The sequence below is a fragment of the Alosa sapidissima genome, chromosome 19, assembly GCF_018492685.1.
Source record: "Alosa sapidissima isolate fAloSap1 chromosome 19, fAloSap1.pri, whole genome shotgun sequence".
In the NCBI taxonomy this organism is placed as follows: Eukaryota; Metazoa; Chordata; class Actinopteri; order Clupeiformes; family Clupeidae; genus Alosa; species Alosa sapidissima.
Genome location: NC_055975.1, coordinates 2,632,537 through 2,686,237, shown reverse-complemented (window position 1 = coordinate 2,686,237; position 53,701 = coordinate 2,632,537). Strand labels below are relative to the sequence as shown.

Below are 53,701 nucleotides of genomic sequence, written 5' to 3'. Positions count from 1 at the left end.
CTCTCTCTCTCTCTCTCTCTCTCTCTCTCTCTCTCACACACACACACACACACACACACACACACACACACACACACACATTCAGAGGTGTGGTTTCCATTAACATAGTGAGTCTTCACTTCACAGAATATCTGTACACATGAGGCAGTGATCTGCATGTTTGCGCTACATAGAGATGTGTTGATTATGGGATCATTAACAATTAAGGAGTTGGATGAACAATTAAGAAGTTGAATGTTCCGTAAAAATGTGCAGTGAATTAGTGCATATATATATTTACATCTATAATTAACATTTACACAATGGACACTTTAGAGGACACTTCCAAGCCATTGTTCCAGACAGTGATGAATGAGTGATGGGTCAGGCTGATGACTTTGAGGTGATCTATGCCTCAGGAATGATGCAGCAGCGGCTGCAGATTGTGTGGTTTACCCGTTGCCACTGCGTGACAGCCTGGCCACATATTTCACTGGTCCCCTGGCAGCCTGGTTTTCTTGCCCACATCCGAATGACATTCATGAATGAGACAAATGAGATGCATTAAGGGTGGGTAGCGTTTCACAAAGCACCCCCACCCCCCCACCCACCCCGAAAAAAAAAAATACCCTCAACGCCCGTTCCTTCTCAGAAGTCTCTGGTGGTCTTAAATTGTAAGTGATTCAAAATGCAAACACACACACTACACACATACTGACACACATATGTGACACACACACATGGGAAATCATGGACACTGACACACAGGCAAACAAATACCATGCCTCTGCAAGTTAGCTAACCCCACATTCTCCCTCCTTCTTTCTCACACACACACTCTCTCACTCTCTCTATTACACACACACACACACACACACACACACACACACACACACACACACACACACACACACACACACACACACAGCCTTAAAATGTCTAAGACGGAGTAAAGTGACAAAGTCATTATTGGATAATTAGACATGCGCCAAAATGATTGTGGCAAACCAGAAGACATAGTTCCAAGCTGTTCTTTTCATTGTCTGAGATGTGTTTGGATGTGTGAGGAATCCTCTTCTCATAAGATCCATGCTGTCACTGTCCCCTTGTCTTCTTGTTTTTACAGATGTGCTTAATCCTCAATGGATGGCAAATGACATGAGAACTTCATGCTGTGTGAAAATGTTTATAAGGTGGATGAAAGAACAAGATAACATGATGCCTGAAAAATGATGACTGAAAAATGTCTGCTTGACACATACCAGGACTGTGCAAAGCACAGCATATATTTAGGCACCTTTTAAACAATATTTACAAATTTTACTTTTGAACTAAAAACATACAAACCAAAAATGTACCTAACTAATTTCAAAAAGATTGTTCGAAAATCAAATTATATTTCTTTTTGACACAGCAATGCAGAGGTAGAAATAACTGTTAAGGCAAATAAAAGGTCTAAAATGTTTACACAGTACTGCATTTACCAATAGTTAAATAATACTTAAAGTACTTGAGTCAAGCGGGTGATATAGGAAAACACAATTATACAGCATAAGTTTACAATAAGTTTATTTAGAGCATTTAACATAACAGACAAAACAATTTCAAAACCCTGAATATGTCAGTAGATTCAGTGGTGTAGGCGAATGTATGAATGTATGGACCCAGCAAAACCAAGCATTCAGGTCTGCTGCTGCCACCAACAACCCTACGCTCATCTACCCACAATGCATCAGAGTGTCTTTTTAAAGACCCTGGACACCAGCTAATCAATGAAACAATCAGCAGGCCAAGCTGACGAGTACGCCACAGGCTGATGAGGACACCATGTACTCATCACAACATGCCCTACAAAAGGGCAGTATTAATGGGTAACTCTGGCAAAAATTGACCCCAGGGTCAACCCAGTATCGAAAGGATTGGTTGTACTGTCACGTTTGGTTAATTTATTATTCGTGTAGGGGTTGGAGGAGCTGGTAGGGGGACAGTTGGTAAGTGTTCTTAACAGTCTTCAGCAATAAACTCCGGGTTCGCTAACTACGTTTTTGGTGCTTTGTTTTATGTGTAGGGACCCTGAGCAAGCTACTGACGAGGTTTGGTGCTGTTTTGAACAACATTACTGGTTAAAAAAATGTAGTGTATACCGGGGAAAACTCTGTAGTGATTGATCAACGAAAAATACTGTCTCCACGGCTTATTTGGTGTGTTTTAATGCAGAAAAAGACCCTGGGGTCAATATTTGCCGGAGTTACACTTTAATAGAAAGCAGGTGAACAGGGAAAAAACAGCAGCATTCTCATGTGAATGTGCAATGAAAGCCGTTTATTGATAAACCTTGTTTACAAGGGACTTGCCTGTACATGGGATTCTTCATATGCACTGTGCATTCCTACAAAAGAAAAAAAAAACTTTTAACACTGAGGGCCAGATACGTACATTTGCGAACATAGCGTTATCAGCGCCATGGCCAACCCTCAGAAACCGCACGCTATGACACTTATGTTAACATCGTATTTAAGCTGCAGTTCATCGGGTAAAGCGGCTTTCTCCACCCCCTACCGCAATTTACGAATGTTAACAACTGAACGACATACTTCAATCACAAGCGCAGTTGAATGAAGTTAACTGATATCAACATTAAAAGGAATCAAACGTTTAGTGATAATGAAATAATACAATGCATGATGTCAACAAGCAGGAAGATAATGAAGAGCAGTAGTTCTACTCAAACTACTTGTGTACGTAGGCTATGGAAGATTGGTCAAAACTAGCAAGTAGGAAAGTTTGAATGGATGTAAGTGAAAGTAAGACATTAGAAAGGCCAACAAAAGTGATGGTTGCTTTTGAAATAGTACAAAGACGCAAAACTGGTGCTGTAAATAGCGATTCTGCTGTCTTTGAAAGGTTTTCTTATTGACGCATTTAACCGCAAACTGCATTTAACACCTGCTTTTACAAGCCGTAAATATTTAGCTGCAAAATAGACGTGTGCTTTTATGGGCAGTTTTCGTACATACAGGGGAATACCTAATTAGGTGCATTTTACGCTTCTCCTCCCAACTTTTAACACAAAACCCCCACTTTCCCCTGACCCTCATATGAATGCATATGCATGAGATGGGACAGCATTGTCACATTCTCAAAGCATTTGATATTCTCAGCTCCCGCAACAGGCAGTCTGCGGTTTTACCTCAGTGCAGCCTGTTTGTACAAACCTCGCCATTATTTTACGCGCACGTTGTGAAACAAAAATGACTGAAGTGGGTGCAAAAGCGTACATCTGGCCCTGAGTTTGTTGTAAAGAATACTTTGTTTGTGGCAAAGAGTACTGCATTCTGACATGTAAAATATTTATTTCTTATTCCGCCTTAAATGGATTAAACAAAATGGCACTTATGTTTACATAACATCAGGAATGCTGTTTTCCTGTGAAAATAGGTCAACAAGCTGCTTTCTCGCATGTACTGTACTTAAACACTAAACTAAGCTGCCTTCTCATGCATGTAAACACAGTGATTGACATTCCTGGTCATATCGCCTTTTTCAGAATGGCCAAAGGTTATAACACATCACTACTCTGAAAACCAACTATGCAATAAACAGTATATAAAGGATATGAATCACCAAATGACAAAGATGTTTGCAGTTGAGGAATCACTTTCTCAGTTTCATAGACACTCGTAAACACCATGACATAACTATATGTGGATTTCAAGAGAAATGTCTCACCCAGGGCTACAAATGAAGTCCAGGAGGGAATGTCTGAGGAAGTTCATCTTAACTCTCATCCTAAGCTAACTCATCATCCCTTCCAACTGAGCCATTATGAGGTTTATGAAATCCCCCATCCATCAACTAAATAGATGAGCTGTGGCAAAGAGGATGCAGGATCAGAAGAAAAAGAGACACAGCTTGTTTATTAAAAAGACAATTGTGGGGGGGCGCTGTGGCGCAACAGGCTACAACGCCCATACCATGAACGGGTCCAAGTGCCCACGGGTACCCAGGTTCGAATCCGACCTGCGGTCATTTCCCAACCCCACCCTATCCCTCTCTTGTATTGTGACTGGGGACTGGATTCACTCTTCTGTGACATAATCCAATAAACATGCCTCAAATAAATACATTCTAAATTAAATCGATTATTGAAGGATACAAAACAGAGAGACTTGCGGGTTTTGACTGTCTCTTTGTGCTTGATGCTTGATGTATGAAGTAGTAATAATAAGAATAGCAAACAACAACAATAACAAACTTAACTTGAATTTTAATGGATGAGCTGTCCAGAAGTCTCTGTGGGTGGACTATCTAAGTGAAGTGTTACCAGTAATGTTTTTGGTTTAACTGTAGTTCAATACAGCAATATAGACATGATACAATATGTTGGATTATTATTTGTTATTTGTGAAGATTTGTGAACAATTGTGAACAATAATGTGAAGATTTGTGAATGAACATGAACTTTTTTTAATTTAATGTTCTTGTGTAATGCACCAAGTGATTCAAATTCGTCTGTTTTTGCTGCCCTGCCATTGCTAATATTATTCTGGTCCCAAAGCACCTGGAATATACAAGGGTTTTCTGACAGGTTCCCTGTGATGGATATTTCCTGTTTCATTTGTGGGTCAAATCTGTGCAGAACAATGGGCATGCATGGGCATGCAAATTGGTTGCATGAAGAATGGACCTACAGTATGTCTCTGTGTGTGTGTGTGTGTGTGTGTGTGTGTGGTTTCATAGCGGTGAGGGGCGGGGGCAGAGGCTCTTGAGTGAAAATGTGTGAATGAACAACCTCTCCTGGCCTGTCCTCCTTTGTCTGGTCATGTCTGGTGTGCTGGCTGCGTGTGTGTTTGTTGTTGATAGTGTGTGTGTGTGTGTGTGTGTGTGTGTGTGTGAAGGGGGTCAGGTAGAGGGCGCTGGGGGGGTGGGTTTCGTGACACGGAGTGAGAGAGGGGGACCCCCACTGCTCCCCCTGACGTGAGAAGAGCAGAGGGGTTCTGTGCTGAAGGAAAGGAGAGGCAAGAGAGCAGAGGTCAGCGCGCCAGCTGAACGCTTTTACAGGTTTACACCCCCCCCCCCCCCCACACACACACACACACACACTTACTCACTTACTCAATCATTCAATCACACATGCACAACCACACACACAGACTGACATAAAAACCCACAACAATTACAAACACAATACAAACACACACACGCACACACACACATATATACACACACATACACACACACACACACACGCACACACACACACAGAGATACACACGCACAGACACACGCATACACACAATTGTATAGGAGCACACACACTCCCATCTCCTTCTTCTGTTGTGCCTCTGATGACAGTGCTTGATGAATGACAGAGGTACAGTACGTGGTGAGTTGGGGCCGTCTCTCTAGAGGGATGCCTGTGACATGTCCGTGACATGACGAATCTTCCCTGCTTTGTTCTCTCATCACCAAACAACAGCATTTGGGATAACAGCTACTGCTGCATTTAACAGCAGAGATGGTCATTATCAAGGAATACCGATATTTGGATAGCCCATTAGCTCTGAAAGTGTTGTGAATCAGAATCCGTTCTGTAAATGTATAGTGTGTTCTTGGGCCTGCTGTGATTTTGTGCCCATATGTACCCTGCGTGTGTCTTTGGTCTGTATGCAGTGTATCTTTTGTTTATCCTTGAATGATTAGAATTCAGTAGGGACCTTTTGACTTATACTCAGGTGTGAGACTCTATTGTATACACTTGCAAGGATGGGGGAGCAGACCTCCTATTGTCACCATTTGGCCATGATCAAGTTGGGGTGCTAAAACAATATGTGGCCAGGCCTTTGAAGCTTAATTAAAGAATAATAAAGCTGACGACACAACAACAAGAGACCACATCCCCACACACCACACCTTTATATTGATTATTCATACTAGAGGTCACTACTTCTCTTTGTTTGTAACTTACTTAAGGTTAAGATTTGCTTTGTATAGTTAGAGAATACTGGTGAAACCCATGATGGGGTGACAGAAGCATGTACCTCTCCCTTGAGGGGCACTGGCCCCTCATTGAAAAGAATAAAAGCCTGTTCCTGATTTTCCATTGTCCTGACTGAGTATCCAGAGAAATATGGTAGTAAAAAATGCTATCAGCTCCAATGGAAGTTTCTTCAGCATTCTGAGGAGCCATCTAACAAAATCCTAATTTTGTTACATGGCTCCTCAGAATGCTGAAGAAACTGCAGTAATTGCGGTAACATGAATTAATTTAAGGGTATCAAAGTTCATGTTCAAGCTGGATTCTGTAAAGCGCTGAGACGTATGCTTGGCAGCACTATATTAATGGACTGAACTGTACAATGGGCCATTTGAAATGACTGAACCCAGTAAAAGAATGTTCAGGGTGCATATCCTCAGAGCTGTCTGGCTGAACAGGCTCATCTGGAGTGATCATCTGACTCTGAACCAGGCGCGGGTCGGATCTGGGCCAGCAGCGGCTGTGTTCCAGGGCATATGGGGTCTCCTCCCATCCTGACTCCTTTATTGGCTCCAGGCTGTTAAGAGCTCATGTCGCGCCAACTGATGTTTCTCCTCAGTGACCTTTGACCTATAGGCACCTATCCTCTTTCCTCTAACTTGACCCCCAGGGCCCTTCCTGTGGGCTGAGGGGGGCAGTAGTGCTGGTGGCGGCGTCAGCAGTGGTAGGGATGGCTAGTGCCCTTGGAGCTTCTCACCTCTCGTGCCACGGTGAACGCTTGCTCAGACGGGGCTCACACGCTATATGCTGGGGTGATTTACTGCCGTGAACTCACCACTCCACCTCTCACATCTCAACCAATCCTCATCCCTCCAACCGCCCCTATACTAAACCTCAGCACCCCACACGTTTTAATTTACCTGACCCTTACGTGCTGTCTGGGTCACTGTGGTGACATGCAAGGGGGGTAGGAGTACCCCTTGACGGAAACATACGGCACCCCCCTTCTGCCCCCCACCCCCCCCCCCCCCCACATACACACACACACACACACACACACACAGGCACATGCACACGCACACACACCTCAGCCCCCACTTCCCTCAGAAAGCTGCAGTCACGCAAGGCCTGCCCTGCGCCAGGACCTTGGCTGAATTTTTACTGCGTTCGTCGGGGAAACCAGACACTACAAAGGCCCCAGATCCACATCAATTTCACAAGGAGACTTACTGGGAAATAAATCACTCCAAGGATGTATGGGGTAAGAGTTGGGAGGTTGGTGTGTGTGTGTGTGTGTGTGTGTGTGTGTTGGTGGTGGTGGTGGTGGTGGTGGGGGGGGGGGGGGTGGGTAGAAGGAATGGAAATGAGGGTGCATAGTGTGCTCCCAGGAACTGAAAAAAAGCTGAATGCTGAATGTAAAATACAATCTATGGCCTGCCTCCGGCCATCAATCTGTATTTCTGTCATCGAGGAACAGTCACATCCAAGTTCACTTTGCTGTTGACAAAGTTTCTTTTGTTGACCCCTTGATCCTCTTTTTTCATATTCCAAAGCAATATAGCATATGCAAAATAAATCAAACACGTCTATTTAGCTCCTCTGCCAGTGATTTACGCAATCAAGACACTTTTTGCAAGACCTCTTTGATTCAGATGAATGTCAAATTAGTTTGAGGACTAAAAGATAATTGAATGTTTATGGACATTGTTTTGAGCTGCTCGCACGCACGCATGCACGCACACACGCACGCACGCACGCACACACACATGCATGTTTTTACAATAAGCATGAATCTAATAAGAGAACAGAACAATTTGTGCAAGTGAAAAATAAACAGAATAGAACCCTCAAATAAACTTGTTTTTGTCATTGTCTCATAAAACAATGCTTTTATAAACATGTATTTTGAGTGTATTTTATTTACTGGTGACTAGATTACATAGCCACATTTTTACAATCTTTCTTGACATAAAGACATGAAGAACAGAATGTCAGAATATGACAAACACACACACACACACACACACACACACACACACACACACACACACGCACACACACGCCTCTCTTTAATTTCAGGCAGATACAGTATGGGGATGTGGAAAGGTCTTCTCTGCTAATGATCAACAGTTAGCATGCTGTAGATGGAGGCCACAGCTGCATGGTCAGCTTGTGCTCACTCTGAGGCACCACAGTACATTTGAGGTCACAGGACATAATGGACTGAAGGCAATTAAAAGTGTTTCTTTGACTTTATTTCGCTGAGAGGTTTCCATATATATTAGTTTTATTGTGGTGGCTGTTGTTTCACAAGCCTGCAAGGGAAATGAGAGAGTCAATCATGTAGAATTACAGCTAATGTTTTTATTGAATTCCTTTTATGTGTTTTTTTTTCTCTCTTTTCCTTTCCATGGTTGCATTGGTCTGGCTTAAAAACTGAAACATTTGGGCATACATTAATTGCAGTCTTTTTTTTTAAACGTCAACCACTTGATGTGAAGTTATTATGAGTCAATTTTATAATTTGTTTTCTGGTGTGGTAGGCTATTCTCTGAGGTCATTTAGCCAGTTTTATGACGAAAGTCACAGCGTCATACTGCACTTTGTCGTCACTTTGTTTCTCTGATTTGTGACCTGAGGATGTCCATCGTGAAGATCATTCATCATCACACTTCCTCCACAGGACGATAGGTCATTTCTCTGGGCTGTGGTTCCGCTCACTCATGCAGCTTGTGGTGATTCTCCCCAGCTTGCTGCTGTTGCTGCCACCACACTAAGCTCACGCTGTGTATGCTAAAACCGTAAAAGAGTCTCGTCGCAGGTCTTCTGTTGGAACTGGCCTTTAAAAGACTCTGTAAGGGGTTCCACCAGGTTTCTGAAATGCAAGCTGAAAGGTCTTTTGCCGTGAGTTTGCCTTTTTTTAGTAGTAGTTAGTTTTTTTATACTGGGAAGTTATTACGTTCCCCATTGACAAAAATGTAACAAATAAATACTTGGGTCACATGTGTCACTCTGAACCAATCAAATCAGCTCTCCAACGACATAGCCTTACGTTAAACAATGCCCATTTACTTGCATGGTGAAGAACTGTCATTTGTCTCACAATCATTTTTTTTTTCATTTTAGACCTAAGTAAGTGCTGTTATAATTTGGGAGAGATGTTACAGATCATGACAGTTTTTGTATAATTTAAAGGGACCCGAGTTGTTTCAGATACAGTAATAGGGGTTTTGGGCTATGTAAGCCACTTTCTCCATGGGATTCCATTAAAAAACTCTTCTGATTCTGAAGTCCCAGACCCAACTGCAATTACACTTTTTCAGCAGAAGATTGGAATCTCCCTTTTCAGATGGTCTTCACAGAGATCAAAATATGATTGGATACAAACTATTGTTTTCCCCTCCCTGCTTCTCATGCTGTCAATCAAACCGCAGAAACAGAAGCAGACACAATAACAAATGGAAATCATTATTAAAGAATCCATGATTTTTGACCAATTTGAAGATAGACCTGCTGCGAATTGCCCTGGGTGTGCTCACATGTATTTATTTTACCACATTTTGTATTCCATGTTTTTAGATTTTCTATGTTTTAATATGTTTCTTTGTTTTTATAAGGGTATTAAAATTGATCCATTGTTTAAAGTCTTCATCACACCAATGAGATGACACCCTGCACAGCCTCCATTCTGGGCTGGGCAGCATCCTGCAGGCTGGGATGCCACCCACCAACAACGCTTGCCACAGATATTCCCTACCCTGATTCCACTTCTACCACATCAAAATACCAATATGATTCACATAAACAATATCTAGTGGCCAACTCCTCTGTCTGTTCTTACTTTTCACGCAAGTTAAATCAAAGCAAAAAATTGCCCACACTCTATAGCATTGTGTCTTAAGCACACAGTAGACTGCAGTTAAGTGTACTGTGGTCACTCAAGAATGCCTTTGTTAAAGCATCTAAACGTGGGCAGGGAAAGATGGCTGTTGGCAAACGGATGCTGTGGTTCCAAGGACGGCAAGAGGAGGAGATGCCTTCCTCGAGTGAGGTTAGGAAAATGGACAGATGTCATGAGGATCAGAATGATCTGTAGAGTTTTCTGTTGGGTTCAGATTCAAGGCTTGACTTTCTTGAATCCTTTTGCTCTGGGCATATTATTTTTGCCTTTGGGGACACATAAATAATAAAATAAAACAACATAGGCTAGTGGGACTGTATAACTTTTTTAGTTTTTAATTAGGTCATCATTATACATAGAATATATAACATTTCTGCATAATCATAAATGTAGTAGCCTAAATATCAAATAAAAATATTGAAAGCAAAGACAGATCAAAAATACACACAAGCATTTGGGGTCAAAGGCTAACTGGTGGGTTAAGCCAGCGGTTTTTCTTCATCCTATCATTGCTGTAGATAGCCATGAGATCACTACTCCTCTGCGTGTTAGAGCACACATGCCGCTTGATACAACCCTCGGTACATAGGCCGCTAATTGTGCACAGGCACGCAACGAGAACGCACCCAAGTCGGCTTCCTATCTTAAGGTGGGTCAAGCCGCAAGACATCCTTCATTTAGGTTACCGTGCCTGGTTGTCCATTACAGCCCGTCATATAATGACACCATTATGAAACATTTTTTGACCAGAGTAGCATTTGGTTTAGGGCTCTTGCCTACATCACCTCATTTACGTTATGGGTATTTAAAGCGTTCAAATGGTTTCATACGAATCAGTTTTAGGAAGAAATAAAGGCATAACTAGAAGTAGCCTGCTACAGTGTCATTTAATTTTTGCCGTGATTCATAACCCGACTTCCCGTTTACACTGGTGACTCAGGAATTTAGGACGAAGCTGAAGGAATTTAGGGATAATCTTGCTGCACTGTCTGCATCAAGGATCAGGCATGCCACAGGTATTTACTGAACCCTAGATCCACACAGGACATTTGTAGAACATATGTGTCTCTCTGTCGCTGAATCACAGCTGAGCCGACGCAGCGTTTCAGTTTTTGGAGAGCGAACTGACAGAAAACTATCCGACACTGCACCCTAGTGTTAGTGAATATAACACAAATTCTTCGGCACTTCTCACCCAAACTCATACAAGAGTACATTTAAGAGACACTTCATTAATTATACACACAGAGTACATTTAAAAAAGACATGTCATTAATATATAATATGCCATATGTGCAACTTGAAGTTAAGTACAGTAAGTTTAATAGGCCTATAATTGTTTAACTGCTACAACCTGCTACAAATAATGAGATTCTTGTTATTTTTAAGTGTAAGGCTATTTTAATATTTAGCATTTTGCAATTTTGGCCACAAATACCCAAATCACCTGGTTATTGATATAGTCTCTTTACAATATTACCATGTATAACAGCAGACAAATTGTGTTTTTTCTAAGTGACAAGTTTTCAGTCTGATATAAGTTACTTACATGTCATTATAAAACAAAGGTTCAATACCGAACCCCTTTTATAGTGAGATCCAGAACATATGGTCTAGATCTTTATTTTTTAGAAATATCTGACACAAATCTACTGTTATCTATTACCTCCCACTAATCTGGATCTATCTCTCTGTAAAAGAAAAACAACCCATAATGAATCATTTTTCTAAAAGTGCACTGTAGAACTTTATGAGAACCGTCCAATTTGTTGGGAACCTTGTTTTTTTTTAACTTGAGTACTTAGCCTTGGGTTACATAGGTATTGCTTGTAGCTATATTAGAGGATGTGCTGCTACTGAATGTTGGGTTGTCAGGCTTTGTGTCTTCGGCAAGGTCCTTGCTGTTATTGTAGTAATAGATGAACAGGAAAAACCCTTGGTTGAGGAAGAAAAAGAGAAAGAACTGTTTAATTCCACCTCCTCATGGTTTAGAAATGTTCAGTGATTTTAATAAACATTATTTATTTAATAAACATTTCTAAACTTTTTACTTCGTGGATATCTGTTTACTTAACTTAATAAACTTAACATAATTCCTTCTTTTGGCTCAGTGTCTTTTCATACTCCTCTGTAGGTTTTTTTTTAAAGCGAAAGAGGGCTGTTGCTCTATTATTTAGCCTTAAGTGGTCATTCTTAGGCTAACGTTGCTAATGCTGGCTAGTCTCTGCAGCACCAAGCTCCAGTCTGTTATCAAAAAGTGCAGATTCATAACATCATAAGATTTACTTTGATTTTGTTTCATATTACAAAGTATTAGAGAACCTTTGAGATATTTTATTATACACAATTATGACAACTTACAGACAGAGAGGAAATGTCCTTAGCATCATAAACTGTGCAGTTCTTATCACTTTTGTGCAAATATAGTGTTTTATGGTTATTGAAAGTCGGGAACCTCCTTACATAGTGTGCTGTTTATTTTGTGATAATATGTTGCGTCACCGGCACCACCCTGGCTCCTGACACCAGAAATAGACTTGACCACAGTCATAAACCTTTGGTGTGTTTTGAATACACATTAGTGTCTTTGCATCTGTTTAAACTCTCCCCTCCTTTTTATGTCCTCAGTGTTCAATGTTTTTTTTTATGTTATATTGAATCCACATCTAAGCTCTGTTGTAAATGCAAATTGTAAATGCTGCCTGCACTTTGCTTTGTTGGCTGTTGTCTGTTACCTTGAAAGGCATTGAGAACACAGAATATGTAGTAGGATGGTATCATCATGGGCCCATAGCTGAAGAACGCCACCCCCCAGGTGAGTCCTAGCAGGGCCAGCAGGCTCATAATGGCCATTATGTTCTTGGAGACAGAGGGCGTCTTGGCGTCCTTGACCTTCAGCTTGCTGGACATGAGGATTTTTTGCACCACCACAAAGAAGATGCCCAGCGTGAAGAGGAACACCAGTGCATAGTAGCCGATGTTTACCACGAAGTGCACCGTTGTGTCCTTTATCCAGCACCTTGTGAAGGACAGACATGGTCAGTTATAGGCTTGGAGACTTAAACGATTATCATGGACACGGCTTGTCAATGGGTCTGCAATATGATGATTCCAGTGGTACAGACTTGCTGAATGATTATTACAACACTGTTTTTGTAGGTATTTCGACCAATCTGTAACTACATTGTAGAGTGATTATAGCCATGAGCACATTGCTGTTGAGTTACACTAGTGACACTGGTTACTGGTTGTTCATGTCATTGACTTACAAGTGTTTACATCTCAAACTTACGTTTTTGTTTGAAATCCACTAGTGGTGGTAATGGTCACCAGTGTGTACTTATTCAGAACAGCAAGAGTGATGACAACCACAGCTGGGCAAGCTTCAGTAGGACACAGAGAACAGGTTGTTAAAGTAAGAGTTTCAAGCCATTATTTAAAGGTAAAAGACCTAGTCAAAGTATCAAAGTCAAAGTATCTTTTATTTGTCTCCTAGCATTGCTTTAATTCAGATGGAGGTATTCCTCTGCTAAGCACAGAGTATTTGGAGTTAAAATGTATTGCACCATGTTTGTAATGTATGTTTCAGTGAAGTACAGTAATTCAGTATATACTTCAGTGAAGTAACATATGCTCTACACTTATTTGCACTTCATTCATTTGCATACTCTGTGGAAAGATGAATGAGTTTTGCCATATTTCCTGTTCAGCCTCACGGCAACTTTGCAATGGAAGAATACTAAATGCAAGGCACTTCTGTCTTGCCCGAGTCTAAGATGTAGTCATACTAAAATGACTGAATAGGTATGACCAGATACCTGTTGAAATTTATGTTTTGTTGGACAAAAAAACACATATTATATTTGCATGTATGTTATATTTTGTTATCATTTCTTGATATTGTGATCTTTGTTTTCAACTAACGTTAACTAAAAAACTTGCATGACTCTGCCTTACCCCAGGCTGGCATGCACATCTTCAGCATGTAGTTTTTGATGTCTTTGGTGTTGCTCATCTTAACGAGGCGCAGGTACAGGTGGAGAGCTTGCATAGCAAACCAAGTGAACGTGGACAGCATAGAGTAGTGCATGAGGGTGGCGATGATGATGCAGCCGATGTTACTGCCCATGTTGGCCACCGACTCGTTGGTCAGGAAAGTCAGGTTGAGGAGGAGGAGCGCTGTGAACAGATTAATCAGGATCTGGATGGCCTGGCTGGACTTGGCTTTGCTGAGTCAAATCAAACAACACAAAAACAAACGTTTCAATAAAACAAATCAACAGTTCAGAGAATATAATAGCATAATACCAGCACAATGTATGGTCAAAGGTAAACCATGTGAGCAGTAGTGGAAGTATAGAGGTAGTGGCCATAATGTCACAGTAAACCATTCACTAGGATTCAGTCCTATCTACTTCACCATGCAGTGTGCCTGGATAAGGGATAAAACATCCTCACTAAGAACTGTGCTATGGGAAAACCTCATGGCTCTATACTGGGGCCGTATATATGGGAAAACCTCTTGGCTCTATACTGGGGCCGTATATATGGGAAAACCTCATGGCTCTATACTGGGGCCGTATATGGGAAAACCTCATGGCTCTATACTGGGGCCGTATATGTGGGAAAACCTCATGGCTCTATACTGGGGCCGTATATGTGGGAAAACCTCATGGCTCTATACTGGGGCCGTATATGGGAAAACCTCATGGCTCTATACTGGGGCCGTATATGGGAAAACCTCATGGCTCTATACTGGGGCCGTATATGTGGGAAAACCTCTTGGCTCTATACTGGGGCCGTATATGTGGGAAAACCTCATGGCTCTATACTGGGGCCGTATATGGGAAAACCTCTTGGCTCTATACTGGGGCCGTATATGGGAAAACCTCATGGCTCTATACTGGGGCCGTATATGGGAAAACCTCTTGGCTCTATACTGGGGCCGTATATGTGGGAAAACCTCTTGGCTCTATACTGGGGCCGTATATGGGAAAACCTCTTGGCTCTATACTGGGGCCGTATATGTGGGAAAACCTCTTGGCTCTATACTGGGGCCGTATATGGGAAAACCTCTTGGCTCTATACTGGGGCCGTATATGGGAAAACCTCATGGCTCTATACTGGGGCCGTATATGGGAAAACCTCTTGGCTCTATACTGGGGCCGTATATGTGGGAAAACCTCTTGGCTCTATACTGGGGCCGTATATGGGAAAACCTCATGGCTCTATACTGGGGCCGTATATGGGAAAACCTCTTGGCTCTATACTGGGGCCGTATATGTGGGAAAACCTCATGGCTCTATACTGGGGCCGTTCTTGTTTAACAAATACATCAATGGCGTCCTATCTGTATGTGATGGTGTGTAGATCTTGATTTATGCAGGTAGCACATTCTGATGTGCATGATAAAAACAAACAAGTTGCTGTTAAACTGTCAACAACAATGGGCAAAGTGGCAGAGTGGTTCAGTTATTCATGTCTCTCTATTCATGTCAAATCTCCTGCAATACCATCCTCGGTTTCTCTCTAATATTGTTAATTGTAGTACTTCATATTTTTCTCCTTCTCCTCCTTTTTTCCCTATTGCAGTTTAGCTTGAATGTGGTTCCACACTTGTATTGTAAATGTGAATGTAAAATGAATGGGTGAGTTTGAAAAGTTCTGCGAGTGGTCCAAATTGTTTGATGGGGTGGAAAAGGGCCAGTGTACCGTAGCAGAAAATGCATGAAAAGCGCCACCCCCAGGAAAAATATGGAAAGGCCACAGCCGATGTAGCTGATGTATGTCAGGGAGACGAGGTCCGATTCGGAGAGGGTGTCGTTAGTTGGTAGAGCATTCTGGTTTAAGATTAGGAAAGAACAATAATTCAGTTATTTGACATGTTTCAAAACGCAAGCTCAATTTTGCTGGACTGCTTTTAATGATACTGGGGGAAATGCCAAGTTTTCCCCCCTTCATTCTTTATCGACTTACATGCTACCTCATTTGTATGTTGCCTTAGATAACAATAACATCTGCACAACAGCTACACGTGTACATGTGTAAATGTGAAGTATTAGTGTAGGTCTCCAGCTTATGACAGAATTCTACTGTAAAGTTCTGAAACAAATGCCAGTGTCTGCCATTCTTAGATGGTGATGCATGCATGTGGATGATGGTGAAGAAAGATAACCTTGGACAGTCAGAGATTACAATAAATCAGCAAAAGACTATTACTGTACTGTACTGTACTGTACTGAGGGTACTATATGTAATGCATGCATATATACATACATTGTATTTTTTGTCCTCTATCCTTTTTTTCTTGTTCTCTATTACCTATGGTTATTTTCCATAAGTTTAAATCTATATATGTTTATACACATCTAAATAACGTGTTGTTTTTTTATAGTATATTTTTTGGGCTTTTTATGCCTTTAATCAGATAGGATAGTGGAGATTGACAGGAAGTGAGTGGGAGAGAGAGTCGGGGTGGGATCCGGAAAGGACCACGGTGCAGGTGCCCCAGCCAGTCGCGCCACTTCTGGGGCCTAAATAACGTGTTCTATGCATTCGTTTATATGACTGCTTTGCTAATTTAAATACCTCTTTTGTCATGTCAATAAAGCACCTTTTGAATTTGAATGGAAAGAGAGATAGAGAGAAGGAGAGATAGAGAGAGAAATCATTCATCTTACCATTAGAATGGCAAAGAAGGTAAGATGATAACATTTGCATGTGATGGTGCTGTTGCCCTTTACTGTCTCACATCCGTCCTCTGTCCAGGTAGGTTGATCCCCTCCAGAGTGAAATTGGGAGAGAGAGAGAGAGAGAGAGAGAGAGAGAGAGAGAGAGAGAGAGAGAGTGAGAGGGTGGCAGGGAGTGGGATAGAGGGAGCGAAAGCATGCAAGCAGATAACACGCTGACATACGAGCAGCTCCTGTGCTCCACAGTTCTCCACTCTTAACTGTATTGGTGGTAGCTCAGTTCACCCTTGTGCTCTCCAGAAAAAATAGATATGATTGAGGTACAACTTTTGCCGATGTACCCTTCACACTGAGATGTACCATTTCTAGGCCATTGATGTGCCCTTTCTAAGCAAACTGACCAATTAAGGAGTACAACTGTGTACCTTGAGGGTATTTGCCACAGTTATGGTATTGCTACACAGTATCTTATTTTTTGACAGTGTATAATTCACTCATAACAGACAGAATTATATAACTGCAGTCACTGCAGTAATTCAAGTACTGTTAATAAATCAAATGTTAACAAGGGATAATAAAACTGCTGTGGGCTTGAGGAGAAAAATAGCATTGCTGCTGTGCTGTATTTTAGTTTAGTTTGTTTAGTTAGTTTATCATTATTTGTCATTTTCCAACCAAAAACACATCTCTTAGTTGTTCATGACCACTACTGGCTTCTGATCATTTTAGCTGTTGGAGTTTATGATGATCAAGATGCACTGAGCAAAACAAAAATAAAAATAATAAATATGAAAAGACATACCGACACCATTCCAGGAGGTGCAGATAAACGTAACATTCTCCTGTTGATTTACACACAAAATGTTTAATGTTGTTCTGCATTCAGCAATCTCAGATGTAATGAATGAAATTCTGAACCTCCTCTCTCCACACTCACCATGCTGACATTTCCAAAATGAATTTTGATAGGATCTTTCAAATTGGAGATGTTGGCAGACATAGATATGCCATACACAGCATTATCTAAAACTCTGCTGTTTTTGCAATCCTGTGTAAAATTAAAAATGTTAAATGAAATGACAACCTTGTTCACTGAGCAATTTTTAATATCGGAATATTATAATTTTGCCCCTTTACCCACCAAATGTAATATCTTTAACAAACCTACCTATATCTAACTTATCCATAACAAACAAATAAATTGCTAACCTTACACTGTTATACTTACCATGGACATGTTAGGAAAGCGTAATACCCCTGCAAATCCCTCTCCACCATTGGCTGATCGGGAAATATTCACAGCCTCTGCAGGAATGTCGACAGACCAAGAATGCTTTGTCTGCAGTGCATTTGGGTTGGAAACAATCTGTGAAACAATACAAAATTGGTATAGCTGTAATCTTGTGTCTCAAGACGTGCTACACACCAAATATTTGACTTATTTTCCTTAAAAAACTACTCAAACGGATTGATTGATTATCAAAATAATTGACAGCTACTCAATTAATTATTTGTTGCAGTTTTATAGGCCAGTAGAATCTACTATCTTGGAGTAGGGCTGTGTATTGCATAATAAAATCTCACAACACGATACACCTCGCAATACATGTTGCGTGTATAATACATACATGTACTGTTTTTAGGTTGTAATTTCCATCAACACTGCTACAATCAATGAACTCATATCAGGAATCATGAAAAATATGTTCTTACAACCATCGTTTTCGCTTCCACAGAGTATGCAACGGTGACTGGGTTATGCTCTTTAAGCCGTATGATAGCTCCTTTAACTTCCCCAGCTTCCACTTTGGCACTGGACATGTTTCCTAACTTGTCCAGCGTGGATTTCAAGTTTTCCATAAGAGTGCTATATCACAAAAAAAAGAAAAACAATTAAAAAATATATATCTACGAATATAGATATATATATATGGTAGAAGGTACAAGTGCATTCAGACCTGTATGCAGATACAGAGACGGTTTCTATCCACAAGCCATCAGGATGCTGAACTTCCATACTCTTCCTCATACCTAATATCATCAACCTCACCAACCTCACACCAATGTTCCATGCGGTTATACATGCCTAGTGCCGCTGGAAGTGGACTTGGAATGTCCGTCCTGCCTCGGTGTGGAACACCTCAGACCCATGCATGAACTGTGCAGTTCTCCCCCTGACTGTACGTGAGTGCCGGCTCACAAACTTCACTATGCTTCCACTGGTTGGAACATCAGCCCCCAAAGCGCACAGCTATAAATACCAATGCAGAGCACCCTCAACAGAAAACATTGAAGGCAGTGCTCAATAAAAGAGTGGATGATCTATCCACAGCGGTCACACCAATCAAAGCACTACTGCTGCAGCTCCAGCCCCAGCCGGCTGGCTCACGGCCCAGTTTACCACTAACAGGTGTCAATGCCCCCTCACGGCCTATCAGTGAGGCGCTCATAGAGGATGATGTGGTTTCTACCATAGTCACTGACTCCCTGGTCACTTCTTTGGGAGCCACTGAATCAGCTGTGCCGCCAGGCTCCCCCTCTCTTGTGCATCGCTTGAGGATGCTCCTCTCAGTGCATTTTCAGATGAAGGTGGGGAAAGCGCAGCAGGTGGCTCTCACTCCCTACTGCCGAGTAGATGAACTAAACTAAGCTGTCTAAACTAGGGTAACCTCTTTCTAAACAGCGGTTGTCACACTGGCTGGTTGAGGTTACTGTATCTCCTAGGCCAACACCATGTACTTTTGCAAGATACTACAGAGTGGACATACTGTAACCTGCCCACCACCAGTGGGCAATGCTGTCCTTATGTTTCTTGCCCAGCGACGTAAGGATAATTAGGTTCCTTGTTACTCGTGACCCTTTGGTATAAGTCATCCCTTTTTAGACCGTAGTGACAGTCAGAGTGCGGTTGAAACAGTTTGTAAGTTACAAAGGTAACTATGGATCTGTGAGACCAAGGGATGACCATTACTATCCTTGTTGTTCAGAACACTGAGGCGTTGAAGGTAGGAGGACGAACCGGAAGTTAGCTCAGCTTATATAGTGTGAGACGTTACTACACATGGACTACACATGACATGAATCACTAGTTTACTTACAGTAAAGTTCTCAGTACAGTTGCAGTACAAAATAAATACACATTCAAGTTTACTATTAACTGAAATGTGGGCCAATTTAGTACATAAAGTAAACATTAGAAGAAGTATATTTCAACTGCACTTGCTACAAGTACTAGTAAATATACTTAAATAGACTTTTCTGTCAGTATAATCCAAGCTAAATATAGTTAAACCATTATGTTTACTTAGTATAAGCTAAGTATACTTAAGTATAAGTTCATTTAGTATATCTCTGATCAGTATACAAAAAGTAAACTACATATACTTATTAGTATACTTATAGTAGTACACATATACATATACGTATTACTAGTATAATGTGCACAAAAGGAATTGGTCCATACTGTACATTCAGTAGGGGATACATTACCACACGACAGTGCAAAGGCTGTTATGTACAAAAGAAATAATATACATATGTTATATCAATATTAGCATAAGATGTGTCCATTTGTATAAAACCCAGGAGGTGTCATTCCAAGATATTTTTTGTGTATATCGAGAGAATTTGTGCTCGTTGTACTAAAGTGTGTGCTCATTTTACTAAATTGTATAAGTATATATACTCTTTTGATCCCGTGAGGGAAATTTGGTCTCTGCATTTATCCCAATCCGTGAATTAGTGAAACACACTCAGCACACAGTAAACACACAGTGAGGTGAAGCACACACTAATCCCGGCGCAGTGAGCTGCCTGCTACAACAGCGGCGCTCGGGAAGCAGTGAGGGGTTAGGTGCCTTGTTCAAGGGCACTTCAGCCGTGCCTACTGGTCGGGGTTCGAACCGGCAACCCTCCGGTTACAAGCCCGAAGCGCTAACCAGTAGGCCACGGCTGCCCCCAATTGTGCGCTCGTTTTACCAAGTCATCTTATCATTTTACTATAGATTTGTGCTTAATTTATACACATGGTGCTGGACTCATTTGCTAAATTGTGCACTAATATGACATTTGCGCTCTCATTTTAATTCTTGCAAAATGAAAACACCATTTAGTAAAATAAAGGGGAACTATTTACTTTACTGAGAGCACAATTTAGTAAAATGAGCACACGCTTTAACATTGCTCTCTCGATATACAAATAAATCTGGCATTGATACCTCCTTGGCTCCATATTAAAGCAAAAAAGACTTTGTTTTGAGACACTGATGGGCACATTGCATGCACATATTATACATAGCGTGTCTGTAGAAGTATACTGCTGCCTTTTACATTTGTCACCCTATAGCATTCTGTATTTTGCTTTATGTGTCACACATGTGTGGGTTTTTGCTGATACTTACTTGGCTTTGTCAGCATTCACTTGTCCATTATGGAAGAGCTCCGTCTGGTTCACTTTCACGTTACCCACAGGTACTTGCACTGGGTTTCTGCAGGTCACACATGAGCTATTGTCTGCCTTGTTCACGCTTGTATTCAGCATGAAGTCTGCCTGCAGGTCTGTCAATAGAACTATGAGTTAATAAACTATTAACTGCTGTACACACACAATCATCTATATGCATTCTTTTTGTAACAAGACAAAGAGTATAATGCCATACAGTATCTACATTATATTGTGCTATTTGGAGGGGTAAGCATAGCATCCAGTCTCATTATGATAGTAAAAGAATGTGCCTGTACCCATGAGTCCATCGTGGACAACCAACAAACAGTCTAAACTCACCTCCACAACGGTCACTATCATATTTTGACCAAGTTCCACACACAGAGGAATTAATGACAGATTCACATCCTGTAGAAGAGAGGCATCAAGGTCAGCCATTAAATAATAATAACTTAATGACATTAAGGGACACTATAGTCTACTTGCCAAACAGGTGAACCCGGAAATGTTGAGCACGCCAAAGTTTTATGCTAGAAATGTGTAGTATGGGTCCCCAGCATGTAGAAACTGCTAGATGCTAACTTTCATATGTTGGGCTATTTGTTTAATTAGCACAACTTGCATACATTAGCATAATCACCTATATTGACAATATTTTTGGAACTGCTTGGCCAATTTGTACAATATTGGAGTGGTTCTGGGGTTAATGATTGTGCTGAATCCATTCACGACCATTCCAAAATTCAAAATGGCTAAAGTTAAACCAGGGGTGGTCACATTTCCACTCCTGGTAGGCAGATTTTGATGAGGTTTAGGGTAATTGAAAAATATTAGATGACAATAACTTATGTATTTGAAATAATTTAGATATTTCAAGTATTTCAAGATATTTCTGAACACAATTTTTCACAGGCCATATCTATAGTGACTGACTATTGGAGGTACCAAAGGGGTGTTGAGGGTGTAGTGGTTAGAGAATGTGTGGTGACTGTAACCTTGGTTTTCTGAGTGAAGAGACTATTCCACATGCATAGGGATATGACCCCTCTGCTTGTCAAAGTCCGTGGATAAACTTTAAGACACACCGTCTTGCCTGTTCAAGCCCATTTTGAATGTATAAAGCACCTATGCTGGTGTAAAATCTCTGATAGTTTGATCGGAACATGATTCATGGAAGCCTAGATAGAGTAGATACAGTCTCTTCACTCAGAGAACCAAGGTTTAAAAGTAACCACACATTCTCTATCATATCAAGACTATCTCTCCACTCTTATGCATATTTCATAACTCTTTAAAGCACCCCACAAGGAGATGATGCAGCCCATTATCCAGAACACCATAGTGCCACAAACATGACATGAACAGGACAGGAAAGTCAGGTTAGGGTGGACTACTATTGTGCACCGTGAACATCCAGGCATTTCTAAGGAACCAGACAATCAGGGAGCAGCCCTCCTCAATAAGTGCGTATTCCCTAATACAACAGCCTTGATTTCTGCTACCACGCCTCGCCGAGTAGTATCTTTGCTACACCCGAGAATGAATAAAGGTTGAATGAATGAATGAATGAATGAATGAATGAATGAGTAATAGCAAATGCCTCCAGCTGGGACTCCAGGAAGAGCAGAATGTACTGGTCAAGTAGGAGTCCACCCGGCATGCCTCACACCAAGTCATAAACACCCGTCATAGGTAAAAGTAAACTGCCCTTGTAGATGTCACACAGGCCTTGCATTGTCTGCACCACAGGCCCTGGCAAACCTAAGGCCAATAGTCTGTCACTTACAGGAGCCAGGCGACCAACCTGAGCCCTACCAGTAAGGGGTGGAACAGGTTCCTGCTAGCCTAAGACAACAGGTCTTTCCAAAGAGGGAGCTCTCACAGGGGACCGTCCAACAGGATGGTATTGCTGAAATCCAGAACCAGCCTCATCTGCTCCACTTGCACCCTGCATAGGAGAGGCTGGAGGAGAGTAAATGGCTGAAAGGCATACAGTAGAACCTGGGACCATGACTGCACCACAGCTTCCCAAGTCACGGAAGGACCATCATCCCTCGGGGAGAAGAAAAGCCAATGAAAAAAAAGCAACAATGTTTCAGCTCCCTGGTCATAAACACCTCTGCCCTGCTGATGTGAGACCAGATCTCCTCCTCCACCTGGGGGTGAGGTCTCCACTCCTCCTAGGCTTGGACTCAGTCTTGACATGATGTCTGCTGCAGAACTCAGTGGCCCCGGCACATGTACAGTTCTGAGGGAGCAGATAAAAGGGTGAGTCCATTACCACAGAATGGTCACCAGTTTGCAGAGGGCTGGAGAACCCAGGCCCCCTGTTGATATAAGAGGCATCCATTGTGCTATTGGCCCTGAGGATGACATGCTGACCCCTTGGCCTCGGTTAGAAGGTTGAGCAGAGCAGTCCTCAACTCCAGGACATTGATGTGCTGGGACACCCGGACACCAGATCAGACTCCATTGATGCCACAGCCTGCTGTGGACATGTCTGTGAATACCAGGTCCAATAGCTCGTCCCTCCTTGATGTTGGTTGGATCTCTCCACCAGCACAGGTCTCTGTGAAGCCTCCGAGTAACCACCACCTTGGTATGGGGTTGAGGGCGCAAGCTCAGCAGACACCTCTATATAGGCCGTACCATAGTCGCCATTAGGCCCATGAGGCAAAGGCAGAGCCTTCAATCGGCCCGAGACTGCAGCCGAAAGTCCCCCGAAAGAGGCATATTTGCGATACAAGTAGCTGTCAACTAGGTACATTACTCAAAAGAACCACTTATATACACTTACATTCAATCTATGCAGATCACCCCGAGAGATGTAAGTGAAATATGAACATCATAATCATGGCTATACACTTTTTATCTTTTTGATCAACATGGATTGAGACAATAATCCTAATGAAAACCTTTATTTCATCCTCCTTTATGTAATGCTAGCCAGCTGGTGCGTTTGATAACCCTCCTAGTGCCCAAAGACATGTGCTAGTGAAATTAGCATACTCCTCTCCCATTTTGTGTTGCTTGTTTGAGTCTAAGTGAATGGAGGGCTGAGCCTCACAGTTCTATGGAAGTTACATTTACATCCAGCAGTTATTTCACCTGCAGAGCTAACCAGCAGCAATGACACAGGTCCATGACAGTATTTTGCAGCAAAAAGCACAAGCTGACGTAAAACAAAATTTACCAAATGTTGTGTCTCAATATTCACACCAATGACTTTGAGCTCTCTTGATTTGTAAATGTCAGTCTACTATATTAAGCATTTAAATATTCTCAGAAATCTACCCAGATTAATCCAAATTTGTTTCAAAATGTCAATTTTGAATTGTGAAACTGTCAGATTCAGCATCCTCATTTAAACCACTCCAATATTGTACAAATTTGCCAAACAGTTTCTGAATTATGCAAATTGCCTAAAAAATGCAAGTTAGCATCCGGCAGTTTCTATATGCTGTGGACCCATATTTCTAACATAAAATGTTGGTGTACTCAAAATTTCCGGGTCGACAATGGGGCTCTATGGGCTGGCAAGTAGACTACTAAGTCTTCAGTCTAACAAAAAGTTAATTTAATAATGAGGCAAAATCGATTTGCTCATTTAATATCATGATCAAAACCATCTAACAAAAACATCAGTGGGTCAGCCCAATGTTCCCACTAGCAGCACAATAGCTTTATTTCATGCACGAGACACTTTGCTCATTTGATTTGATTTAGTCCCACACACTCTATGGCTTAATTTGAATTGTTCTGAAACTTGTGTCTCAATGACTCTTTAAAGGTATAAGTATATACTCTTTGATCCTGGAAATTTGAGGGAAATTTGGTCTCTGCATTTATCCCAATTCGTGAATTAGTTAAACACACTCAGCACACAGTGAACACACAGTGAGGTGAAGCACACACTAATCCCGACGCAGTGAGCTGCCTGCTACAGTGGCGCTCGGGGAGCAGTGAGGGGTTAGCTTGCTCAAGGGCACTTCAACCGTTCCTACTGGTCGGGGTTCGGCAACCCTCTGGTTACAAGTCCGGAGCCCTAACCAGTAGGCCACGTTGCCCAAAGGTGTCGTCCACAATCCGGTTTCAGGAAAGGTTGTGGGTCTTAGAGCATGACATCCAATCAAAATGACTCATCTCCATGTTGATTGGCCAGAATTGCTTTGTAATGTCAAGATCTGTTTAGTGTTAACAGCTAGCACCTAGGTGCTGTCCAATGTGCTCTGGGCAGTGGGGACTTGATAATGTTTTTTTTTACTTTTCTTTACACTGACCAGGCAGAAGAGCACACAAATTAAGCACTGCTTAACTGCACTGTCTTTTGGGGGTTTCAAAACTAATTGATTGACATGCAAGGTTCTGAGATAAATAAAGTGTGATTTAGCATTGAGTTCTGTCCTGTGGTACTATCCCTGGGTCCAGTGAAAATATATTATATATGAAAATATATTATATATGAAAATATATTATATATGAAAATATATATATATACTGTATATGAATATAACCTCAGTTCTCTGAAGGAGAACACAACATGTTAACCAATGGTCATCTCTTGTACACCAGAGTAATGGCTTCAACCATTCAACCAGCCAGTGGGATAGCCTCTGTTACGATAGTGCACAGCCAGTTGCCTGAATCCCATAGCAGATGAATAGCTGTCCAAAAGGGGCAAGCGATCGGTGATCACTGTACTGTAAGTGGAGCGTTGTCACTGGCAGGGCTCGAAATTAACGATGTTCCGACGTCCCGGGGACCATAAAAAATACCTCCGGGACACAATAGAATGATGTCTGTGACAACTCTGGGAGAGTAGAAAAATGGCAAAGCAAATTTCAAAATAGGTACGTTTTTCCTAAACTGTTCACATGGGAATCTAAACGTATCTTTCTTGTCTAAATAAAATTATACAAAATTTGACCTGGCGTAATGGGTAGCTGCCCAGTAAACAAAATAGTCAAACAACACAAACAAAAAACAAAGTCCTGGCGACGTCCCCTAAAGGTCCCCTGGCGAACGTCACCTCCTTGACATTGTGTAGGGTTCCCTTGACGTCCCGCGGACCTCTGTTCGGGAGGTCTAAAAGACGTCCACGAGACTTTGAGAGGACGTCCTGTAATGGTCACCGCAACGTTATGCGCGCAACGTTTATGCCCGCGACGTTATGTGCGCCAAAAAAAATGAAACGCGATATGGTATGGTATTACATCCTGTAAGCTTCATCGCTGCTAGGAGAGAAGCAGAACACGCATTTATGACTTGCTCTACAACTACACATCCATCTTCACTTACCTCAAAGACTACTTACACGCATGTATGAAATCACGTCCTCCTGATGCATTACATCAATGATGAGTAGACATGGACCTTTATACCAGGCTAGGATGTGCTGCTTTCACATCCACAGCATCATTTTCTTAATAAACTAGTACGACGTTTTAATGGGCATATCCCGTAGCATATTGTTCAAAACATCATCAGAGTAGGCCTAGGCTAGCCTAAGCTAAATTGTTCAAGCCATATTGTTTCAAAATATTAAAAACTAATAATAGCCAAAAATACTAAATGAATCGCAATGCATGCTGGGAAGCAAAACTCAACATGAAAGAAAGTACATTAAATATAACTAGAATGCATTGACGTTATATCCACTCTAAGGCGTTTTCTTGGACCTGTCTACAACTACACATCCATCTTCACTTACCTCAAAGACTACTTACACGCATGTATGAAATCACATCCTCCTGATGCATTACATCAATGATGAGTAGACATGGACCTTTATACCAGGCTAGGATGTGCTGCTTTCACATCTACAGCGTCATTTTCTTAATAAACTAATACGACGTTTTAATGGGCATATCCCGTAGCATATTGTTCAAAACATCATCAGAGTAGGCCTAGGCTAGCCTAAGCTAAATTGTTCAAGCCATATTGTTTCAAAATATTAAAAACTAATAATAGCCAAAAATACTAAATGAATCGCAATGCATGCTGGGAAGCAAAACTCAACATGAAAGAAAGTACATTAAATATAACTAGAATGCATTGATGTTATATCCACTCTAAGGCGTTTTCTTGGACCTGTGATCAAACAGGGACAGCCTATAAATAGCCTATCTTCCTGGAACATTGCAGATAAAAATTTATCGTTTTCTCTAGGCTATGAATGCTCTTTGTAGCCAACTTTAAGCTGAAATAAATAGATTCCAGATGTTTTTATTCTATATCATTTTTTATTAATAAACAGTAAGGCTCTGGTGAGGCAGAGATCTGGGATATGTGCACTCTTTGCTGTTTCCACAAGGAGCTGCTGTAACATCGGGGACAGCTATGCGTGACACTTTTAAACGCGAGCATGCGTCAAATAAATTACAATGACATTTAAAGGAACCATATGTAAGATTGTGGCCAAAACTGGTACTGGTACTTGAATTTCCCCTGGGGATCAATAAAGTATCTATCTATCTATCTATCTATCTACTGCAATCACTTTCAAATTACTGTAGATCGGTGTATCCCCTCCCCCACCCCTCTGACTCGAGGTTGCCAACCCAGATGCCGAAACACTACTGACTTTGTGATAGGTGGAGGGTGGCACATCAGGCCAAAACACAATATGACATGACAAAACACAACATCAACATCAGTTGAGGGCTGCAACTTCACTTTTTTTTAAATGACAATATCCTGGCCGGACTACTGTTGTCAGTGATATAAGTATTTGAAATGAACATGATTTCTTAATGTCTAGTGACATATCAGAGCCAAGTAGAATTCGGGACACCTGGGGGACACTGAGAAAAAAAGTTAATTTCGAGCCCTGGTCACTGGTATAACGACCCTAGCAGGTCTTCCTTGGCCCCGCTCACTTGTGTGTCTGTGCACTTTCTCCCTCGACCAATTGAGAATGAATTCTTGAACTGGTTCTGTTCAGATTTTTTAAAAATCTTCGTACTATCTAGTGAACCAGTGTCACGACCACACCAGGTCCATCACCAGCCACGCCCACTCCTCACTCTGCAATTTCCCAATCCAATTCCCCTGTTTACTAATTATCCAGCACCTGTGTCCTATTATCCTCTGCCTACTTAAAGCCCAGTCACACTCCACTCTGTCTGTCCTCGTCTATAGAGACGCAAAGCACTCCTATGCACGGACTGTGTCACTGTGTTCTTCCACGCTTGTCCCCACAACGCCAGGGTTTCTCTACCTACATTCTTCTGGTCGGACTCCCCCCCTACTCTCTTCAGACACTGTGGTTCAGATGGTGAATTGTTAAGTTGGACTTTTTCAGTTAACGTTATTCCTGATATTCTGTGTTTTCTGGGATTTGGTCCCTGCTTCAACTGCCTTTGTTTCGTCTTAAACCTGAAAATAAACCTGAACATGGAATTGAATCCAGAATCTTTATCCTGAGTCTATGTGCCCTGACAACCAGCCTGCATTTCCACCAGTTTTGAACGGAACCAAGGATGCGTCATCAATAGAGTGTGTTGCATGCATAAAGTGTTTAAAAACAAAACGGGAGGATGATATTGCAGTTGTCCCGTAAAAGCGAAAGGGTCAGAAGGTCGTTGAGGTCAGAACCTGTTAAAAGGGATTCGGAAGGGTATTCCAGGCCTTTTCAAGTCCAGCCACAGATTTTCTATAGGATTGAGGTCTGGGCTTTGACTCCGCCACTCCAGAACATTCACTTTGTTTGGGGGGTTTAAACAGTTAAGACTGGTTTCAGAATAAGGTGGAATGCCCCCAATAGATGGACATGAAAGTATAGCCCGACCGATTTATCGGCCGATATTAGGCATTTTTCAAACTATTGGTATCGGCATTTATAATGGCCGATAAATGAATATTTTAAATATAAAAAAAAAACGACGAAACACCCTTCAACCATGTCATGAGTGTTGGCGTTGTATAGTTTGTCCACCAGAGGGCACTCTACACCGTCCCTGCTGGCAACACTCGTGTATAACCATAGACAGTAAAAGATATGGACAGAGTCATCACATAGACGTCAATCGAGGCGGGTGATTTCAACCGTTTCCTGTTGGTCGACGAGGCTTTCTGTGCAGGCTCAGGGGACGTAAATGTAACGTAGGCACGTAGTCTGACTTGTGTAACTCTTGTGATAGCTGCACCGAGAGATTGGGTATGTAACCACTTACTTCGTTACCACCATGTCTACATTACTGTTCTAAATGTCCTAGTTGTTCGTAGATAAATGTGATTTAATATAAACAGCACTCGCCACATTCATAGCCTAGGCTACTGTCAATCCATCAAAACTTTGCTGAAATGTTGTGCTCTGATGCTTTCGTTCTTATCCAGAGAATACGGTTATTTTGCTCCTGTGCGACGCTTTCACCCGCTCTGGCTGTATGCTTATTACGTCACTTTAGCATTGATTTCGGAAAAAAAGTTTATTACTCAGTCTGTAAGTCAGTTACGAGGTTATGACGCCAATCACACAATGTTGTATTACTCCGGAAATAGAAAAAGTTCATATAAAGGCTTAAAACGCTTCAGCTGTAACGTTATTTGATGTCAAAGTGGTGCCAAAATTGAATGGGCTTCAATGGGGATGGCTAGGTGTACTGGTCTACTATTTAGCCTCAGATCCACCATAGTGTCTACGCTCTCCGAACGTTCGCCTGCCCCCTTGTGTATAACGCGCCACACATCCTGCAACCTGATGATCCAGCCAGAGTCGGGAGAGAACCAGTTATCCGCGAGTGAGATCATGAAGTGTGTTCATGGTGATTTGATCACGAGACTTGAATGAAAGCTTGAATAACAATTAAAAGAACATCCCCATCAGTTCTCTTAACTCAAATAAGCATGACAAAATTCGTGAAAACAATGTCCAGTTTTGCTGCTGTTAAATAAGTCGAGAGTGAAGCGGAATTAGCTAGTAATTACGTTACGTTGTTACAGTGTAGTTGACTGTCTGTCCTTTTAACTTTTGACAATGTGACTGAAGATGTATTTCTTTATAGTTATAGCAGTGAGACGTATCATCTCTCCCCGGCCTGTTATTTTGAAAGCGTATGTTTTACAATTTGCAGTATGACGTTATCCATTGCTAAATTATGGATCATCATAGACTAGCTAACCACAAAGCTAGCTAATGCCATGAATATCAGTGGAAGACCGCTAACGTTAACATTAATGAGCTTGGAAACCACAACGAACTTATTCTGCCTAAATAAAGTAATGATTACTGTATTTATAACTAGTATATCTGTAGTTACAGTCCTTGCATTGTAAAATGTAAGTTAGACGTGCGAGGAGTGAACATTTAGACATAGAGAAAAAGTATCAAACGTAGCTTGTGCAAAACGTAGCTTGTGCATAAAAGTTAGCTTTTCTTTTACACGTGTGAAATCCAATGACGCCAAGTGTGCGTTTCAGACTGTCGTTCAGCCGCAGCATTAACGAGTTACATAATGGATTTAGATCACTAAATAGTAGGTTTTTAGCCTAGAAATCTAGACGCACCCTAGCGGCGGCAAATTAATTTGCTCAGCCTGTACGTCTAGTATCAAACCATAGGGATTTCTATTGGCTGACGCCGTGGACTTCATCCAATCACAGCGCTCTATTTTGTTAGAGAGTCTTAAGGTGGGCTTAACAGGATAACGACAGTCCTGTGACGGTGAACAACAAGGAAGGTGGCTATGGCTAACGAAGAGCGGTTGTTTGAATCAGCGTTGGCGTCAACTTTGGAGGAGTTGGACTTGTGCTTTTCTTTGAAAGTTGAGCAATACAATGCACTTAAGTAATTCCTTTCGAAGAAGGATGTATTTGCCGTTTTGCCGACAGGATACGGATAGGGTCGTAGCGCTGGCCTATTGCATGCCTAGGCAGTTTGAAAGACAATTCTCTGCCCGCCCCTTGAATTAAGCGAGGTAAATGGTTCGATTCCAGACTATACATTTCAATGATATAGGATGGCCCGCCAGGCTAGTAGGTTTTAGAAGGCAGGCAGCAACTGATGATTGAAAATGGTTTGATGTAGCTTGATGGAAATAATTTTAAAAGTGCAGGTAAAGGGATAAGCAAGCCGACATTGTAATTATAAGGTAGCTTATAAGGCAATAGGGACTAATTATTACACACGCACACTCAAACATTTAGGAGTGACCTTTATCTTGTTTAATGATAATACAAATGATGATGATAGTAATAATGTCATCATTGTTTTTGTAATTAAGTCTTAGTTCAAAGTTATATTTAAGAAGCTTACCAAGTCTTTTAATACTGGTAACTTTGATTTGGTTGTTGTTATTGTGTTTTTGTTCAAAAGACTAAGTTTCATATCTTAAGTTTCTATTTTTATAAATTTTATTTATCAGAACTTTAATATATTTCGATGTTCCTCTGTTCCACTGTGACAATATTATTTAAAAATAAACAAGTTTGTTTTTAAAATGCATTATCATATTATTTTAGTCAATACTCATAAATAACTACAAATAACTAATGTTAGGGAAATCTGTTAATGTTTTGTTGCGCGTTTCTGAAAAATAAATAAATATATATATCGGCCGATATATCGGAATATCGGATTTTTAAATAAAAAAATATTTGTATCGGTATCGGCCTTCAAAATCCTTTATCGGTCGGGCTCTACATGAAAGATTCTGAAATGGAGGGGCATTATGTGATTTGGCAGCCATGGCTGAGGTTTGTTCAGTGCTGCTATTTCTGGGAATAGTTAAAATGCTATTATGCTGTTATGCTTTGTAAGTCAGTGTGCATGCCCAGTATGTAAAAAATATGATGTAATAAAAGAGTACACACCATAATCCGGAATTGTAGAATTACACCCTGTTAGAAAGAAAAACAAGTTAATTTTGCCTATATACTGTAAGAAAGTTGATAAGAATTTTGCCTATGGGAAATGAGCTGAGTCAAACATTCGCTTAAAAGCATAATTACATCGAAAGCGCCACATTTAAGCTTGACCGTATTGTCGTTTTCGGGCCAAATGGCCTTTTGAATGGGATTACTAGGGACGCTACTATCGCTATTTTTTAAACACTAAGAAGGCTCCACACAACATAAAACTTTGATCGAAGTATCATTAGGGTCTCTACACATGAACTTAAGCATTGAGATCATTGTTTGTGTACACAGAGTTGACTAAAAAGAAAGGTTGTGAACATCTTGTGTCATGTGTAGCCTAGAGAGCCTGGTGATACCTCAATCAAGGTCTCATGTTGTGTCGAGCCTTCTTAGTGTTTGAAAAATAGCAATTTTGATGTGACCATGCATCAAAATAGTAGTGCCCTAACCACTATCATTCAAAAGGCCATTTGACTCGAAAATGACAATACGGTCAAGCTTAAAAGTGGCGCTTCTGGTGTAATTATGCTTTTAAACGATAGTTTGACTTGGGTACATCCACAACAAGACCCTAGGTTGCATTTTGGCAAGAGTTACAAAATAATTTTGATTGCACCTAAACTCTTAATTGGCTTAACGGCACCTCTGCCACACTCTGAGCAAGTCTTATTACTTGTAAAATAGCCCTATTGGGACGGGATTAGTTTTAGGTGGAGACGTGGGGTAAAGTCATTATTACCGGGGATTTTAGTCCTGTCCGAATGCTCCATGTCAGTAATTCTGCCTGGTTTGGCAGCATGTTGTATCTATGAATGCGATATCAGGAAATAGCGTAGCACGCACGCACATGGCGACAGGGAGGTAATGGCAATGCATAAATCGAGTTACCCCTTCCACTTCTGGTAGAATACAGAGATTTCTTAATCCCGTGCAAATTGGACATTTATATTACAGACGTCCTGTGGTAAAATTACTTTACCCCATCTCGCCACGTAAAACTAATCCCGTCCAAAAAGGGCTTCAGAAGTTGCTGTTCGTGTAGGAACGTTGCTGTCACAGCCTGTCAGACTCAAAACAGGGTAAAGTCTTTTCACCAGTCTTGGTAGTAGCAGTTATACTTAATGTGACCAGCATAAGAATGAAATTAGGAAAAGAAGATAAGGAGAGAGGATGATAGAAATGAAGATGAATGCTCTGGTTACCCTTACCAAAAAGAAGTTTATGGAATTGCACTGTTGGTATACTTATTTTAGACTAAGTATCTATAGCTTACTTTTTGGGCACCGATCAGAGATATACAAAGTATACTTGGCTTATACTGATTAGTATACATAAAGGTTTAATTATATCTAGCCTATACTTGGTACTTATACTTAAATGTACTTAAATACTGATAAGTATGTTTACTTGCCAGGGATTTAAAGCTCATTTTATTAACTAAAACTATTGGTAGACAGGTATTGTGGTTAAAACTATGAGAACCAGAACCATGCCTAACTTCAGGTACAGTAGCCTACAAACGGCAGAAATTAAAATTCAATATCAGGTGTCATACAGTACCCTCCAGAATTGTTTGGTACCTTTGGCAATGTTGACTAAAAACAGGTATAACAAATAATATGTTGGTGACATACATGGTAATCTCACCTTGAAACAACGAGGAAAATTCAACCGTGAAGGGAAACAAATTTATTCTGAGAAAACATCTCATAAAGAACATCTCAGGAACATCTCATAAAGAAATAAATATTTTTTTTAACAAAAACACATTGCCCGCAATTATTGGCAACCCTAAAAAAACGTATGTACAGAATGTATTTTCCTTTATATTCAACTAAAGGTGCTCTGTTGGGTAACGTCACTTCTGTTGACATTCAAACAAAACAGAGGGCCACCTCGCTACTCTCTCCCTCACAATACATGGATTTCTATGAAACATCACGAAAACATGCATGCGCAACCAAGAGACAGAAAGCACCATAGAACAGCATAGAGCAATGCAAAAGAGCAAAAGAATAAAATGAGTTTTTGTGCTCAAAACTGCACCAATTCGAAATCACGATGGTTAGAGAATGTTAAATATGTTCAATATCCCAATATGACAAAATACGATGATATATTAATAATCCAAATGAACGTCAAACTTTGAAATATAGTCTGAAATGAGATGTTATTATAATTGAGACAACAGGGGTATACAAAAAAATCCGATTGTAGCTTACAGCAGCCGACTATTTAGGTTAAGTTTATAACGTTGTGGACGGCCACCAAGCGTCTTCTGCCTCACGGCTGCGCGTACGTCTAGTTTTGTTGGTAAACGGGAAACCTGTGTATAGAAACTCTCCTAAACCTGCATCTCGTCGATTATTGGCTGGAACAGTTTGTTATGTGTACAAAGTGTACACCTAGTGTGTGCACATATTCCTTGATATGTAGCCCTACTTTAAATGATGTTTTATAAACAAAGTTCGGGTGGAGCCTTCGGGATGATTGACAGCAATTAACTCACCCACTGCCGCCGCAGGGTAGGCCTATTTAAGCCGACCTCCTTTTCCATACGTCACACGCTCCGACGTTCGCGAAATCATTCAGTCTGCGTATTGTTCGCATTGACAAGACAGCTCTCATGGAACTGGAAATCCACCCAGCGCCAGCAAGGCGTTGACCCTACCCACTGGACAGTGGCTCGCATCCGCAGCACTCTCCATTCCCGCGGCATCGCGTTCCGTATGTCGGATAGGAAGTTCCATCTCCTCCGCCTTCTAACGCAGTCGGATAACCCGGTCTTTTCGCCCTCCCGCTCCCTCACTTTGTTTTCCTCCCCAGACCAGGAAGCAAGCTGCTCCTTCTGGCATCCCGACGCGGTTCCTTCCGCCGGCCATTCAGCCGGACGAAGCACACACCACCAGCCACCTCGCGAACCGGGCACGCCGACAGCACTTCAGAGCGTATCATTCCGCTGCTTCAGCCACAGCCACTGCCACGTCAGCGGCTCAGGCCCATTCCCGCCGCATCTCCGGGTCCAACCCCATTTCTCCAGACGGCCCCGGTAGCGACAGCGTCGCTACTCCCCCCACTCCTTCTTTCCCTCCCCCATCCACCTCCCCTAGCCAGGACTCGGTCCAGGCCTGCCCCACCTCCAGTCGTTCCGACGACTGCTCCCTCCCTCCCCCCTCTCCCCCCTCCCCTTTCCATTCCGGGAGCCACGTCTGTACAGCACGCCTCAACTCACGAAGCGTCAGCTCGAAGAGTCACCTCACTAGCTCCCCATCTCTCTTATGAGTTAGCGAGCACCTGGTCTCAGTCGGCGCCGATAGCGACAGCGTCGCTACTCCCCCCTAACCCTCTTTCCTTCCCCGTCCCACTTCCCGCGACCCTGTCCCAGGTTGCTCCCCTTCCGGTCGCGTCAGCGACCGCTCCCTCCCTCCCCCCTTTTCTCCCTTCCCATCTCTTCCCCGGCTCCGCGCTAGACCAGCCCGCAGCAGCGGGTCATCAGCACTCAGCGAGTGCTTCGGACCACGACGTCCCGTTCCGGCAGCAAAACTATTCTTTAGCCACAGCACAGGCCCTGCCACCGCCTCCTCACGCTGCAGCATTCGAACCACCACCCGTCACAGCGTCCACCAGGAACCTCATCTTGTCAGGTGCAGACGTAGACCTTTCTACCATTCTTCCCTCCCTTCCTATTCCCTCTCATAACCGGGATCTAGTTTGCGGCGAACTGGTTTTTCTCTAAAAAAAAAAAAAAAAATTCTGGCCCAGCATCAAAAACCCTGTCATTTCCCGAGTTCACCGTAGCTTTTACCAACTACACAGAAGTCGTCTGTTTCGTGTTCTCCAGTCGACGCAAATGACTAAGCTAAATGACTACCTGGCCATCATCGCCGGCCTAGCCGTATCCTACGGTGGAGCTCATTTTCATACGTAGGCTACCACCGGCTGTTTTCAGCAAAATGCGCTGCCAGAGTCGGCCTCTGGAACTAAAACCCCTACTGGGGCGCGCTCGATATGGAGCTCCATAACCGCGTTTTCCTAGGACTTAAGCCATCTCGTCCCCTCTGCAATAGCCCCAGTCACGGCGCGGTCGAGTGTCCACTAGCCAACTCATTCCCCAGGGCCGCCCTTTCATCTCGCATCTCCTAAACTGCGCTCAGCAACCCCATCTCTCGAAGACGTCGTATCTCTAGATGCCCAGTGTCTGGCCGATATCAAACTCTGGAGGATGTTTTAGACGAATGGAATGGTCTGTGCATGTTCTACGACGACTGCCAATCATCTCCAGAAGAGCTCCAGTTGTACACCGACGCAGCCCCCTCAACAGGCTTCGGAGGCTTTTTCAAAGGGCGCTGGTTTGCATCCCCGTGGCCACTAGAGTTCAGAGAGCTAACAACTGGAAACGAATCGTCAGCCGTGTTCGAACTCTACCCCGTAGCCATCACGGCCCTACCTGGGGGAATGAGTGGACCTCCAAGAGTGTGATAATCCACAACGGCAACGAAGCCGTAGCGCACGTCATTAATAACTCAAGCTCAAAATCGCCTGCGCTTTCCCCTCTTATTAGGCGTCTAATCTGGATAGCAGCCAGCTACCAGCTTATTATAAGAGCCGCGCACGTCCCCGGTTGCCACAATGGAATTGCTGACTCTCTCTCTCTCGTCTTAAATTCCAGAGATTCAGAAGCTCGGCTCCAGAGGCGGACCCGTACCCTACTCCACTCCCCAGCCTTTCGGAGACCATCTTCCCATAAACCACCCCCTCAGCTATCTTCAGCCCATCACGGCCGACCTAGCCCTTCAAGCCCTCGCACCCAGGACCATGCAGTCCTACTGGACTGCTTGGTCGTGCTTCAAACAGTTCCACGCAAAGCACTCACTACCATTTCCCAGTTTCGATGCAGTCACCATATCATCATTTATCACCTACGCCCACACTTCACTCGGGATCAAAGTTTCTTCCATTAGAGTCTACCTAGCTGGCATTCATTTCTTCTACAAACGCCCCCACGGCTCCGAATGCCCCTTCTCCGACACCAGGATAGGCTTGTTAATTAAAGGTATCCGTAGGCAACATCCAGTCCCCCAAGACTCCCGCCTTCCCATTACCTCAAGCATTCTCGCCACCTGCCTCGCTACCCTTCGCAAAGGGTTCATGTCACCGCATTCCGATTCCACCATCTCCGTTATGTTTCTACTGGCCTTTTTGGGCTGCTGAGATGTAGCGAGTTTACATGCCCTTCGTCTCTCTTCATTCCCGATGTCCACCCGTGCATCGCAGATCTAGAGCAGCTAGACCAAGACACCATTCGATTTACCATCAAACAGAGTAAAACCGATCAGTCCCGAAAAGGACACTCCATATCCATTTAACTCCGCCTCAGATCTTCAGCCTTTCCAATACCTATCTCACTACATCTCATATCGGTCAGCTCAAGCTTCGTCTACTAGCCCGCCCTTCGTGTCAGACGAAGGGCTACCCATCACTCGCCACAGATTCCAGACACTCTTAAAAAACCATTCTAGTCAAATCTGGTTTTCCCGCGGATCGCTACTCCGCACACTCCTTCAGGATAGGAGCTGCCACAACAGCTGCGCTCAACGGCTTATGGGAGCAACAAATTAAAATACTGGGCCGTTGGTCCTCGGATGCCTACCAGTCTTACATCCGCTCCAATCTAGCGGATTTACGACTCGCTCAGCAAGCACTTATGTAGTTGGTAGCGGCCTTTCTCTGTGATCTTTTGGGGTGCAAGCGGTCATCGCTCTATCGCGATATCCGCTCCAGGCACTCCAGGACCACGGACAGCTACCTTGCCAAACACGCACTTCTCCCATACATTCTAGTCTAGCTGAAGCAATCATATAGAAGGGCGAACTAGTGAAATGATGTTTTATAAACAAAGTTCGGGTGGAGCCTTCGGGATGATTGACAGCAATTAACTCACCCACTGCCGCCGCAGGGTAGGCCTATTTAAGCCGACCTCCTTTTCCATACGTCACACGCTCCGACGTTCGCGAAATCATCCCCCCTCCTCCCCCTACTCCTCCATTTCACCAATTGCCCTGTTACTCATCCTCCTTACACAGGGGGTGCAAGCGGTCATCGCTCTATCGCGATATCCGCTCCAGGCACTCCAGGACCACGGACAGCTACCTTGCCAAACACGCACTTCTCCCATACATTCTAGTCTAGCTGAAGCAATCATATAGAAGGGCGAACATGGAGAAATCCCTCAATAGTATATGACTCGGTACAGAGTTAGTATGGCCTGGTACCTACAAAGGCAAATTTGGTATAAATATCTATATATATTCTGAAAGTACATGTTATACGGATTTCATTTCACCCCCCTTTTACATATGCACAACTTAATGTTTTCACAGCCACACAATTTGAAGTTCAACAGTGTGTGTCAACAGGATTAGTATGTGACTCGGTACAGGGTTAGTATGGCCTGGTACCTACAAAGGCGAATTTGGTATAAATATCTATATATTTTCTGAAAGTACATGTTATAAGGATTTCATTTCACCCCACTTTTACATATGCACATCTTATTGTTTTCACAGCCACACAATTTGAAGTTTAACAGTGTGCCAATGACAGGCCTATAGTATATGACTCGGTACACACTTAGTATGGCCTGGTACCTACAAAGGCGAACTTGGTATAAATATTTATGTATATTCTGAAAGTACATGTTATAAGGATTTCATTTCACCCCCCTTTTACATATGCACAACTTATTGTTTTCACAGCCACACAATTTGAAGTTCAACAGTGTGTGTCATGGCAGAACTAGTATATGACTCGGTACAGAGTTAGTATGGCCTGGTACCTACAAAGGCTAATTTGGCATAAATATCTAAATATATTCTGAAAGTACATGTTATAAGGATTTAATTTCACCACCCTTTTACATATGCACAACTTATTGTTTTTACAGCCACACAATTTGAAGTTCAACAGTGTGTGTCAATGGCAGACATATAGTATATGACTCGGCACACACAGTGTATGGCCTGGTACCTACAAAGGCGAATTTGGTATAAATATCTATATATATTCTGAAAGTAGTACATGATATAAGGATTTCATTACACCCCCCTTTTACATATGCACAACTTATTGTTTTAACAGCCACACAATTTGAAGTTCAACAGTGTGCCAATGACAGGCCAATAAGCATATGACTCGGTACACACTTGGTATGGCCTGGTACCTACAAAGGCGAACTTGGTATACATATCTATATATATATATTCTGAAAGTACATGTTATAAGGATTTCATTTCACCCCCTTTTATATATGCACAACTTATTGTTTTCACAGCCACACAAATTGAAGTTCAACAGTGTGTGTCAATTACAGGCTTAGTATGTGACTCGGTACAGAGTAGTATGGGCTGGTACCTACAAAGGCGAACTTTTTTTAGCCTACCACCCTAAGTTTGAACTAAGTGTTATTTGATAATAGTGTTATTTTAGGTCATGTTCATGAAAAAGGTAATCCTTCCACAACATTTGCACATGCATTTACATAGGCTAAGTTTCAGCAACATGTTTACATTTCGTGTAAACCTTTGAAATACTCTGAAATCCGAATTTTAACCTACTTTTATCTGATCGTTAGTCTATACCTTTATTTTGACGCTTTTCGCTGCCATATTGCCCGCTATTGTCGCGTATGGTCGCTTACTGTCGCTAGCTCCACGGAACCAGAGCCCGTTTACGGTACCGATCCACTTGCACGACACTTCATTTTGTCCTGTCGCATAGATGTCGCGCTGCCTCCCCACGTTCAGTCATGTGTGGGCGTTTTATTTAAAATGTCAGTTACCAGCTCATACTCAGTTCGTTTTAAGGTATCTTAAGTGTTTTTCCACAAATGGACCACAATTTTAGGCATGTACTTAACAGTATACAACACATTAATAGCCTAAACCAACTATGCAAGCCATTTCGAAATCCTGTTTTATTTAAACTACTCAATGCAATCTCAAATCCTCACCAGAAACACCAACAGTCAATATATTCATCCAAATCCTAGTTTCGTTTGTTTTATGGACTACTAGGTGGTCGTGGAAGAGATCGTTAAAACATTATTTGTCTTGTAAGCGGAACCTAGTGTTAATTTTGTCACCTATTTTTAATTTAGTCTTAGTCTTGTGACGAAATGTCCTTTTTAGTCTTTGTCATATTTAGTCATTCAAATATAATTTTTGTTAGTCAAGTTTTAGTCGACTATTTTAGTCTAGTTTTAGTCAAATGAAAACTAAAGGTATCTTAGTCTTAGTCAGTTTTAGTCAAAACAGTTTAGTCTTTTTTTATATAACAAATTATTTCTGATTACCATTTGAGTCAAATAGTTTTCACACATCTCAATTTTCCAACAATATTGTGTGCCCACAGAGCTACTCGTCTGTTATAATTACTCATTCTGATTTTTTGTCAGTCAGTATGTTTACATGCACAGGTAAGTCAAGCTACAATTATAGCTCGGCTGGGATTTGACCATAGACAGTAAAAGATTTGACTGGACCACTGTCATGATATTCGTAGACCAGTGTTTCTCAAAGTGTGGTGGTCCGCAAGCTATCCCAAGTGGTCCGCGAGCAGACATGGTAAAATATAATATAGATGAGTTGTTTGCAATATTGAACCAACTTGTATGTAAATCCAAACAGTTCTGCAACACTGTATATGTAAGATATGCCAGTTTAAATCATATGAATCCTCTGACACAATAAGCAAGGTGGTTCAGTGAGTAGGCCTATTGTGTAGACTAATATACTGGTGAAGTAGGTCTAATCTTTCTTTTTTTTAGCTAGGGTTAGTTAAGTGGTCCTTCGTCTGAAAAAGTTTGAGAAACACTGTCGTAGACCCAAGTATTAATGTTTTACTCCACCACGTTAGATGGCGATATGCGCCCAAAGGCAACACATTCCCCAAACAAACTCTCCATCTTATCCATAGCTAACTTGTTAGCGAACTTTCCATATTAGCTTACTTGCTAGCAAACTTTGAATCATCAGTGTAACTAGTCAAATAGTTGACATTACATGCTAAACATTTTCGTATGGACATTCTGGGGGATGTTAGTTTGTATGAGAGAAGCTTCAACTTCTGGGTATGTAGCATTGTGTCATAAAGCTAGGTAGTTAGCTTAACTCTGGCAGAAATCTCCGGTGTTCTTGTTCCATGTAGTTTCGTGTTGCAGCCACAGGGTAGACTAGCCTACAGGAGCATGAACTCATTCGGAATATTTTGAAAACGTAACAGCTAGATATTCTGTCTTCTCATTTTGTAGACGAAAATGAAGAGAGATTTTATCTTTTTTATTTTGTTTTTATTTCATGCAAAACATTTTAGTCTCGTCTTTTTTCGTCAACAATAATGCATCTTAAGATAGTCTTAGTTAGTGTTTCAGGACATTAGTGCCATCTCGTCGTCGTCTCGTCTTAGTCATGAAAAAAAAGGTTGTTGACGAACATATTTCCTCTCGTCTCGTCTGACGAAATTAACACTAGCGGAACCAAAGTTTCACAGGCACCGTTGTGGTAGAACAAAGGACCTACAACCTTGTCCTTTCATTGGAGAGTCGCCTCGCGTTCAACAGATTCATTTGCATAAAGATGGGCTTCGCCAGAGAATATCTAATAAGGGGAGAACCGCCACTCTCGGGAAGCTTCCGGTTTCTGAACTGGTTGCAGTTCCAATTCTGGTTCATGAGGGCGCTCACGAATAAGTGCAGAATGAATGGAGGGCTATGGAGCTGTACCCCTCAAATCCACTTTTCTCGGGATATAATTTTTTGGCCAGAAATTTGAATGTTGCATGCGAAAGAGAGGGCAGAGAAAATACACACCGCTGAGTATTATATTTTTTGAGTCACTTATTTGTTCTAAAAAGCCTTTCAAATGTGTCAATGACGTCATTCATTATCAGAAAGCTAGTGAGTTGTGAGCTAACAACGACCCAACCTGTAAGACATCGAAAGGACGTAAGTACTCGTTCATTCAACTTTTGACCTATAATCCATATTGATCTTGCAGAAACCACAATCCAATCTTCGATTTTTCAAGGACAACCAGGTTAAAGAGACACATTTAGCCGTTTAGCTCCATAGTCCCCCATTGTTTATGCACTTATTCGTGATCGCCCCTAGCGGAACTGCAGCAGATTGCAGGTACAATGGAGTTAATAGGGAGTGATCCGGCTCTCCGTAAACGGGCTCTGGCTTCGCCCAGCTTTTTGACGCGCGACATATTTTGAAATGCAGCTCTGCCTTCCCGGAATGCTTTGCAGGCGCGTTAAAGTCGCTTGACGTCACCCATAGGACTAGAGTGGAATGCGACACGACAAAATGAAGTGTCGTGCAAGTGGATCGGTACCGTTAGACATTCTCTGACGAAACTAAACCAGAGACGGTTGATAAAGCGAGACGATTCATAAGAGGGTAAATTCTGGCATGTTGTGACGTGGGGTTTGAAGCTGTCGACCCATTTAGGAGTCTAGCGGGAGGTCCAGTGTCTATGTATTCCTATGGGAGAAATGAACATTTTCACGGAATATGACCAATCCCTTAGCCCTACATTCAGCGATGTAAGTTTTGAACCCATTTTCTAGAAGCCACATGTCTCCCTAACATTCCGACATTGAAATTGTATTTCCAACGAAACAAATAAAGACAAAAGACGGCTTTGTTCGTGATCTGTCACTGTCTCCTCAAAGCTCTGGTGCACAGCCACCTGTTCTCAGAGGCTCTAGACTCAGAGATGGTTGATAAACTAACCTAACATATTTTTTGCTAGAACTAGTAGACTACCACAAAGTTGCTGAACATATGTTATTTCAGGTTTGTTTGCAACAATATATAAGTTTAACCAATGTTCTTAGCTGCTAGCTAGCTAGCGAACATTCCCATTCACTTTCCGTTTACTGTGCTAACGTTAGCTAGCTAGCTAGCACGGTTAACGGGGCAAAATGAAATTATTCATTCCGTGTCCGAAAGAGTGTTTCATTGGCATCACACACAAACAATGACTGTAAAATAGTATCCAAATTATATGTATAAGTTATTATTGCTTATTCAGAGAAAAGTTTATGTTTTGACACGCCTATTTAGGAGTCCGGAACTAGTGCCATTTCGTTCCATTGGTTAATCGTCTTATGATTCATCTTAGTTAACTATAAAATCTTTGACTAAACTGTTTCAACAATGTTTTCTTCTACGCGATTCACGCGAAATTATCGTGAAGCTTCTGCACAGCAGCGCCATCGACTGGTCTGGCATATGCACTACAGCACATTTAGCCGGTTAGACCTCTGTGTGTACACGCGAGGTTTTTTCTTGCCGGTGTCGTTAAAGGTGTGAAAGCGGTAAGAGAAAATTCACCCGGCGGTTTCGTGCAAACGGCTTCTCTGCCACACATGACTCCACCATTGTCAATGGATAGCAACGCGCTCGTGAAGGACATGTTCAGTTCTATTAATTGGAGTACGGCCGGCACGTACGTAACGTGGACAATCCGAACCAAAATGAACATTGAACTGAGGTGCATTGAGTGTTAATGAGTGTATTGTGAAACACACTGTGAAACTGTTTCTGAGGTTATAATCGACCTGTAGGCTACTGTTGTGTGAATTAAATTCACAAGCATATACTGCTGTTATTTACATATGAGGTTTATCTGTGCAGTGTATTTAGATACATGCTGATGGTGTTAAGTGTTATTGAGCCACTCTGGTGAAGTGGATAATACAAAGTTTTGAACATTTCATGGTGGTTACAAGTTGATAGGGAAACCATTCCTATACAGTTCACATTTGATTTATAAATACATATATTTTCTTTACTTTTCTATCTTAATCAGTATTAGGATACTGGTACTTAGTATAATAAATAACCACTTCTTTTTCAACTTTTACACTGTTGCTTTTATTAAGTTTTCTCCATCTTTCCTGAAGTAGGGGCGTCTCATCCTCTGTCTGTAAGGTACAGTAGTTAGGGAGAATACAGGTTAAGTCACACACACTGACACAGGCTACTGATATCCTGCACTTTAGGTCCCCACCGTGACCGGTCCAAATCCTAAAGCCTAAGCTATTGTGCTTTGCTGAGCGGGCAGGGTAGATCCGAGACTAATAGGCCTGGGGGTTAGGGACTTAGATCCTCTGATCTCCAGCCATTCAGGAAGAGTGATTTACCCTTACTAAGCGGACGCAGGTCCCGTCTGCTACAGTACATATGTATTTATGGTCCAGGCTGGACCAAGTTGTTTTTATTGCCTGTTTTTGTTGTTTTTGGAGCCTGGGCTGTCCACAGAGACCGCATTTTTTTTACAGTGTATTCAGAGCACAGGCATCTAGCGGATGGTGAGGTGATGTTTGCTGTATGTGACAAATGTTTTTATTTAGTTTAGAAACCGTTTAACATTGCTTAGAGCACTTTTAAGTTAATCAGAGTGTCTGTGAACTTTTTAGAAGTAGTTGATGGAGTTCTTTTTCACTAAGGTGTGAAAATAAAGTGACATAAAGGCTAGATCCCCTAGTCATTTTTAAATCTAAATACAAATAAAGTGTGTTGACATTTGTAAGTCAGGGAATGGCTATAAAAACTAGGTACTTTGTTGAAAATGCCCATATTTACAGTTAAAACAATAATTAAAAAATTCTAATCAACTGGAAATGTGACAAACATGCTTGGACAAAGACCCAAGGTTATCTTGCCCCCACGCACAGTATGGAGGATGGCAACATTTCCATAAGAACCACTGTTGGAGAGTAATAGAAAAAGGTATCATCTTGGGGCCACCAAGTCGCCTAAAAAACTTCAAAAGTGACCTCATTTTTAATAGATGATTTAGAGGGCATGCCAGGGAAAAGCCTTTCCGGTAATCTAATTACAAATAATGTAAATGTAAATGGCAAGTGTTAAATTTTTCACATAGATCTCTGTTTCTCAAAGTCACCGAGTACTAAGAAAAAACCCTGAAAACAATCGAGGCATGATTTTATGTGCACTGTATCATGTAGCTACTCTGCGTCTTTTTATGTTTGCGTCCACATTAAATCCATTCCACTCACGTTATCAGGAGAATACAGTAGCCTAAAGTTTTATTTCGAACGCTTACTTTGGTCTCACTCATTGGATCCAAATAACAGAAATAGCAAACTCCAAGTTATGGCAGGGTAAGTATGGCTATAAGCACATAGCCTTAAACATGACCAAGAAAAAAACATGAATAAAACATGAATTAAACATGACCAAGAAAAAAGTGAAAGGGACACTTGAAACTATTTCAGCTTGTGTAGGCCTATCAGTGCTTTCTGAACATATTGAACACACTTGTATACAATACCGTGATAATACCGAAAACCGTGATCATTTTGGTCACTATAATCGTGAGGTTAAATTTTCATACATCCCTAGTCATAACTATATCTCTGAGGTTTATAACAAACATTAAAAACGAGATGTTAGAAACGAGATGGTAGAAAATTGAGCAAGTTATGGTTATTTAAAAAGTATGCACCATTGAAAAACAATGTTATGAGTGAGCGAGCCGACTGTGGCAAGATAGCCTCCAGGTGCAGACGTCGACCTCCATTGGCCAGCAGCGTGGACGGGACATCTAGCCATGTATATGTGTCTATCAACATCCATTAAACTATCTGTCTATCAACTGCCAGCTGCTCAATAGGCCCCTACAAAGAGCCAATTAAACTGATTTGCACCTGTATCATTTTCCATCTCCTCATCTAGGTCAATTTCTGGGGCCTCCCCCAGAAATGTTTTAATTTGTTTGATGTGATTTCCTGTATTTTGGTGCATTTTGGGGATGGCCAATACTAAATTCAATCAGATTCATAGCCTACATCCTGATTTGTTGATATTGAGGCAATGATTCCATGCAAAGACTTGGGCCTGACCAGGTTTAGATGGTGTATGATAGCGATTTTTAGACAACGCGCTAGTCCCCTCCCTAGGTTGTTAATTGCCACACCCCTGGGCGCAATGTTTAAAAAATAAACGTGCAAAATACCGAATTAAACTTCGCGCGGGTGAATAACGAACTTTACGCCATGCGCTGGTGCCCAAAATACAGCCCTCCATTCTACAATAATATAAGGCACCTTCCATCCAACTTTCTTTGTATTCATCTTCTCCAAACCAATCACCCACCATTAAACCTTCCATCCATTAAACTATCTACAAATCACACACTGATTTCCCTCGTGTGGTAATATTTGTCCTTGTAATTATGTATGATTTGGAGAAATGCTATTTGATGGTTTGGACTAGGCTATTTACAATATTTTATGTAGAGTTTGTAAACACGTTATCATCAACTTAATGCATGCACAACTTTTGTTTGAGTAGGAGAGAGAATAACAATAAATGGATGCAGCAACTACAGAAATTGTAACCAAGGCTACTTGCTGCTTTCTTTTACTATCTATGGTTGCTGGTTAACAGCACATCATAAGCTGATTTAAGCTAATTCACAAACTCAAGATTTCAAGGTCCGTGTATCATTCGTTCATTTGATATTCAATTGAGAATCCAAAATGGAAAAACAAAAAACAAAAAAAGGACTTGTTTTTTCATTATTTGTTTATGAAATGTGATACAAACCAACAAATAATGCTTTGTTTTTCAGACTTTTGATTTCATGATCAGATCAAAAGTAGAACGTTTAAAAAACGGCCTCAGGCCCAAAACTGATTTTGATGTTTATTTCTTCCGATTGCTCTGACCCAGAAATGATTTATTCACTTCCATTGCCAACTGCTGCTTCTGTTTTGCAGTGTTAAATCGGACTAGGCCTACCAGTCCGATTATAACTTTACCACACACAATTTAACCTAAAGATATATATTTAAATGACCACTCGGACAGAGCAACAGAATCTCTTTTTCCCCCTCAACGAATAGGTTTTTCTACTGATTAGCTTAGCCAGAAATGTTCAAATGGGTGGGCACAGAAAGAAAAGGGTGCCAATTTGATTGAACATAACCTAAGAGAAGCCTAGATGAGATACACCATACAAACATTAATCGGCATGTTATATTGACATAGTGGAATTTATTGAACGCATTTGATCACAGCTGACAAATTAGGCAGAAACAAAAAACTGGAGCAAAACAATGCATGAATGTAGGCCTGTAACATTTTAAACTTGCGCAAAACGGCATGAACCCAGCAACGGTGCGTCGCATAACTTAAACCACAAACTGAAGCAACAGCTTGGACAATCCTACTGCAAAGCCTTTCCTTCCATAGGCATGCAACGTCTATGACATAAAAAGTGGAATATGAACGCATTTCACACCTGACAATTAAACGGAGCTGCCGCCTGTTCGCGATTTGACTGATTCTTGAGCTCACAGAGCAGCAGGGCTTAAATTTCACTGCGGGATTGCGGGTATTGCGCATAATTTGTTCAAGTCCCGCAACTCTAGCCATCATAATGCGAGAAATTCCCGCATACACTTTTACAGCCTGTCTGATGACGTTAATATAGCCTAATCATTAAGTGGCGTGAATGCGGTGCTATTGACCGGACTGATCAACTACCGAGTTGAATTGAACATAGCCTCATGCAGACGCACACACACACGGAGAGAGAGAGAGAGAGAACCACTTTGCGTTTACGCAAATAGGCTACGCTACCATGGCAAACTTTTACATCTGGAAAGAGCTCCTTGGTAACTATCCTGCTAGCTCAGTCAGGTCACGTCAACACTTGATCCCAGAAAGATTGTCTTCGACATGTTAGTTTTTTCAACATTTATTGTATCTAATGACATAGAAAACATAATGATTTGCATACACATACCGCACTGTGCACAACTTTTATTCACTAGCGACTATAGCCTAAAACCGTCAGGTTGAAGGGGGGCTAATTACTCCATAGAATTACTCTCACGTATTTTCTTAAAGTGACAGGCACTCAATTACACCTACTCATCAGCAATGTGCACTCAATTGGACCTACACACCACATTAAAGATATGCCTAAGTGTTATAGGTTAAACGTCAATATGAGGCATTCAAATTAATAAATATGTTTAGCTACTAGTAATTACTAGTAAAATGCTATACTTTAAAAAAATGCATTATTAAATAAATACACTCTATATGAATTCAAAAATATATGATAGAAACATATCACATAAGCTATCATTTTCAGTGTGTGTTTGTGTGTGTGGAGAGAGTCAAGCAGAATCTAGGATGTCCACTGTTGTGAATGATCCCACTACAGTATATATTACTGATGACGTCAGGGTGGTGGGGGCCCCAAAATCAAACACTTTTTTTAAAAAAGTATCGAAGTATTGAAATCGCAATTCTTGACTTGGTATCAGAATCGACCCCCCCTCCCCCCCAAATTGTGTAAATCCCCCCTACATTAATAACCTAAGGGGGGAATTCCCCCCCATTTTGAAAAATTAATTTTAAGCCCTGAGCAGTGTTGACTTGCGCGTCTTTTTTAGATGGTGAACGTAATTGGACGGGCAAGACTGACAAGTAGATGGGCCTAGGCCGCCTGTGGCTACGCCTATGGCTCGATTTGAATTATTTGCTCTGTTTATGAATGAAGTTGTAGCCCCTCTTTCCTTTGATCAATGTGCTTGTTGAACGATGTGTCCCTAATTTCCCTGTCATAGCTACTGTCTTTGGTGTAATCTCACCAGAAGGCTACTGCAGCTGGCTGCCTTCCAATGACGTTGGCGACAAATGATGATCAGAGCTGATAGATCTAACATCTAGGCCTACTTCCCTAACATGGGCTGATACTACAGTACATAGCCTAGGCCAGTCATTACTTCTATAATCATGGGGCAACGCTTTGGGCGAATGTGATGTTCATAAACAAAACAGGCATGAGAAGGGAGATGATTTTCTGTCGATTCAACGAAACCAAGTTTGCCATCGTTGCGCACGTCGCCCAATTTTTCGCTATAGTTGTTAGACAATATTTTCTGTCGCTAGGGATGGCCAAAATAAAATCTAGCAACAAAATCACTAAATTGGCAACACTGAGCACTGACCGGTCTAGACCAAGAAAGTGACTTGGATAGACTTCCAGGTCACAGAAATCGGAACAAATAAATATCAAAATCAGTTTCGGCCCTGAAGCCATTTTTTAAACGTTATACTTTTGATCTGACCATGAAATCAAAAGCCTGTCATTTTTTGTTTTTTTCGTTTTTGATTCTCAATTGAATATCAAATGAACGAATGATACACGGACCCTTCAAGGCCATCATGGATATAAAACGTTTTTTGAAAACAACGAAAGAATGGAGGGAACATGGCAAAGCTTGGAGTTATTTCAGATGGGCTACAACAAGTCACACTAAGGTTTTGACAAGCACTTGTAACGCAGCTGGAGTAATGCATGAACAAAACCGGGAAACGGACAAATATTATCAAGGCTTTGAATGTTTCCGTCTGTGCACGGGGTGTCTGTAGATCGGTGTGCCTGTGGCCATGCATGTGCCCTTAAAATAGCATCTGAATTTGCGCCACTGACTTTAGACCAGGATCTTCCTGGTCTATGGCGGAATTGTTTTCTGAAACTGCAAAATATCAACAGGGAACGTTTGCGCCGGAACACGCCCCCTCTTTTCACTGAACCGGCCCCGTGGGCGCAATTGAATTCCCTAATTTACAGACATGTACCTGTGGAGGGAAAATTCCAATATGCGCTGACTGCAAAATAGGAAAGACAAAAGCGCAAGTTTACAAAGTCAATTGCGCTGGAGTGCAAGATAGAGCCCAATAAATTATCTGTCTATCAACAATTTTTAAACTATCTACATTCAACTTTTAAACTGTCTACTTTTACACTATCAACTTTCATTAACTATGCAACCACCATGTATATCCTAGCAACACCTTAATAACCATCTCTGCATTATCAGTTTTAACTATAAATGATATTTTACATTACATCTAACCATATAGAGCTACAGCTACAGCAATAGAATACCATTTAACTTCTTTGTCTTTTCCCCCCGAAATTGCACTGTGCCTACTTCAAAGGGCACTGTTCCCACCTCTTTTGGCCTACCATCTAATGCTTGACTCTTTAGAAAGCCAAGACCCTTCTTAGGAAACAATCAGAATAGCTGTGTGAAATACTGGCACAGAGTTGCAGAGGCTAGAATATTGTTTTTTCTTTCTGCCAGATAACAAGCATCTCTAAACTGACCACATTTCAGCCCTCTAGGTCACTTGCTATGACTTTAGAAACACAACTGAGCCCTAGCACCAGGTCTTGTGAGGCTGTGTGCAAAAGTAGATCAATATAGAATTAAAAAATAGTACTTTAGACCATTATTTTCCAAGGAATGCTCATGTGTTTTGTAAAATGCCCTATGGGAACTCCCCATAGGACTTTTGGTTACCTAAAATGTATACTGACAATAAAAGCCTTACTGTGTGGCAACCTCTTGGTGTAGAAGCATAATCTGGTCTCAAATGAAAGACACTCCGAAGTTTCATTTGGATTGTATGTCAGAGTTTCTTATATATAATGACTACACAAAATATTGAAAATATTACACATTTTCTTTGTTGGTTCAATGGGTGTGTATAAGATGGACTATACATCTGCACAACTAATATTGGATAAAACATGAATATTTAATTTCTATGGATTCCTGTGAATATTTCAGTACCCAATATGCTGCATCTACTTATTGCTAAGGATACACACTGCAGCTAGAATGTAGGGAAGCACCAAAGGCGGAGGAGGGCATTTTTGATACAAATTAATTGAGGCATAGTAAAATTAATGTGACCATGTAAAGCACATTACAGATTGTACATGAAACATTTTGTCATGTATGGATTCCCATGAATCCAAGCTTTTAAATGGTGTATACAGCATTACTATGCTACAGAGCAATATGGTGCATACAGGTGGGGGAGGGGGGGGGGTGTTCCAATGTTGGTATTAAGCTACAGAGCAGAGACTATAGATAGGAATAGGGGTGTCACCATTCTCCAAATCCTTGATTCGATTTAATCTTCGATTTTAAAGTCACAATTCGATTCAATTTTCGATCTTTTTTTAAAATATTACTATTAATGCATTCCTTATGTTATTTACTTTATTTTGGTCTTTTCCTTTTCTGTTTCGTGGGGCTTTTATTTTGAAACGTTCCCACCGCGAGGTTAGTGTTAACGTTAGCAAGAGGGGCCTCGATTTCGGTAGGTTGATGTGTAGCCTATATTTTAACTGGCTGCAGCCTAAAATTAGAGGAGTGTTGACATCGCAGTTCAGCATGTGCCTGTGCGTCTGTGCGTCTTGGCATGCTACATGTTGGACGTGAGATTGGGGGTGTGGCTGCATCGTCGATTCTACTTTTGAGTTCGAAATTCGAGATTAAGATATCATTTCGATCGATTTCGAAATCGTGACACCCCTAGATAGGAATTACAACTGCATCTGTCAGTAGGCTACTAGTCAAAGTATGGTAGGAAGAGAAGTGGTAGAGGAAGTAGGAGAGGGAAGAGCGTGGTAAAAAGCCTACATATCAAATGTGTGAGGTTGTCAGAGGTGCTAGGAGGTGAGGTATTCTTGGAAGAGTTGTGTCTTCAAAAGTTTTGAAGACAGTGAGGGACGTCCCTCTTTAGTTTGACTAAATCCAACACTCATATTAGTAAATGGTGCACTCTATCAATAGCAACATATACTGTTAGCTATATTCTTGAAAATGTGAATGTGATATTGTTAAAAATATTAAGCAACAGGAGTCCAACTATTACAAAAGTATTCACACAAGTCATAAATAATGTGCCTCTTATGTACATAAAAATTAGATGTTACTAAGCCTTTAACCTTAACTCTGACAACTAGACCTATATCTTGTTAGTAAATTGTAGTAGGGTTTGAGTTTGTAGTGTTTGATTTTGCTTATATGTCCATGGATAAATGTTTTACCTTTTGAGGATGGCTTGCACGTCCAGTTTTTCGTGATCCAGAGAGATATATTACGAAGTGTTTTGTTGAATATTATGTGGTAGTCGTTATCCTTCTTCACCTTGAAGGGTATATCCTTGCATGTGTATACTGTGTTTGGAATTGAAATTGCACATAAATGCAGTTCATCGGTCTTAAATTGGTGCTCACTTAGTATTGTATATCACTATCAGTCACCAATTATTATCATAGCTCAAGTGTGAAAATATCACATGGACCTCTATACTACATACCAGGATCTTTGTTTGGGTAAAGATTGAGTATCCACAGTTTTTCAAGACCTGAAGTACAATTTTCAAGACCTGAAGCACAATTCCCCCTGCCTAATAAGGAGATCAGAGAGATGCTGATTATTGATATTTTTGATACATAGTCCTGTCATACATAGTCTAGTCTTTACAGGACATGGATGCTTTCCATTACAGTACCTTGACATTGTGTGCTATTCTCAGGTCCAGTGAGTTCATTGATGACAACAATTTTTGAACAAGCTGTGTGATGAAAACACATACAAATTAAAAAAATCTAATTTGCTATTAATCAAGGATGTAGTCCTTCCCAAAATATTACATTTGTGTGAATCTCTATGAGTTAAAGTGCCACATATTGACATACAGTATAGTGAGCTAGTGTTGTCTCAGAGCAGTAATACAACAATTGTCCTATGAAAAATGGCTATGTAAATTGAGGAACTGAAGTCAGGCAGTTAGTGCTCTGGTAATCCAACTGGTTTCTCATGAGGTAAATGGCCACTTTTCAGACATTTGAATGAAACATACCTACTGTTTCCTTCACAAAGCTGCAAGTAAGGACAGCAAATGACATTGCTATTGTTGTCCATAAGAAACCCCAGGTATAGCCTAACTGAGCAGTCATTTTGTCTGTAATACAAACAAGATCGTCATACTTAACACTGAAACAGAATTTGTCAACCTTAAGATCTTAAGATGCGTTAAGATCACATAAAACACAAATGTCAATACACTCAAGGACTTAAAGCAACACAATTGGATAATTGATATCTATGCCCCTTGGCATCAATTTTCAACGCCATTTGGTACTTACACGGTACCAAATTAGTCAATAACTGACTAAAAGGGTCATGATCCCACCTGATCAACAACTAGTGCAATATTAAGCATTCCAGGGGCACACTGGCAATGTAAGACACTTCATTCTCCATAATATGAGTTAGTGTAGCATGAGAATGAGTTTGAAGCTGTTATTTTAAGGTAAAAGAACTGCATTGTGTTGCTTTAAACAGACACATAAGCACAATAAGGTACAAGCTTACTGCAAGCTAACCAGGAAGGCGTACATTTATTCTTTCACAGTTTATAGAAATACAACTTGAATATCACATCACCCAATAATCTTACCTGTCAGTTGGAGCGAGAGTTGTGTTTCCTGCCCTTGAAACCAAAGAGAAAATCATCCAGAAGTCCATATTTAACTTGCAAATTAAAAGTGTGCATACCTACAAGCAATGCATTGTTTTCATTCCTGGAGTGAACTGTATATTTGCCTGTTGAAACAAATAAAAGGTGACTGCAATAGGAAGTCGATTATGGTTATTACACACTGTTCTTGTTGAGAAAAGGTTGAAATTACTGTATGTACATACTATGTTTTATTTAATTAATTAATTTAACATTTAGTCTGAAAGTGATATCTAGCCTAGTCAAAGTCAAAGTCTGCTTTATTGTCAATTTCTTCACATGTCAAGACATACAAAGAGATCGAAATTGCGTTTCCTTCTATCCCACGGTGGAGACAAGACATATTTTACCAATTAGGTCCACAGACAAACATAACATTCAAGTAAACAATATAAAAAGTAAAAATAAGAAGGCA

General features: G+C 41.3%; 1 protein-coding gene across 2 annotated transcripts; it reads right to left on the bottom strand.

Annotated features, from left to right (window-relative positions):
* Window positions 1-11,517: 11,517 nt before the first annotated feature.
* Window positions 11,518-53,344, bottom strand: LOC121693483 (adhesion G-protein coupled receptor G2-like). Of its 2 annotated transcripts, XM_042072907.1 has the most exons (18): window positions 53,227-53,344; window positions 52,627-52,728; window positions 52,276-52,338; window positions 52,081-52,170; window positions 51,809-51,937; window positions 31,803-31,829; window positions 21,330-21,398; window positions 20,947-21,103; window positions 18,260-18,413; window positions 17,775-17,912; window positions 17,484-17,594; window positions 17,349-17,388; window positions 16,538-16,638; window positions 15,570-15,697; window positions 13,815-14,086; window positions 13,150-13,240; window positions 12,593-12,876; window positions 11,518-11,792 (listed from the first exon to the last, which is right to left on the bottom strand). In XM_042072907.1, the coding sequence occupies exons 2-18, from the start codon at window positions 52,721-52,723 to the stop codon at window positions 11,659-11,661; spliced, it is 2,085 nt and encodes a 694-aa protein (XP_041928841.1). In that variant the 5' UTR covers window positions 52,724-52,728; window positions 53,227-53,344; the 3' UTR covers window positions 11,518-11,658. The 2 variants fall into 2 exon arrangements, with proteins under 2 accessions (XP_041928841.1, XP_041928842.1); XM_042072908.1 differs by lacking the exon at window positions 31,803-31,829.
* Between the last annotated feature and the right edge of the window lie 357 nt (window positions 53,345-53,701).

What these genes read in the sequence shown, in the direction of transcription:
- LOC121693483 (XM_042072907.1), bottom strand. Translation starts at nt 52,723, where the DNA reads ATGACTGCTCAGTTAGGCTATACCTGGGGTTTCTTATGGACAACAATA. An exon ending in GAATAGCACACAATGTCAAG is followed by an intron (nt 52,171 to 52,275) that starts GTACTGTAATGG and finishes TCTCCTTATTAG; the next exon opens with GCAGGGGGAATTGTGCTTCA. An exon ending in TGATAGTGACCGTTGTGGAG is followed by an intron (nt 21,104 to 21,329) that starts GTGAGTTTAGAC and finishes TTCTATTGACAG; the next exon opens with ACCTGCAGGCAGACTTCATG.